The sequence below is a fragment of the Pipistrellus kuhlii genome, unplaced genomic scaffold, assembly GCF_014108245.1.
Source record: "Pipistrellus kuhlii isolate mPipKuh1 unplaced genomic scaffold, mPipKuh1.p scaffold_m20_p_7, whole genome shotgun sequence".
Classification (NCBI taxonomy): Eukaryota; Metazoa; Chordata; class Mammalia; order Chiroptera; family Vespertilionidae; genus Pipistrellus; species Pipistrellus kuhlii.
Genome location: NW_023425573.1, coordinates 35,254,368 through 35,326,277, shown reverse-complemented (window position 1 = coordinate 35,326,277; position 71,910 = coordinate 35,254,368). Strand labels below are relative to the sequence as shown.

Sequence of the window (71,910 nt, the reverse complement as noted above, 5' to 3'; positions counted from 1 at the left end):
GGAGAGACAGAGAACCCTAACTTTGTTGTCCCACCCATTCATCCATTCATTGGTTGATTCTTGTATGTGCCCAGACCAGGGAGCAAACCTGAAACTTTGGTGTATCCAAACAATGGTCTAACCAGCGGAGCTACCCAGCCAGGGCCCTGCCTCGTTATCTTTATTGCCTAGAAATTCAAGCTCACAGCACAGGAAACAGCACGGAATCTAATGTTGAAACTGACAGGGAGCCAGGAATGGGGGAGATGGCTGCACAGTTCATACCTGAGAATTACTCAACTGTAGTTAAACTGGTTCTCAAAGGAATGAGCAAGAATTTCTTTTTAATTTAAACATTTGTTTTGTAATTTTTTTTTCTCACTAATCAGGAATTTTGCTTTAGGAATATTTTTTAGAAACAACCTTTGCTCCACATATTAAGGGATACTTTAATGACACCTTGGACTTGGCTCATTCTACCCATGTAAAAAAAAATGTGTTGGCTAGAATGTGATATTCTTGGCAACTAAAAATAGCCTGGTGTCTGTCCTTCAGTTGCTATGCTGAAAGACTCCTTTCAGCTCTCCAAGGTGTGTGGTCACTAAACATGAACAAAACTTAAGTGTTTGACACAGAACTTTAGCTTGATGACTTCAGAGCACATATTCCTTAAAACTGAGACCAGAGCACTGCAAATATTAATGAATATGTTATAGAAATAAGCTTTCATTATCAAATAGCATAAAAGTTGTACAGATTTGTTTACAAAGAAAAATCTCAACATCAATGATAAATTTATAGTCTATGTATATTTGAGGCTTTTCTGAATATAGCAGAATTCCTAAAAGTTGGTTTTATTTACTATAATAGAAACCATAAACATGGCCACCCTCTTATTTCATATCAGTAAATACTATAACTCATGTTATGCAAGTAAAAACAAAAATCTAGCATATAAATATTCAACTAATAATTATGGCGTAAATGAATAAAGCTTCACGCACTGATAAAGATGTAGCCTCATTTGAATTTCATTTCTTCTCTAAAAAGTGCTTCATTTTATATAGTCATGGATTTTCCTTTTCCTTTATGTTACCTCACTAGTATATTACATCAATAATTAGAAGAATAAAATATGGTATAAGTTTATGAGGGAGTTGGACTACATAATTTCTAATATTTCCTCCAGGTCTAATATTCTAAATTCTATTACAATAAAATTTCATAAATAATATAAAGAGGGTGAGAGGATAATAACATCATCATAGAAACAATTAAACTAATTGAAACACCTGAGGCATAGAATCCTTTCTTTAATCCAATCAGGCAATTATATTTTGATGGGTTTGAATGTACATAGAACTTCATTATTATAAAGTGAATTATAATAACTGGAAAAAAACTGTCCCTAGAGAGTAAAGCAGCACACTCATGGTCTCCTGTCAACCTAATGAAAATTCATTAAAATTATCAAATGTTGAAATAAAATTCTTTCAATAACCTTATTAGACTTTGTCTGTCTTGGTTAGTTGGGCTGCTATAACAAATACCATACAGTGGGTGGCTTAAACAACCAACATTTATTTGTTATAATTCTGGAGATTGGGAAGTCCAAGATCAAACCAGATTTGGTGTCTGGTAAGAGCCCACTTCTTGGGTTGTAGATGACAGCCTCCTTGCCGAATCCACACATGGCAGAGAAAGAGGGATCATCCCTCTTATGACTCTTTTTATAAGAGCATTAATCCCATTCCTGAGGGCTCCATCCTCATGACCTAATTACCTCCCAAAGCTACACATCCAAATACCAACATACTGGGAACTGGAGCCTCAAACTATGAATGGGGGGGGGGGGGGTGGGGACTAAGTCCATAACATTGCCCTTTTTAGTAATGTGAGTTTGTTTGCTAACCAGTAATTATTTATTTTTATTTTTTAAATATATTTTTATTTATTTCAGAGAGGAAGAGAGAGCAAGAGAGATAGAAACATCAATGAGAGAGAATCATTGATCAGCTGCCTCCTGCACGTCCCCTACTGGGGGTTGAGCCCTCGACCCAGGCATGTGCCTTTGATCGCAATCAAACCCGAAGCCTTCAGTCTGCAGGCCGACGCTCTATCCACTGAGCCAAACCAGTTAGGGCTTTTTAAATTGACAAGGGAGGGAGGGAGACATATCAATCGGTTGCCTCCCGAATATGTTCAGACCCAGGATCAAATCTGAAACCTAGGTATGTTCCTTGAGACCTTCTTGTGCACGGGACAACCCTCTAACCAACTGAGCCATACTGGCCAGGGCATTAAATAGCATTCCTGAGAAACATGTGAATTTCGAAGTACAGTGATAAAAAGTTGAATCCAATTCCATCTCCAGGAAACTGTGTGGCCTTGGATCAGGCCCTCTCTTTGTCTGGGTTTTAATTTACTCTTCTGTAAAAGTGTAGACTTGAACTAAACAATCTGTAAATTCTCTTCCTGCTCTAAAATACTGTAATAACTACCATGAGGGTTTGGTACTTTTGATAGTTCTAAGTATTTTCAAGAATTTTGATTTTTCAAATGAGTCTCCAACTAGGGTTAGAATAAGAAATTTGGTGTTTACATTTGTTTGAATGAAAATACACCAAAGAAAAGGACATATATATAGAAAATAGTGCAAGTTTTAAAAAGTAATAGTTTATTCCCCGACTGTGTCCACACTGCAAAGTTGCTCCTACAAATTGTTTATTATTTTAAGGTCTTACCAACTGGATATCATAAAATCTAGCTAACATATTAAGAAAATGTAGTAATTAGTACTATTAAAATGTAGTAATTATTACTATTTTGCAATGTCATCTTCCTGTTTGTTTTGCTATTTATATTCCATTTTGTTGTTGTTGTGGTTCATGAGTAAGATTAATCTTTAACATCTGGGAGCCCTGCAACCAAGGTTGATTGGATCAAAGATAGACACCTGAGGTAACTGGTCTGTGTTATGCCCAGACTTCGTGATCCCCAAGGACCACCAGGGAGCCGAGTCCGATGCAATAAACAAAAGAGCCTGTACCATGCTAGCAATGAGCTCCTCCCACTCATGCCGGCAGCATGGCGGAAGAGAGCGAATTTCTTCCGGTCCAGGGGTTTTGAGGGCTAGGGATAACTCCGCCCTACGGGGTGGAGTTGGAAGCTCATCCTCGCCCCGCCCTGCCCTTTCATTCCCCCCTTGTCTAATGTACCTAGTCAAATCATTGACTCAGCCTATTTCCTTTCATCATAAATAACAAATAGTTATCAAGACCCTTAGTACCACAGTTCCCATCAGTATTGTCCTCACTGAAGTTCAGTTCCCCTCCTCAGGCATTAGTTCTCCTTCTGGCCTCTAGTTGCCAGGATCTAGGTGCTATCTACTTTAACAGCAGTGGGCGTGCTCAGGATAAAGTGCAGCATCCTTTTGAGTCCTTGGGCAGCAAATTTCTTTATCCACATTGAGTTCCAGGGCTACAGGGTCTGCGGTGGGCACTGGCAGTGCATCTGGAACAAGCAAACTGCAGAGCCTGTAAGGACTTGAGCAAGGAAATGGTTACCATACATGATCCCCTCCCAGAAAGGGGAAACTTGTCCCAGTAAGGGGTACACCTGGCCCTCAAGAGGGCAAAGGACAGGGGGTTGGTCCAATTTTCACCGATTCTAAGACACATTTAGTTAAACCCCCTTCCTCCCGAGTCGCACCTACCTGTCCTAAGGCTAGAGCTATACTCTGAGATACCTTAGCTACCAAGGTGGGGCTGTTATCTGATAGTGAGGTATACCTCAACCTAATCTGAAATGTCTATAAAAACTAGACCTTAATGCTGGTGGTTTAATCTCTGAAATCCACCTACCAATGCTCTCCTGGGGAGGTCCCCTGGGACCTGAATTCCCAGGGGAGATCCCCTTACCTTGCTTAGCATTTACCTGTGCACAGACAGTACTTCTAGCAACTCTACCTCACAGAAGTGACACTTAACCTGGTGTCACCGGGCAACTCTGACCTAGAGCCTCTGGGACCAAGTCTTGTCATCTGGAGGGTCCATCAACCATCTGGTCCTTCAGTGGCTTGCTTCTGGTCAGTCAATTTCTTCTGGCTGCAGTTGGTAACCCTCTTTTCTCTGTGGATGGCACAGTGTCTCCATCAAAGGGCCTGGATTAAGGCCAAAAGTTCTGGAGCTGTGCTCAAATGGTGTGGTCCAGGGTGACTACCACTGCCCCTGCATATCAGGTCCCATCCTGAACGTAACTGCTCCCATCTGTGAACAGTACCTTGTCGTTTGTTACCTCTGTGCAGTCATGAATGGGTTCCTCATCATCATCTGGAAGCAGGCTGGCAGGGTTGATGGCCAGAGTTTTATGAATCTGGACACAGGGCTGGTCCAGGAGAAAAGCCTGGCCCATCCAGGTTAGCTCCTGGTCCAGAGTCCGCTTATCTGCCTCCTTCACCAACAATGCTGTGGCTGCCACAGGGTCCAGTCTCTTAGACAGATAGGCAACAGGTCTCTTCCAGGGACCTAGAGTCTGAGTGAGAACCCCTTTGGCAATGTCTCTTACCTCACTCACGTAGAGGTGGAAGGGCTCCGCGTTGTCCGGCAAGGCTAGGGCAGCTGCTGAGATGAGAGCCTTCTTTAGCTCCTCAAAGATCCATTGTTCCACTTTGGATCAGTTCAACAGCTGCATTCCCCCAGTACGTGTTTCTTCTGAGGACCACAGTCCTTCCTGATGTCCAAGGAAAACAGGCAGTTTGTCCGGTGGCTTCTTGGGCTGACGTACGGGTCCTATTGGCTCTCTCAGGACTAAGTAGGGTGCCCCCATGCCCATCAGGAAACTAAAAGGCTTGCCTCTCCTAGCTAACCTGTTAGGACATACTCTTTATAATTTCTATAAAAATCTTATCTTCCAAAAATACATAACCATGCTTCAAATTTTAAAGAAAAGGCAAGGGAGGAGGAAGCAGGTCCAGTACCTGTTCCCAGGCCTCCAGTCGTTTAAAATTTAAAATGCCACATTTTTCCTACAGATACAGATCTATTTGCATTTCTAAGCCCCTCTACTCCCCCCGCAGAACATCGGTGAAAATTGTCCAAGCAGTCTCGGGGGGTTAATCATACAAATAATTGTTTTCACATTGTTTTAACACAATTCTAAATAAATTATAAACCTTTGTGATGAAGTCTACTTAAATCTATAAAGTAGATACATGATTGAAACCAAAAATTATTCTCAAAGTTTAAACAAAATACAAGATGCAGGTACAAGCTTAAATTCAACAACAATGGCATATGAGAAAAGCAAAACAAAACGAATCAAATATAAAAGTTTCATATGTTACATTAAACATTACTTTAGAAAAACTGACTTAAAAAAATACTGCATCACTGACTTAAAATAATTTTTTTAAGTGTAAGCATTATATACTTTTTCATCTGACAAATGAGAATAAATTAATCTTTGAGATTTTTGATCATTATTGCTTATTCTTAACATATATAATATAGTTTGCCTGCTATATTCTAGGCATTTAGTTACTGCAATTAACTTTTTTTAATTCAATTTATACTTTGAACTTTTAAAGCTGGCAAGTTAAATAAATTTGGCATTTCTTAGATTAATAATATTACATTTCTAATACATTTTGCTTATTTAGGGTAAAGTTTCAGCAACAGATCTAATCATATAGTTTTTTCAGATCTCAAAATTTTTTTCTGAAGTTCAAACAAAGCACTGAATAATCTCTTTGTAGGAGAGCTAATAGTCTTGTGCTCTCCGGCCTCCCCTAGACCTCTCCACACCAGAGGCAGTTTATTAGGATTTAAGACAATGTCAGAAAATCATAGGTCAATCACAATTCATACTTAAGTAGCTATATGACTCTGCTTAGCTGATACCAATGACAAGGAAGACTAACCATTGTGGGCTGCTTCACCACCAATTACCTGCCAGTCCCTGAAGCTGGAGCAGCATACAAATGCAAATGAACACATTCTTTACTTGAAGACTCTCAGCCATTACCATCTAGTTTCCGCCTCATGGCGGGGAATTTTAAAAGCTGCTTACAATGACTTGGGAAATCAGTTTTAATTTATCTCCACCACTTTTAAAACTTATTCTGTACCCAGAAAAGTGTTTTTAAGCACAGCTCAAAACTATGCGCACTCGTTTTGAACTGGCCTTTTCTCTTTACTGAGCACAGAGATTTGCCCTTGAGCTCTTCTCCGGTACCTGATGTCTCCAGGGACCAATGTCTCTATGCTGGCCCAGGCCCTTAGGGCCCAGGCCCCTGGGGCGAGGCTGCTTTGGCCACCCCAGCCACGCTACTCAGGCGGCCCCGAGGAGAAAGCGAGGGTCGCCCCAGCGGCTTCCCGGCTCCACTTCCCAGGCAGCCAGCAAATTAACCCAGGTGCCTGCTCCCCGAGCGAGGCCACCACTGCCCAGCCGCGCTCCAACGCGCAGACTGAGCCCCGCGGGAGCCCCAACGCCGCCAGGGGGCCCCGCACCGCCACGCCGGCCACACTTCGCCGGCTCCATCCTGGGGCGCCATGTCGCCCACAGATACCAAACTCGGACCTGGGAAAGGCTCACTTTCCGCAGGTGAGGCAACGGCTCACGCCATTCCTCTCCCCATATGAGGGTCCCTCTCGGGCCCTCCCGGGAGGTCAGAACGTCTTCTGATCCTCCTGCCCATGGCCTTCATGGTGCGTCCACCAGGCGTTTTCGGGCACCAGTTCCACAAGGGGTTTTACTTCCCTCCAGAGCGCGCACACAAAAACACAGACATACACACACCTACCGCGGCCAGTCAGACTCTCCGGACCGGGTTTTCCCTAATGGTCCAGGGGATCCCGGACGAGCCCCTATCTGTTATCCCAGACTTCGTGATCCCCAAGGACCACCAGGGAGCCGAGTCCGATGCAATAAACAAAAGAGCCTGTACCATGCTAGCAATGGGCTCCTCCCACTCATGCCGGCAGCATGGCGGAAGAGAGCGAATTTCTTCCGGTCCAGGGGTTTTGAGGGCTAGGGATAACTCCGCCCTACGGGGTGGAGTTGGAAGCTCATCCTCGCCCCGCCCTGCCCTTTCAGTCTGTCCATTGGCTTTCCTGTTTGAAATGGTATTCAGTCCCCTCCCAACAAAGATTTTAAATATACACCTAAACCCTGAAGGTGGTTATGCTGAAAGGTCACATAGACTAAGAGGCTCTCTACCATTTGGGGAATGTGTGCATTAACGTGTTAGCTACGTGAAAGAGGAAAATGGAGTAGATATGCTACAGAAGAGGAGACAGTACTTGGCCCTGGTGAGACACTAAAGGGGAGAATATACCGTATTTTTCGGACCATAAGACGCACTTTTTTCCCCCCAGAAGTGGGGGGAAAAAGTCCCTGCGTCTTATGGTCCAAATATAGCCTACACATATACTTTAAAAAAAAAGTTTTTTTACTTGCCCGGCTCTGTGTGGTCTCTGTGTGCTTGCCTGGCTCTAAAATGGTTCTAAATGCTGCTGTTTACTTTACAGGGTTGATTACATGTGTTTATGACTGTGATGTTGGGTTTTAATGCACATAAAATATTTTAGGACACTATTTGTTTCAGAATCTTTTTTTCTTCATTTCTCTTCTCTAAAAACTGGTGCGTCTCATGGTCCGGAGCGTCTTATGGTCCGAAAAATACGGTAGATTATTTGGTTCCTGACAGTTTCATAGATTACAGCCTGGTGAATGACCCACATTCCGCATGGTGCAGGGTTCAGGCTCTGGAAGAGGGGCCTCATACAAATACAAGAGACGAGACAAGGAAGAATAATTTGGAAATATTGGGGGACCAGGCAGGAGCCCAGCTCAAGAGGAAGGACTCCCTCGCCATCCTTTTATTCAATTTGGGATCCACCTATAGCCCTTAGGCAGGCAATTTCCAATAACAGGCAGACTATCTTATCAGTAAGGATTTACACGGCTGTCTGGTGGGGAAGTTGCTTCAGCTACCTTCGTCTGGACTAAACAGTGGGTGAACAGCCCTGACCTTTGCCAGAGCTCAGGGGTCACCAGCCTCCAGGGTTCCTTGTCCACACCTCTCTGCTAGTGAAGACAATGGGCGGTTTCCCGCACAGCCTTATTTCCTATGAAGCCTGACTGTATTTGATTTTGTGAAATCTTTATTAGTCCATGTCTTTATCCTTTTTATTTAAACTAATTCGAATAGCTTTCTCACAACTGCCTGCAGGGCTGGCTTGATCTCTGATAGGCAGTGAATAGAAAGCAGAGCTTTGAAAGGACTCCGTGGGCCACCTAAAGTTCTAAACCTTTGGTTTAATAAGCTCTCTGTTGCTAGTTTACTAGGAACAATTATGTAAGTGCCTTGCCTGGAATTAACTGACTCAAAGTGCTTCCGGAGAGCAGACCAGAGTCCCAGCGAGACTGGAGGGTGAGTTGGGGGGCTCTGATTCAGAGCAGTGGTGAGCACACCCACTAGCTAGAAGTGGCTTCACCTTTCAGTAAATAGCAAGACTCATTGAAGGAAAGTCAGTTTTCTGTATTTTAGAAACTTAGCTCAGATTAACTATCTCATACCGTTCTAACTTTAGCAATTGCTCTAGCAGGTGACCAGTTTATCTTTGTTACTTATTATAAGGTATAGACTAAGAATTATGTAATTTCAAAATTAAGTTCTTTTTAGCCAAAAGGAGAAAAAATTCAAAATTATTTCAAATTGGGGGATCAAAATTTGTGACAATTATCCCTCAGACATATGGAATCAAGTATTCTGAACATGTTAGCACACTTTAAGGTGCTATATACTATTTTATTTTTATTTAAGCTGCTAGGGTCACTGCTTAGGTGTATTTGAAACTTCCTTTCTTCCCTCTCTCCCCACCTAACATTTTTATTGCTCTATTATTTAATAATAATAGTGTCTGTTTTTTAAGTTGTCTTATACCTAATAGTAATAGTTAAGGCTTAAGATAAACCCAAATGTAAAATAATATTAATGAAGTAATACATAAATTTTATTTCTAGAACTCATTAAAACTTTTTTAACTTTAAATCTTTGTATATTAGAATATTTATAATTATTTTTTCATACAGTTCATATGATATAATCTTATTTGAGGAACATTTGACCAAAACATAGTTAACCTGCTGAAAAAAAAAGTACAGTAGGAATATAATTATATGCAGATAATTAAAATTATTAAAATTAAAGAAATCTCAGCTATAAACTGAAAAGAATCAATCTGGACTTACTAGTATATCTCATAGATAGTACTTAAAATATTATAACTACAACTTTCAAAGGCCATAGTAGTATTTGGACTGAACTGATATACAGTTGATATTGTAGTTTGAAGTAAACTCAGAGAATATGCTAGTTAGAACATTCTATAAATATGCTACAAGGTATAAATAAGACCCAGAGGTGTATTATCATTCTAAATCCAATATGGTTAGTTCTACTGAATGTAAATTGCTTGTATCTTTCAAAAAGGAAAAAAAACAAAACACATATTCAGTGTTCTATCTACTCTGTCTATACAATCCTTTAAATCCTTTCTACTATTATGTCAGATTTCTACTAGTGGTCCTGCTTTGTTCTTTCTTATATTTACCCTCAAGAACAAATTGCATTGATTTCTACTTGTGATTGTCATAATTGCTGCAAAGGACTAACCAAAAGCATAGATCTGTCACATAAAGAGCAAAATAACATTGTTTGGATTTAATATTGCTCAACTGTAAAAATAATTCATAATTCAGCCTTTACCCATTGGTATCTGTCATTTCCTATAGATTTAATGTTATTTTCATTGCATTAATTAAAAATACAACTGAAAGCATACCGTGTTTCCCCGAAAATAAGATATCCTCCGAAAATAAGACCTAGCACATGGAAAGATAAGACATCCCATGAAAATAAGACCTAGCACATGGAAAGATAAGACATCCCCTGAAAATAAGACCTAGTGCAACTTTGGGAGAAAAATTAATATAAGACACTGTCTTATTTTTGGGGAAACAGGGTATTTATTCATCAACTAATTTTTGAAAGTATGTGGGTTATCACCATCTACATCACATGTGTCAAACACAAGGCCCGCGGGCCAAATCCGTCCCGCCAGGCCTTGCAATGTGGCCCGCACCGCGCTGTCATCACTGCACTCCGCTGCGTTCCCATCACAATGACAGTTTATGACTGTTCAGTAAACCATTCGGCCGGCGATTTAGGCTGGATTTTAGATTTTGGCCCCTTCTCTGATTGAGTTTGACACCCCTAATCTACATCATGCTACATCAACATCTATAAGAATCAATAAACACCTACTTTCTGAGCCTAAGTAGACTTCTTAGAGTCATGTTCTTCCAGCCATTTTTCCATTTTGTTATAATAATAATACATATATATAAAAGCCTAAGCAACCGGCTGACCAGCCAACTGGCTGACCAGCCGACTAGTCCAGTAGCTGTGATACACAATGACCACCAGGGGCAGACACTTGATGCAGGAGCTGCTGAGCTGCGGTGACTTGGCAACTGTGGTTCTCAGGTGACACACCCAGAACCAGGGAGGAGGGAGCCCGATTCCGGGGTGTGTCACCTGAGAACCATCCTCTCGCAATCCAGGGCCCCTCAAGAGATGTTGGAGAGCTGATTTCGGCCTGATCCCTGGAAGTCAAGCCAAGGGACCCCACCAGTGGACAAATTCGTGTATTGGGCCTCTAGTAATACATAAAAGTTAAGTTTTTCTATATGTCATATTTTAATTAATTTAATCATATAAGAACCTTATAAACACCTTGTAAAAAACAAAAGCAAAACCACTGGTAAGAAATCTGACATTATAGGAAAGGCACTATACAATGCTATATATAGGGATAAAGTAGAGAGAATCCCAGAGGTTTAAAAAAAAAAATACCATATCTACTTGGCAGGATCAACTACATTGAATTTTACAATAATAATGTATCTCTGGTCTTGGGTAGTCATGTAGAATGAGGAAAATACTACTATTATCTCCTTTCATACAGGGAGGTAACTGGTGGTCTCAAGTTACAAAGATAGCAAGGAGTAGTATAATTAAGGAAAGAATATACTATACTTGTATATAGCTACCCATATTAATCTTTGTAAATGTTAAAGCCAACTTGTTACTCTAACCTGATTTTTTTCTCAAACTAGAACTTGCATGTTAAAATATTTGTTTATACTTTACAGTTCAGCAGTTTCAGTTCCTATAGAGCAGCCTGACCATCAAGGCTCTGGCTAATACCAACTGCCAAAACATAGAATTCACTGACAAAAAAACCCAGATAGATGTCTTAAGGACATTTCCTGTAAATTCCTCACATGAGGAATTTAAAAAAAAAACTCAAGAATGTTGACCATGAAAATCCCTGGTCAGCAATGTCTACAGGCCCTCCCCCTGACCTCTTTGTTCTGTTTTCCATCTCCCCCCTTATAAAAAAAACAAAAAACAAAAAACAAAAGACTCTTAGCTAGTATTTGGGAGCAAAGGATGCATCCTTCTTTCCCTCTTCATCTGCCTGCTGGCTACAATGTAGATTTAATGTCTGGCATGAAGCATAGCAGATAACAAGATAGAAGTCTAAATCTCCAAGTCTTGTGGAATGCCAAGCCAAACTTGGTCTGACAACATAATGAACTAAAAATACTTCTGGAATATGACAGAGAAACAAACTTCTACCTTTTTTACTATTATACTAAACATTTTGTTACTTGCAGGCAAAGTAACTATTCCCCTCTTTCTGTTATTGAGCAGCAAGACTCTTGGCTTTGCTAATATAAACAGAAGAGTGTCCTCTCTATATCGCAGAACTGTATGAGCCAGTGAATAATAAGGGAATTTAGAAAAATACTCTCTTAAAAACTCAGTTTGCAAAGCTGCTGACGTGCACAACACTAGTTTGCTTTCAGAAACTATCATATAGTTTTGCGTCCTTTCTATCTCAAGTCCTAATTTCCAAGTTCTGCCAGGTAGAGGAGCACATCTGCCAACTAGAGCAAAGGTTGTGCTCTGAGGAAAGCCAAAGAGAACATCACAATAATGGTTTTCGAAGGCCATCCTTTTAAGTTACCCAGAGAGTAAGAGCTAAGTCTTGTTCTTTTGCATTTCTTTAGCCATTGCCCACTCACAGAACCACCAAAATTCATATTTTTAAAATGACAAATTCATAGAGACAGGAAGTAGATTATCAGTTCCCAGGGCTGGGAGGAGGGGAAGTGGGGAGTTATTTGCTTACTGGGTACAGAGTTTCCGTTTACAGTAATAGAAAAATATTAGACATAGCAATGATGGTTACACAACATCAGAAATGTAATTAATCACTGAATTGTACACCTAAATGGCTAAAATGGCATATTTTATGCTATGCATATCTTACTACAATATAAATAAACAGACAAACAAACAAAATGTTAGGGGGAAAATGTTTATTAAGGGAATAGAGATAATAATGCCCACCTCTAAGGCCTTATAATAATCAGGCTCTTTCTACTCCTACTTCTTTTTATTCTATTTTCTAATTTTGGGGGGTTAAAGAATGTGTCTAAAATATGCTGCAATGGTAACGGGCATATTTTGTTTGCTCAGCTGTATAATTGTAAATAAAGGCAATTTCCTTAGCACATAGTTTCCTCTATTTATATTTAATGGTGTGTGGGCAGGAGAAGCAACTTCTTAGCAACTCCTACCAAGATTCCTTTTACTGAGAGAGTCTTTATGTGAGCAGAGCTCTGAGGTGAAAGGGAACCTGAGCTGGGATCAGACATTCCTTCAGCTACACTATACAACACAGGAGAGAAGGAATACCTGACTCACATTTAAGTCTGTCAAACCTTCATTCTTGTTTAATTTATAAATTATCTATCTCCTAAGACTGTGTATAATTTTCCGTAGTGTATAAGATTAGCAGAATCTCCTTCAGATTTATGTATTCAGGAAAGACTTAAGTGAATCAAGACACTACAAATATCCTTGTTAGGAAATCTGAAGTTTAAAAAAACAAAAAAAATGCCCTAGCTGGTTTGGCTCAGGGAACAGAGTTAGCCTGTGGACTTAAGGGTCCTGGAATTGATTCCGATCAAGGGCACATGCCTGGGTTGCGGGAGAGATCCCCAGTGGGGTGCATGCATGAGGTAGCCAATCAACAATTCTCACCATTAATGCTTCTTTCTTAAAAAAAAAAAAAAAAATAATAATAAAAATATATATATATATATATATATATATATATATATATATATATACACACACACACACACACACACACACACACACACATACACACACACACACACAAAGAGAGAGAGAGAGAGAAAGGATGAAGGAGGAGAGAGAGAGAGACAGAGAGAGAGAAAAAAACATTAATGATGAGAGAGAATCACTGATGGGCTGCATCCTTCATGTCACCTACTAGGGATCGAGCCCACAACCCTGGGCAACTGCCCTTGATCAAAATCGAACCCAGGACAACTCAGTCCAGAGGCCAATGCTCTATCCACTGAGCCAAACTAGCTAGGGTTCATCATAGATGTTTCTATCTCTCCCTCTCCCTTCTTCTCTGAAATCAATAAAAAATATACTATAAAAATATATATATACTATATAAAAAAATGTCCTTGTCCTTGCCAGTGTGGCTCAGTTAATTGGAATGTCTTCCCATCCTCTGAAGGGAGGTTCAATGTTCAGTCAGAGCACATACCTAGGTTGCTGGTTTGATCCCATGGACACATACAGGAGATAACCAAAGATGACTCTGATGTCTCTCTCTCTCTCTCTGTCTCCTGTACCTTCTCCCTCTCCTTCCTTCTCTCTTCCTTTCTCTATAAAATCAATGAAAACATATCCTCAGTGACAATTTTAAAAAAGTCCTCGATGGGAGGCAAAATGGCACTATATTGTATGATACTAACTAAGGCAATGATTAAAAGGACCAGATGAACTAGAAGAAAGGAAATTAAAATCAGCAGATAAAGCAAAAGTATTCTAAAATGTAAATGGGATCTAAATAAAGAAAATATTATTTTCACAGCTCATGAGTATCAGAAGCTGGTTCTGCTGACTCCAAAGTTCACCTTCCAGCTCTGGCCGGGTAGCTTAGTTGGTTAGAGTGTCATCCTGATGCACCAAGGCTTGATCCAGGGTCAAGGAACATACATGAATCATCCAGGGCACAAGCATAAATAAGTGGAACAACAAATCAGTTTTAGTTTCTCTCTTCCTTCCTCCCTCTTTCTAAAATAAAAAAATAAATAAATAAAAAGGCCTGACATTGATTGTACGTTGAGCTATGAACCAGGAGGTCATGGTTTGATTCCCAGTCAAGGCACATGGCTGATTGCAGGCTTGATCCTCAATGTGGGGTATGTATGAGGCAGCCAATCAATGATTCTCTCTCATCATTGATGTTTCTATTTCTCTCTCTCCCTCTCCCTTTCTCTCTGAAATCAATAAAAATATATTTTAAAAAATAATAAAAGTTCACCTTCTATCTTCTTTCAACTACCCAGCATTAAATGCCTTGAAAAGTCATCTTTTTTCTCTGTACATTTTCTCCTAGTCGTGAAATGTTTTCTTACTTCCCTGTATTACCTTGAAGATGTGGCATCCAGCATAGTTTTCTACTCCAAGCCCTATTGTTATCAGAGATAAATCTAATGTCCTTGTCCAAATAACCCAATACTCTGCCTTCATATTTCCCTGACCCTCTCACTCTCAGGAGGAGTAATCTCCCCTTTATTTCTGCCCAGTTCCATGCACTTTGTCATCAAGAGGACTTTTCTGCCTCTGAAATATGTTTATTTACCACTCTTGACAACAACCTTTGATCCCAACTGCTTTGTCCAATTATTTCCATACTTCTTTTTCAACATCGGGGTCCTTGATTGTTCAATTTTCTCCCAATTCATCTGTCTTACTTTCTTTAGTCTTCATGATCCATAATCTCAGCCATTCTTATCAATACTCTCAACTCCCTTGTTTCCTAAGACCTCCTATCCCACTCCTCAATCCTAGACCAAACTGGCTGACTTCTTTGTTCACACTCAGTCTACAGAGAACTGATGGAGAAAATTACCCAGCTAATGAAAGAATCAGAGACCTCACATACTTGAGAGTTTCAGAGACAGAAAGGAAAAATGAAAAACAACAACAAATACACACACACACACACACACACACACACACACGGTGTCCCAAAAAATGTATACACACTTTGAGTAATTACAAAGGCAGTGTTTATTAAAATACACTTCATTTTCAAAATGTAAGACCTATTAGCTGTTAAAGTATATATACATTTTTGGGGACACTATTGTATGTGTATGTGTATATACACACACACACACACACACACACACACACACATGACAAAGGCCTTGGGGCTTCGGAGAGGAGGAAGGTCATTACAGGATATTAAGAAGAGTAGATGTTTAATAATTAATAGTTTACCCTGTCATACAGATAAGTCAAAAGGTTATCTCTGATGGGGGTGGAGGGGGTGGGGAAGAGGGCATGTGCTGGGGGTTGGGGAAGGCTGAGGAGAGGTCAGTGGGGGAAAAGGAGACTTATGTAATACATTAAACAATAAATAATTTAAATTTTAAAAAAAGGTTATCTCTGACATCTCCTAGTATGGGCAATATTTCTAATTTAAATTTCTCTAAGTAGTTAATTGGGGTGCAAAAGTTTCTCTTGCTCACAGGGTCTCCATTGATTTTAGCTCAAAATAATGCCTATACCACAGAGGCACATTTTGTTCTGAATCCCTACAGTAAGAACTTTTATCTTTTCTTTTTCCGAGTGATATATCCTTAGCACCTAAAACATTGTCAGGTGCATAGCTGGTGCTCAATATATATTTTTGAATGAATAAATGAATCAATAAATAATAAGTCACTTGACCAATCTTGAATCAGTTGCTGTAGGTAGAGGGATTCAATGTTTTAATTAGCCAGGCCTAAATCAAATGCTGCCCCTGTGGTCAGGGACTGAAACATATGGTCTAAAAATGAGAAATAGATGATTCCATAAGAAAATTAAAGTACTGCCGAAACCGGTTTGGCTCAGTGGATAGAGTGTTGGCCTGCAGACTGAAGGGTCTCAGGTTCGATTCCAGTCAAGGGCATGTACCTTGGTTGTGGGCACATCCCCAGTAGGGGATGTGCAGGAGGCAGCTGATCAATGTTTCTTTCTCATCGATGTTTCTGGCTCTCTATCCCTCTCCCTTCCTCTCTGTAAAAAATCAATAAAATATATTTTAAAAATAAAGAAAAGAAAATTAAAATACTATTACTACTAGGGAACTATATGCTAGGCAGGCAAAAACACAGATATTCATCCCAAAAGAGGTGGGAAATACTGGGGAGTCAAAGATTTTAACCTTTCAAAGGTCCAAGTTGGAACCTACCTGAGATATAGTAGTCACTGTGTGTGACTCATCAGTACTTCTAATATCAGGTTACCTCCTCACCTTTTAAATTACCCACCCATTGTATGTGTGTTTGTGAAAGAGAGTGTGATACTTTCCATCATTTTAATCCACTAATCAGACCTGACTGCTACCTCAGCCTCCCAGGAGGCACATACAAATTCCCTGTGGCCTCTCAGGCCCGTACCTCACCCACACCTTCTTTCCTAGGAGAGTGGTCGCTCCGGGAAGAGCAATGGGTGCATTTCACCAAGTTCCTCAAGAGGTTCCAAACCTTTATGTTACAAAGCCTTATAGAAACAGAGGGCAAAAGATATGAAAGAGGGGATGATCCAGAAAGAAGCAGAGACAGCCCCTAAAGGAAGAATCAGTGTCCTTAATAAAGACAAGGGAGGAGAGCATCAAACGGGAAGAATGGGCAATAGTAATGTTAATCTCTGGGTTAGGGCGGTGTTATGAACTGCGTTTGCACACACACCCCTTCTCCAATTTGTATGTTGAAACCATAATCCCTGTCCCGACCCTCGGGACAACAACGGGGGGCACGCAGGAACCACCTAAGAGAATGAATCAAACAAGGAACGTGGAAAGAATGGAGGCAAGACAAGGTTCTGATCAAGCCTCAGTTTTATTCTCTGAAATGGCTGTATTTATACAGCAGAAACAAAGGGGGGCAGGGTTGCCTATGCAGGGGGATCTTTGGTATGGCAACACAGGATTGACTAAACAAAGGGGGGCAGGGGTTGCCTATGCAGGGGGGTCTTTGGTATGGCAACACAGGATTGACTAATTGCCAGAGGCGGTGTGACATTTCAAGGTGCAACATTCCAAGGCTGGGCTATCTAGGGGGGGAGGATCAGGAAGGGGAAGAGGCAGGAAGACAGGAGATGCTAAACCCCAGGTTAATCTTATCTTCTGGCCAAGCCCTCAGGGCACCTCATAACTTCTGCTAGAAGGAGCTTAATTCTATTTCCTTAAGACTGAGTTGCTTACCTCAACTCTGCTAGCTCCCAACAAATCCCCAATCTGATAATACTGGGAGATGGGAGGTAATAAGGTCATGATGGTGGAACCCCACGATGGGATTAGTGCCCTTACTAAAAAGAAATATGCCCAGCCAGTGTGGACCAGGAGGTTACGGTTCAGTTCCTGGTCAGGGCACATGCCCGGATTGTGGGCTCAATCCCCAGCAGCGAGTGTGCAGGAGGCAACCGATGGTGATTCTCTCATGATTGATGTTTCTCTCTCTCCCCCTTCCCTTCCTCTCTTTGAAATCAAAAGAAAAAAAAAAAAAAGATGAAGAAGAAAAAAACACACACACACACACACAAGAGCTTGCTAGTGTGAGCCCTCTCTCTGCCCTATGAGGATACAGCAAGTAAACCAGAAAGAGGGCTCTCACCAGAAACCAACCATGTTGGCACCCTGATAGACTTCCCTGTCTCCAGAACTATGAGAAATAAATGTTTTTTAATTCACCCAGTCTGTGGTATTTTGTGTTACGAAGCTAGTCCCCAAGAGATGGACCACCGGAGCCAATTTGATTAAGCATGCTAGAGTTTATTACAGATTCGAATCCGGGCTCAAACCTTGGCTGACGCAGCAGCCGGCAAACACCCAGGTGAGAGCCCTGATGGAGGGGCAGTCCCTCCTCTTATACCTCCCTTCCCATTCCACTGCTGGTAAGTCACTCCTGATTGATCCCTCAGAACAAGGAACTGGCCCTATCTCTTGGGCCCGCTAGATTGACTGTCACATGGTTTGTCACACCCTGGTTAGCCCCTCAGGACAAAGAACTGGCCTTATCTCTTAGGCTAGGCCGACTGTCACAGTCACATTTTGTTAAAGTAGTCCAAACTGAGTGAGATAGGAGGATTAACATTGAGAATAGGAAAATTAATTTGACATTTAGATAATCATTTGTGACTTTGAAGGAAGAATTTCTGTAGCATAGGGCAGAAAACTTAAGAAATTAGTGACTAAGGAGGAAGTGGAAGTAAATCACAAAATGGCGAATTAAAAAAAATTTTTCTCAAAAGGGAGAGCCTGCTCTAAACAGAGCACTACCCTAGGCACCAGGGCCACTTCATGGGCCTGTGACCTTTACAGTCACACAGGGTCCTGTGCCCAGAAGGGTCCTGGCGGCTTACTGATTTGATGTCTGTATCTTGAAATTTTTAATAAAATTTTAACAAGGGCCCTGGATTTTCATCTTGCACTAGGCCCACATACTATGCAGTAGGACTCGAGGGGCACTGACATGACTGAAAATATTTCATTCATCATTCATTCACTTATTTATTCAATGACAAATACATAAATGGCCTACTACAAACTCTAGTAGTTTCTGTAGACATGATGAAGAAGGCAGTGAACAGGACAGATGCTTGACAAAGATATAGAAGAAAGGGTTGTTATTTATAATATTAAAATGTAAATACAGCTAGCTATGACATGACATTCTACCTCAGTTCCTTTGTTGTGTGGCCTATATGACCCCAGTAAATGTATTCAACTTTCCTAAAACCTAGTTTACTCAAGCAAAATTCAACCTAACTGGCTTTATTAAGTGACTTGTAAATTTGGCAGCATACAATCTAGCAACTAGAAGGGTGCTCCAAAGGGTTGTACAAAATGGAAGGTTTTCATAGGCAGAAAGAGGAAGAGACTAAATTGAGAGTGGATTATTTCAGTCCAGGAAACCTTCCCTTAGGCGGAGGCAGAGGGTCTTATCAGACAGATTACCTCACTAATGTGGGTCAGGAAATTCCAGGCTGATTGGTTTAAAATTCCACTCTTGGGAGTGGCAGAAACCACAATTACTTAAGTATTAAGTTTAGGTTTGGTATTTTGGGCTTTTAGCAGAAGTGACACCATATTGGGCTTGTGGCTTTTCTTTTTAACATCATCTAAAAAATGAGAATAAAGGACCTATTCCTAAATTAGGGGAATTAAATAAGATCAGGAACACAAGGTGCTTAGAACAGTGCAAGATACATGTTAAGTGTTTAATAATGTGTGATTGACTGTGATAATTTCTAGCACCTAGTATGGCCAAGCACATAAGAGTTTCATAAGTGACTAGTTTGTTAAATGGGGGTAAAAAAGAAATTTCAGATCAATCTGGATAGGTTGATATATTTTTGTATAAATGAAGCCAATATGGTTATACAGACTCATACAGACTTAAAACATTGATTAGGCCTAGAAAAAGATGTAAGAGGATATAGAGGGTGTCCCCCAAAATGTATATACACTTTACAACTGATAGCTCAATTGACATTTCTCTTCAGATTTAATTCATTGGAATTAATAATTATTCAGTGTGTATACATTTTTTGGGGGGATACCATGTATACTAACTTGTTGACTGTGGTCAAATTTGTACAATAAAATTTTAAAATATATATATTTTTTATTTCAGGGAGGAAGGGAGAGGGAGAGAGAGAGAGAAACATCAATGATGAGAGAGAATCATTGATCAGTTGCCTCTGTGTGCCTCCTTTTGGGGACTGAGCCCACAACCCAGGCATGTGCCCTGACGGGGAATCAAACTGTGACTTCCTGGTTCTTAGGTGGATGCTCAACCACTGAGCCAGGCCAGCCAAGCTGTGTAATAGGATTTGAGGGAACAGATTTTTGTTTTGTGTTTTACTTTATATACTCCTTATTTAAAAACCAAAATTTTAGAAAAATAAAGCTACTGACATATTGTGAATATAGCAGTAGATGACAAAGTTCAGTTTATTACAATTTTTCCCTTCTAAAAATTACTGTCCTATCTAAAATATTTTCATTCAATTTATAGTCTCTTTCTTTTAGTTCTGAATCTGCCATAATTTGCTATTAATCTTGGAAAAAATCAGTTCCTTGATCTGCATTACAGTTTCCTCACTCATAAAATGAATTGCACAATCTAGACAATGCTTCTTAACTAGTGGACTATGGCATCCTGGTGTCCTGAATGTGGGTGAGAAACTGACTCCTTCTGCAACGAGGCAGTTGAGAGAGGTCAGGGGAGGTCAGAACTGCTGGGCCAGTACCTTTGTCCATGAGCAGCCTTGTTGAGGGATCCTCAGGGCAGCATGTGCTGAGTAGTCTGGGGTGTATGCCAAGCACTGTAAACAACAACCAACACTTAACATTCTTCTGTCTGTGCATGGCCAAGGATACCTGCCACATGGACAGCTATCTGCAAAGCCCAACATGGACCCGACATCGTGGAACGAATGCACAAGTTTCCATTCTTGGTGCCCAAGGGGGACAGCACACAGCTCCAGGGGCCTGAGAGAGAAGCCTTGACTGAGTGGGGTTCCCGGTGGGCTCAGCTGCCAGCATTGCCCTTAATATTTGTCCTAATATATAGTGGCTATTTCTCTCTCTCTCTCTCTCTCTCTCTCTCTCTCTCTCTCTCTCTCTCTCTCTCTCTTTAGAGAGAAAGGGAGAGAGAAACATTGATTTGTTGATCTTCTTATTTATGCATTCACTGGATGGTTCCTATATGTGCCCCAACCAGCAATCCCAGTGCATCTGGACAACATGCTCCTGATATATCCAGCCAGAGATAGTGGCTATTTCCATCTCGCTGTGACGATGAACTCTTTTTTTTTTTTTTTTTTTTTTTTAATATATTTTATTGATTTTTTTTACAGAGAGGAAGGAAGAGGGACAGAATTAGAAACATTGATGAGCGAGAAACATCGATTAGCTGTCTCTTGCACACACACACACACACACACACACACACACACTGTGGACGTGCCCACAACCAAGGTACATGCCCTTGACTGGACAAACCTGGGACCCTTCAGTCCGCAGACCAATGCTCTATCCACTGAGCCAAACCGGTTAGGGCATGATGAACTCTTTTAATGGCCCCCAGACTAGCTATTGACAACATATGCTAGAATTTCATTGTGGAAATCTTGATATAAAAATGTACTATTAGTTTGAAATTCATCTGCATGTTCATATAAAATTTCAACATTACATTTGTCAATAAAAGGAGTTGTTATTCTTTAAATATAATTACAATTGTAAATTTTGAATGATGGTATAACATGGTTTTAATATTTTATCACCCACTTATGCGATCAGAGTCCCTTACTGATAATTACTATTCATAATATGAGAAGTTTATCATTAAAAAGTCGAGATCAGAAACTGCATAAAGCCATTTCAACCATAAAACCTAATATGAAAACATATTCATAGGAACAAGTTCAAAATGATCATGAAAAAAATGTGGAAATTTTTTATTTGAATGTTTTATTCAAAATGAATTTTAATATATTCTCTAATACATTGTATTTTATTTAGCATAATTATATAATTTAAAGAAAATGTTATGAATTTTTTAACCAGTCATCATTTAGATGTCTCCAAATCTGTTTATGCAACCTGTGTGCTGTACACAAAATAATGTTTTCTGCATATGTTGTGATATGAAAGAAGTTGAAATTTATAAAATCTGTCTTCTACTCTATCCAACCTTAGGACTGGCATTCGTGTTCCTGGATGGAAGTACTTAGTATCCCATCTCCCACCATTTTTCTAATTAATATAAGAATTTACTGCAGCCGAAATCGGTTTGGCTCAATGGATAGAGCGTTGGCTTGGGGACTGAAAGGTCCCGGGTTTGATTCCGGTCAAGGGCATGTACCTTGGTTGCGAGCATATCCCCAGTAGGGAGTATACAGGAGGCAGCTGATCGATGACACTCTCTCATTGATGTTTCTAGCTCTCTATCTCTCTCCCTTCCTCTCTGTACAAAATCAATAAAATATATTTAAAAAAAAAAAGAAATGATCATAATTAAAAAAAAAGAATTTACTGCAATTCAAAGAAGAAAGAATAATACAAGTTATTGATTTAAAATAATTGGTTAGAAAACACCTAGACAACATGTCATAAGTGAAGTCAAGTGATCAGTTTTCACGATCACCCTTGCAGTTTCTCACTAGGTACTTTGGTGTGAATGCCATCTTCCTAAGGTCTTTAATGTTTCGTTTTTCTACAACTCAGAATTGAATCAGAAATCAAGTTATCGCCCTAGCCAGTTTGGCTCAGTGGATAGTGTGTCAGCCTGTGGACTGAAAAGTCTCTGATTCGATTCCAAGATGAGCATATGCCCATCCCCAATAGTGGGGCATGCAGGAGGCAGCTGATAAATGTTTCTCTCTCATTATTTAGTATAATGATGTTTCTATCTCTCTCTCTTCCTCTCCTTTCCTCTCTGAAATAAACAAAAATATATTTTAAAAAAAGAAAAAGAAAAAACAAAATCAAGATATCCATGACTATTCATAGTAAATTCAAGAAGCCTTCATATGTTAAGGAGACCCTAAGGGTTTGCTGGGTATCAGAGTGCCTGGAAAGCAGAGTGCCTAACAGTTTGCTTGTTGATTCTGGAATCAGAGCAACAGGAGGCGGCTAGTTTGGAGGGTTATTTCATCCAAGTTACATTAAGGACTGGTGGCTGGTTTCTGCCCTGAAACAAAGTACCTTTTGTTCCTGCCTGCCCAATAAAACACCTGTAATGCTTGGGCAATGTTAAATAAACATTAACAAATTTTTATTTTTTGTGCTCCTTTTTTTCCAAGTCCCAAGCAAGCGATTCCCTCTATTTGTCAACACAAACTGCGTTTTAAACAATTTACAAAGTAAGTGATTAAATTCCTAATCTTTCTTATGGTTAGGGATACTTGTCAATTACACACTTTCATCAGCATCTTTGGGCCGATAGATTAACTGAGGTTTCTTGAGTGTTGGTTATTACCAAATCTTATCCCTTCATTTAAAAAATACTAACACTGGAGCTCATTTACGTCAAATGATTTAAAATCCCTTAGCTGGGCCGAAAAAAGGAGTACATCTCCATTTTCTGGCTCTTTCATCGATCCTGTTCATTATGCTTCACAACAACACAATTAGAAGGATTAAGGTGTAAATTACTGGCCATCAGGTAGCATGCCTTGCTGCCCCACGTTTAAGGTCTTGAAAATCATTCAATTCCCTCAATTCCATCCCCAGGAAAAGTTGCTTCAGCTCTTCAGCTTTCCTAGTCACTAGGAAAATGTTGGGAAATACTGCCGACAGATTTGAGATCCGTGGGAACCTAAGGAATTGACAGTCCCGCCGCAGGTCCTTAAGGGGAAAAGCTGTGTGTGAGCCCCGTTTGGAGGCCTCTCCAAAGGCTCGGGATTCACCTACGTCGGTGTCACAGGGGTTTTTCGTGCAGGCACTCGCGGTGGGCGCCGCAGGCACAGAAACCGGCCGCTTGTATTTGGGAAAAACGCGAGAAGCCGAGGGGCCGAGGGGCCGAGGGGCCCTTCTTGCGACCTTAAAGAACAGGGGGAAACAGCGTGGGTTCATGCAGGCTCGGGCAATGGCATGCATTCGGACACTGAGACCCACAGGCCTCCATGGGAGAAAGAAGAAAGAAGCGCGAGAAGAAAGGAAAAGGCCCCTTTCTCCCGTGACGCGCGGTCACGAGAAGTTCTCCCGACGTGTGCGCACGCCATTGGCCGAGCACGGGCAGGCGTCCCCCGCAGCGGCCCCGGCGCGAACGGCGGCAAGGGCGGCGCCGCGCTGGAAGTTGAGGCGGCGCGCGCGCTCCCGCGGCCGGCCACGCCCCCGCTACCAGTCCGCCAATCCGCTCGTCCGGTGCCTCTTTGCGCCCGGTTAGCCACGCCCCTCACGCAGCGCGCCCCTCCTCCACCGGGTCGGCGGCGCGCGGAAAATGCGTCACGTGACGCCTGGCCCCGCCTCTTCCTCTCGGTCCCATATTGAACTCGAGTTGGAAGAGGCGAGTCCGGTCTCAAAATGGAGGTAAAACCGCCGCCCGGTCGCCCCCAGCCCGACTCCGGCCGTCGCCGCCGCCGCCGGGGGGAGGAGGTATTAGGGGGAGAGCGGGGGGTTGATGGGTAGTGGCCGGCGTGGGGGGCCTGGCTCGGTGGGAGCGGGGAGGCCGGGTGGACGGGTTGGCGGTCCCGCGCTCTGCGTGGAGAAGGGCGGTGGGAGGGGGAAGGGAGCGGGCCTCGGAGGCCTCCTCGGGGCCTCTCGCCCGCCTCGTTTTCTTCTCCGGCTGCACAGGTGGCCCTTTTTGGAGGCGCGGCGTGGCCGGGGAGACCTCCGGGTGCGGCCCGGCCCGCCGGCCGCGCGGCCTCGGGTTTGAGGCCGAGAGCGGCATGGCGGGCCTGGGCGGGAGCGGTTGGGAGGAGGCGGTGGGGGAGGGGAGGGGACGGCCAGGCACATCCGGGAGAGCGAGCAGGCGGGCGGCGGCCACATTGACATTGATCCGCCGGCGCCGCCGCCGCCGCGTTACGAAATGGCGCATTGGCCCGCAATGGCCGCCGCCCGAGGCCGCCGCCGGGAAAGAGCGCGAGATTGGAAGGGGGAGAGAGGAGGCGGCCCGGCAGGAAATGCCGCAGATGGCCTCGAGGCTTGGGCGCAGTGCTTTTCCCGAACTTAGGGTGGCAGGATTTTAGGCCTTACAGACGAAAGGAAATAAATTAAAATCTATTTTCCTCGCAGCATCCAGTTAATAAAATTTTAAAATGTTTGCTGCGATGAAATACTTTCTGATCTGTCCTTGCTAAAGTACTTAAAATTATACATCTCTTGGCACTCTTATACAACAGGAACTTAAAGTTTTAAAGATCTTTTTCCTCCCTCATGGCTCTGGTTGTAGTTTTGGGATTTTTATTTTAGCGGACTGCAACCACAGTTGCATTTTTCTTGTGCCTGAGATAATTTAATGTGAGGCATAGTTGTATGATTTTTTTAAGTCATTTTGTTGTTGCTTATTAAATGCACTTAACCAGGACTTGAAAAGATAATAAGTGAATTAAATGCTGTAGGCTATTAATCATTTAACATTTTTTCCATAGCATATGACAGTATCTTCCTTATACCTTAACAACTGTACCATTAGAAGACCCTGAAGCCATTAGAATGTAAATGTGAGCCCTTTTAAGTAAGGACTTGGGATGAAAAATATCTTAAATGCATGGATTAAATGGCAATTCATGTAATTGATTAAATTGTAAAATAGTTCAGTCCATATCCTTAAGGAAAATCTCGTTTTTTTCAAGCAATAAATTTTATACTTAAATCCAGTTTGCCCTTTTTGTGACCTTACAAAGATACATGGTGGATTTTTGTGTGTGTGTGTGTGTGTGTACATATATGTATGTATGTATGTATGTATATGTATATATATAGATTTCAGAGAGGAAGAGAAACATCAATGATGAGAGGGAATCATTTGATTGGCTGCATCCTGCACTTTGGACCCAGCCCACAACCCAGGCATTGTGCCCTTGATCCCTTTGGTCTGCTGGCCGATGCTCTATCCACTGAGCCAAACCAGCCAGGGCAATGGTGGATTTTTTTAGTTTTGTGGGGAGCGACATGAATTCGCCTTTTAAAAAATTTATCTGAGCCAAATTGACAACAGTGTCAGGAAGTAAGGTTTTAAATGTTTCAGATAATGGTAGTTTTTCTATTTTTTTATACAGTTAGAATTAAAGAGGGAATGTAAGGAAGATTTTTACATTTCTTAAAAATACCACTCAAAACTTTTTAAATTGTACCTCAGAGCTTTGGTTTGAAATTAATGCTTGACATGAGAAGAAATGGCATGGGTGAAAAACTGCTTCTACAATATTTAGTTTTCTTGGTAGCAACATCAGAAATAATCTATTCCCAAGCCCCTTTGTAGCTTAAAATTAAGGGATTTTTGATTTTGGGATTCCCTTGGACTAAAATGTAGTTGAAGTGATGTTGGCATTTAGAAGGATGGTTATAGGTTTTCTTGGTATTTTGGTTCCTTTATTAAGTTGATTTGTATGCTCCTACTCCAGTTTTTAACTGGACAAAGTGTTAGTACAGAAGTTGATATTGGGTTTATTTGTAGCAAAGTAAAAGGCTTGTGCATCTTAGCAATTCACTAAAAGATATAAATAAAATGTGTTGGTTTTTTTTTCTCAGGGCCATGATCCTAAGGAACCAGAGCAGTTGAGAAAACTGTTTATTGGTGGTCTGAGCTTTGAAACTACAGATGACAGTTTAAGAGAACATTTTGAGAAATGGGGCACACTCACAGATTGTGTGGTAAGTTACTAAAGGACAAGAGAGTTTTTAGAGAGGTAGAAAGGCTTGTGGAGAAGTGTTTCAAAGGTTTAAAACTCTTTATTTTGTAGGTGATGAGAGACCCCCAAACAAAACGTTCCCGGGGCTTTGGCTTTGTGACTTACTCTTGTGTTGAAGAGGTGGATGCAGCAATGTGTGCTCGACCACACAAGGTTGATGGACGTGTAGTGGAACCAAAGAGAGCTGTTTCTAGAGAGGTATTTTAATACCATGTTGTATAATGTGAGATTGTTGTAAAACTTTGCGTTGGTTTTTTTAAACTTGCATATTTCTTGTAGGATTCTGTAAAACCTGGTGCCCATCTAACAGTGAAGAAAATTTTTGTTGGTGGTATTAAAGAAGATACAGAAGAATATAATTTGAGAGACTACTTTGAAAAGTATGGCAAGATTGAAACCATAGAAGTTATGGAGGACAGGCAGAGTGGGAAAAAAAGAGGATTTGCTTTTGTAACTTTTGATGATCATGATACAGTTGATAAAATTGTTGGTAAGTAGCAAGTCGACTACACTAAATTTGCTAAATTACTTATACTGTATTGTGCATAAAGTATATTGTTCAGTTTTCATAAAGTGACTACATCCGAATCAAGAAACAAATGGTAACATCCTAGATATTTAATGTTATGTGTAATGCTAAAGGATAGCATTTATATGTGCTTTTTCAAACACCAAGTAACTTTTGTTTGTTTGATTTAAAAAAAAAATTTAGTTCAGAAATACCACACTATTAATGGGCATAATTGTGAAGTGAAAAAGGCCCTTTCCAAACAAGAAATGCAGTCTGCTGGATCACAAAGAGGTGAGTAATACCATACATACTTAAACAATAAATGTGAGTGGTGTTTGTAAGATTCTTAAAGCTCTTCCTTGCCTGTGTTAAAGGCCGTGGAGGTGGATCTGGCAATTTCATGGGTCGGGGAGGAAACTTTGGAGGTGGTGGAGGTAACTTTGGCCGTGGTGGAAACTTTGGTGGAAGAGGTAGGATGATTATCTTATTTCTAAGTATGTGTCTTCCTAAAATTTATTGGTAGGCTGAATGTTACACTTTTTAAATTAATGCCTTGCTTTTCCGCAGGAGGCTACGGTGGTGGAGGTGGCAGCAGAGGTAGTTATGGAGGAGGTGATGGTGGATATAATGGATTTGGAGGTGATGGTAAGTTTTTTTAAAAATTCATATTTTTTCCCCCTGCTTTATAGACAATAAGAGTTTTTGTTTTTATTTTTTAATTTCAATCAAAATTGAATGGTTTGACAGTTAAAGTATGGTTCTAAACTAATATCATAAAAGGCTAAACTTATTTCCTCCTAAGAATTTAACAGTAGCTAGTTATTTTGGCCAATTACATTTATTGTACTAGTTAATGAAGCTGGCATAATATCTCAGGAGTCTTCACTATTTTCTTCAGTGAAATTTAAAGAATTAAAAATAAAATTTTAATATTAAAATATATTTAAGCATTTATCTTAAATTCTTACTAGCCCAGATTTCTTGGTTCTAGTAACCAAGCTTTAATGCTAAATCAGTTCATTGACTTATTTTCTAGTGGTTTAAATGCAATACAAACTAGAATTCAGTTACATATTTGCTTTTGTGACCCAATTTTTTTTTAGGTGGCAACTATGGCGGTGGTCCTGGTTATAGTAGTAGAGGAGGCTATGGTGGTGGTGGTGGACCAGGATATGGAAACCAAGGTGGTGGATATGGTGGCGGTGGTGGAGGATACGATGGTTACAATGAAGGGGGAAATTTTGGTGGTAAGTTATCATTTGTTTTAAGTGTTCATTATTTATAGTTCCATTACAAATGTTTAAAAGTGTTAAAACATAACATTTGGTCAAATTTCATAATTTGCAAAATCAGAAATTACTTAATGGGTAATTGAACTAAAAGTTTTTTTTTCTTTTTTTTAAAATATATTTTATTGATTTTGTACAGAGAGGAAGGGAGAAAGATAGAGAGTTAGAAACATCGATGAGAGAGAGTCATTGATCAGCCGCCTCTTGCACCCCCCCCAACCGGGGACATGCCCTTGACCAGAATCGAACCTGGGACCCTTCAGTCCCCAAGCCAACGCTCTATCCATTGAGCCAAACCGGTCTCGGCTAAAGTTTTTTTTTTATTGTGATTATCAGTTGTTTATCCAGGTTAAAATTGCTTAGTTTACTAAAGCTAAGCAATTTTAAACTGGACAAATGGGAATTGTAAATTGTTAAAAATGAATAATAGGGTGTCATTTGGGGTCTAAATGAGAAAATCACTTGAAATCTCAGTGTGTCAAAGATGCATTGCAGACTATAAGCAAGACTGCATTATTACTCCATGACACTAAACTTTGATACAAAATGCACTGCATTTTGGACTATTAATGTATCAACAGTAAAAGATTTTTATTAAATTAATTTAGAATAACTTCTATTGTTTTAAAAGTTGTAGTACATCAGAATTAGAGTGAATCAAACTGACAATTTTGGTTGTGTTAGTGGTATGTAGGAGAGAATGTGCTGGAGTATAGCATCAAATATAAAAAAAATATGACAGCTATTTTGATACATGCTCTTGGAACCATTTTTCACTCCTTTTCATCCCTTACCCCATGTCTGAGCTGTGCTAGTGTGCCTCAGTTTGTGGTGTAGAGAATTTGGTAGCTCTCAAATCTCTTTTCAAGGAGTTGCAAGTTAGTGTTGTAGAGTATGCTATCATGATTGTTGTATTTTAGAAGAGGGAATTAATTGTGCAAATTAACCACAAATGAAAAACCTTTGTAATTTCAGGTAACTATGGTGGAGGTGGAAACTATAATGATTTTGGAAATTACAGTGGACAACAGCAATCAAATTATGGACCCATGAAGGGGGGTAGTTTTGGTGGAAGAAGCTCGGGCAGCCCCTATGGTGGTAAATAATATTTCTCATTACAATTTTTTTATAGCCTTCTTAATTTACTAATTCATGTATCACATTTCTTTTAAAACTGTTAACCTGTTTTATTTCCAGGTGGTTATGGATCTGGTGGTGGAAGTGGTGGATATGGTAGCAGAAGGTTCTAAAAACTCAGCAGAAAAGGGTAGGTATAATTTAAATTTTTAATATGATGATAAAGCATATGTGGAACTGTTCACTGAGTGTAATAATTTTTTTATCCTGTATTATTCAACAGGCTACAGTTCTTAGCAGGAGAGAGAGCGAGGAGTTGTCAGGAAAGCTGCAGGTTACTTTGAGACAGTCGTCCCAAATGCATTAGAGGAACTGTAAAAATCTGCCACAGGAGGAACGATGATCCATAGTCAGAAAAGTTACTGCAGCTTAAACAGGAAACCCTTCTTGTTCAGGACTGTCATAGCCACAGTTTGCAAAAAGTGCAGCTATTGATTAATGCAATGTAGTGTCAATTAGATGTACATTCCTGAGGTCTTTTATCTGTTGTAGCTTTGTCTTTTTCTTTTTCTTTTCATTACATCAGGTATATTGCCCTGTAAATTGTGGTAGTGGTACCAGGAATAAAAAATTAAGGAATTTTTAACTTTTCAATATTTGTGTAGTTCAGTTTTTCTACATTTTAGTACAGAAACTTTAACAAAATGCAGTTTTGAAGGTGTTTCCTTGTGAGTTAACAAGTAAAGAAGATCATTGTTAATCACTATTTTGTATGAATTTTGCTAAAGTTAACTGTAAAGAAACACCTACTGACTTGCAATTTAAGGGGAATCTATTCTCCCCATTTCCAAACATGAAATGAATGGGCTCTGATATGTGGAGAGAATAGATATTTGTATGTTTGCAATGTGTGTTTTAGATAAATAGAATTGGGTATTTAAATTAGCATATTTGTGACTCTGATGACATTAAGATTTACCTTCAAATGAAAACACTCAAAATTCCTATTTGGTTTTTGTGCATTTTCTTTCCAAATGTAATCATGATTTTAGTGTGTTGCTTTGCTGAGAGTCTGAGCTGTGTTCAGAGAACATCTCCATTCTGCATTCACCTTGGTCACGTGTGAACTACTGCCATAGTTTTATTTGGGTGTAAAGAATGTCTGCTGCTGCCCTCTGTTTAAATTCTGGAAAGGGGTAGTGGATGTTTTTCCTTCCTCTTCCATTATAAAACCGTTTTTTAAGACTTCAAAATATAGGACCACTAAGCCTGCTGTATTTGAGCAAATTGGTGGCTACCTTTTTTTCCTTTATAAAGCACAAGAGGCCCATAAATATTTCGTTATTTTCCTTGGTTTAAATTTTTTTTATACAAGCTCTCAAAGCAAGAGAATAAAAACCATGCATTGTTGAACTCTTCACTGGCTGGCATGCTTTCCTGTTTGTACCCTCTACATTTTACTGGATGAAACCAAGGAGAGTCTAGATATAATTGGCCCAAATGACATAATGCAACAGAAGTGTACCACAGTTGCTTAGTATAAGCTTCCCACTTCCCAAAGATCTGAATTCAAATTTGGATTGTCTGAGTTCTTATTCAAAATCCCCCCAAAATACTGTCATTCTATGTGTATGCTTAAACCTAAATCATGTTGGAATGAGCTTATTTGTTTGGAGGACCCGGGGTGAGAAGATTTTTAGATGATAAGGTCATATACATATATATATAAAAAACAATGTCTACTGTTTTGCGCCAGCGTAGTGCTTACAATTTCATTCAAACCCTAAGTATGTGCCCTGCTGTTGTTATTTCTTTGGCAGTTGAACATTGAATTCAAGGTTCTTATTTTTGTTTTAAGAAATACTAAGCAAAACAAGCAATAAAAAGGGGAGTGGGGCGTGCTAGTGTTTGCATATGCTCTCTTGTTGCTCTAATTCTGTGCCTCTGTGCATTAATATTTGGATGCATGCAATGCCAGCATGGAAATCGGTCTTCACAGATACTGCAGTTTTCCAGAAAACACTCACAAACCAATAAATGTAACAGACAACATGACATTTGTTAATGGACATATGTGAATAAGCAGCGTAGAAAATAGGCAAATATTAGTAAATGGTTAAGTCCTCACAACTTCAAGTGTGGTTATATAAATGGACACTGTCAATGTTTATAACTTAAACCTGGGTACCTGGTCAAAATAATGCTTGGGAAACATTAAAATTGAGCTAAATTGTCTAAAGTTCTTTTATTCATATATAATAAAGGTTGAAGGAATGGGGGCGATTAACATTTCCTGTTTCTATTTTGTGAAATTGTTTGACACAACCTTGACAGTATCCTTTAATGGCATATGAAGTTAATTAATTGTACTATTAACAAACTTTCTGTGTTCTGGAACTAGTTTAATAGTGAAAATATATTTTCAGTAAGTGATGTTTGCAACCTATAAGCAGGTGAAATCTGTGTATGTGACCTGTTTATAAGTTGTATTTAGCTTAGTTCTTGTGAACAGTGTGGAAAAGTAAGCCATGAGGAGAGCGATTTAACCAGCTTTAAAGGACCTAAAATGTGCTTTTTGAGCACAGTGTGGATCAAAGGAGACTCACTAAGACAGGACTTCAGCAGCCTTTTGAGTATGGACAAGTCAGCATAAATAAAGAATGACAAGGCAGCAGCAAGAGCTTCAACTGAGAAGTGAAGGCATAAAATACTATGGTGATAGTGAGCAACTTTTCAAAAGCTAGTTAAACTGCTTATTACAACTGAAATATCGAAGAAAGTCTAGCAGGAAGGAGCTCTTCGCCTTTTGGAACATCATTGAGAGATAGTTGCCACAGTCACTAGGTCTAGCATTTAGACCTGCAAGAAAGGGCAATAAGCATTAGGTAAGGCTTGAATTTGAATTTTTTCACTTATTAAAAGAGTACTTTTTTGTAAAGCAAGGTAAGAGTAATCTTTTTGATTTGCAGGTTGAATGAGAATCCTTCTTGCCTAAATGAGGAATGTCTTTCCTACCATCTTAAATACGAAGGTTTCTGGCTGGGTAAGGTTTGTAGCTCACAGTAAAACCTGATGACACCATTTGTTTCCCTACAAATTCATATTACACATTTAAAACTACTAGGTACACTAGTAAAATTGTTCAGCTGAAACTTAATTTTGGAATCACATCCAAAACATTTATAACAGTTTTTAAAACTTTCCAGCAAATAACCATGAGTGTTCATGTTGAGTGGCATGTGGCCTCATGTACATAATTCATTGTTGGTGTCTTTAGGGTAAAGTCAGTTTTTGATAAAGGGAGGTGACCTCAAGTTATGCCGTTTTGTATTGTAATAAGCATGACTTACTTAAACAGAAGCATTGAGCCTGCCAGTCTTCGTTCTAGGAAAAACCTTGGGATGAACTTTTTAAATTGCCAGTTGACAGAAATTAAAAATGGTCTTCATTCATGTGGCCTCATATATAAATTACATATAAAATCAGGAAATTTAGATGAATTATTTAGATAAATAATTTGGTTCTTTTTAGGTTGGTTTTTTTGGGGGGAGGTGTGTGTGTGTATGTGTTTGTGTCATTTAACCTGTTAATCAGAAGCAGTGGGCACCTAGTTATTCTAATGTTCCATTTTAAAAAGAAAACTTCCCATAGAATAATTAAACTATTAATTTCTGTGCAGATCAGTTGCTGATTACACAAGGGCTATTGCTAGCTCAAGGGCTGGCTAAATATTGAAATTTGACAATTCACTTTAAAAACAACACCTGGGGGATAGATGCTTAAAATGAAACTAGTTTCTAAATTTTAAACAAATTCTTACATAAATAGGAGTAACTTTACCAGAGTTTTTCTCACAATATGACTGGCACTCTATCTAAACCAGAACTAAATTTCTACACCACTTTAGAATGAAGTGTTGAGCAAGGGAATTATTTTGATGAATTTTATTTTACAGCATGGTTTTAGTGAAGCCAATTTCCTAAGATAAACATTCTTTTTTTTAAAGCTTTTCAGTCCATCTAATTTTTTATAAAACAAAGTGATTTAATTTAAATGTAGTTACACTGTCATTACTGAAAAATGTGATGCTCTTAAATTATAGCACCAATAAGCAAAGTTCATAAGGGAAATGGTCAAGGCAAACTTTGTCAAAGCAACTCAAGGTTACTGCTTTCCACATCATATTTTTAAAACACAACCAAAAAAATCCTACCTTTACACACAAACACACGTCCTAATGAATAAAATTTGGTAATAAAGACCATTTGTTAAGGAACTAAACAATTGAGATACGCTTGGTTTTGAAGAGTTCCAATCTAGAAGTCACAATTTGAAACATTTCTCGTTAATGACAGTATCTTGGATTTCCAGTAATTACGTCACAAAGTATAGGGAAAAGCATGCTAATGTACAGGGGTAACATATTAGCCTATGTGAGTATTCAAAATTTTATATTTCAATGACTTGATTTTTAAGACTTAAAAAGGTGGTTTGCAATGGATTCAAATGTTTCATTTGTAGGATAATGAAATGTTTACAGAGAGCTAACTTTTTCATTAAACTATTTTTAGAAATGTGTGTGTTGTTTTGTCACTTCAGTGTCCGTGAAACTTAAATGCTATAGGTGAATATGACATACTTAATAAGTAATGATTTGAAACTTGGGAAAGTGGGTTCTATTCACTGGAAAACATTGACCTGGGAAATAGGCATGGGAAAATATCTTAAACAGAAAGCTTACTGCCACTTACAGATTTAAGCCTTGAAAAACAGTATGTACATACTTAGGTGATATGGGAGGGATCAGTGATTTATTGGTGGAGGGGAAGAATGTAGTTAAGGATAATTGAGCAAGTGAAAAACAGTTTGGGAGGATGAAAAGGGGACTCCTTCCACACAGTATTAGGTTTCCTATAGTCATTGGATTGACTGGTTGAAATTTTGTGCTGTGATGGGTTGGGCAAAAGCTTTCATGAGACCAAGTAGTTTTAAACGTCAATGTTGCAACTCAAACCAAATAAAGCCACCTGTTAGTTTGAACAGTTTTTGAGTTAGGATTTTGATAAGTGTGACATAAAAATATAACAAGTTACGTGGATTAGCATTAGCTGTTAAAATGGTAAGTGAAATAATTTGTGAATTGAGTCTTACATGGGACTGGTAGCTGTTAATTGGGTTGCAACACATTCTGTATTCAACACTGGTTATATTCTATGCAGTGGTTTTATATTCTGCAGCTGTAAGTACCTTATTAATTCCAGTTAATACTTGAATCCAAAACAACTCTTGCATTTCCACCAAAATGTTTTCTCAGAATGAAAGTATTAATTGAAACTAGGCAAGAAGAAAAATTGGAATCCTACATGTACTCAATACAGACAAATTAAATTTTTGATGATCAGTGCTACTTTTGCAAAGAATGGGATCCTGTTAATATTAGGTTGACTTAGAATTAAAAAGTACCAAGGATAAAGAGAGTAAGGTAATAGGTAAGATAAATCACATTTGCCCATCATGTTTTTGGACAGGTAATGGCAAAGATGTATTGAGAACTGCCTTCATGTGATAGAAGTAAAATGGGCACAGTACTGAAAATCAGCTAGGAAGAAGGAATTTACCCATATTCAACTTGTAAACTTCATTGATAAGTAATGGATAAATAACATACAAGGGTGTTGACAGCTTTACAAATACTTCAGAAGAGTCAAGTTGTTAAATTTCACTATGCCATTTCAGTAAAAGGGTTTCATAATTGGGATAGCTGATTATAATCAGGATATATGGAAAGTTGCAAGGTAATTTTTAAAAATTGTGTTGGCCCATGCATTCTATCAAAGTAATGTAGAAGGAACTGATAAATTTTCTGTTTGGATTCCATCTTCTATTACACCTTTATTTAATAGGTACTGGGAGAAATGTAATGGGTAGGTTTGTGTCTACAGTAAAAAACTTAAAAACTTTAGTTTTGTGAGGTTGGGCAAGTTGTTTGGGACTTAAACTTTATGCCATGTGATCTGTTGGTAGTTTGATGATGCTAGTTGACCCCCTTAGTATGTTGATTTCATATGTATTAAATATGTAGAATTAAACATTACATTGGAAATAGCAAAACATTTGATTTAGTAAATGTGCCTTAAACAGGAGGCTAGTGGTGGGTCTGATGTCTAACTTTGAATTGATTTTAAGATATTTGGCAAAGTAATCTGATTGTTAAAGTTGTGATTTTTTTTTATAGTAGTTCTGTGTATACCATTTGTGGTTTGCTGTCTATAATGAAGGAATGTTGAATTTTACTAGTGTTACTGAAAATAAAGTAACTTCTTCCAATCAAAATTCTCTGCCCTAAATTCTGTCCAGTTAAAAACTTTTTATCTACCTCTTTGGTGGGTGTGGGTAGGGATTAGAAAAGTAAAATGGAGCTAATACCCACCTTCATTGAGTGTAATGGTTAAATGTAAAAATGAATTTAAATGAGCTAAACCTAGTGCCTGGTCCATGATCTCTAAAAATAGTATTTTTGGTAATTAATGTTATTGCCTTAAGAATATCCTGAAGCAAATCTGAAGTTTTATTAGGTGATAATTATGCCAGTGTCTCTCTACAAGTGATTAGTTTTTATGACATTTTTTTCCAAGTGAAATTGGCTAAGTATCCTTAAAATAGGGATGAGAATTGTATATGTTGGAGGCTTAAAAGCAAACGTATGGGTAGAGGAAATACTATAAAATACATTTGAGCAGCCATCCCCTCCCTTAAAAGCATAGGCTTGAGAAAGCAAAATTTTTAAAAATATACTAAATGCAGTGTTGAGGAATTAAGGTTTCTAATAAAATGTTTGTTCAGCCCTGGCCTGAAGATGGATAGAGCATCATCCCAATGTGCTAAGGCTTCAGGTTCAAACTTTGCCTTAGACGAGATAAACCAGTGAATGCATGGATGAAGGGAACAAACCTCTAAAATAAATAAAAGGCCTAACGATTACCCAGTCAGGACACACAGCTCTCACATTTCAAATCCAGATCAAGAAATAAAAACTTGGTTGTTTTTTTTTTTACTTTTTAGTCATAGGTAAGTTAAGATTTGTTTTACACAGACCTCAGATTGTGGATCTTTTCCACAGTATGCAGTAAAGTGAGCAGTAATCTTTGGTGGTGGATGGTCTTGCTTTCAATTTGTAAATATTTAAAGTGCAATAAAGTGAAGCACTATAAAACAGGTGTGCCAGTATTTAAAAGGCTTAGTTTCTAATAAAGTATACAGTATGTTCAATAGTTAAAAGTAAAAATTTTTTTGTCTTCCACAATTGAAGTCATCACCACTATAACAAGAGGAAGTTTAAAAAAAATTTTTTTTCATTGATTTCAGAGAGAGAAACATTGATGACAGTTACCATTGATTGGCTGCCTCCTGCACTCCCCCTACTCGAGATCAAGCTGGGAACCTGGGCATGTGCCCTTGACCAGAAGGGAACCTGGGACCTTTCAGTCCACAGAGCCAAATGGGCTATGGCCGGGAAGTTCTTGATCACAGAAGGAAGCTCAGCAGAATCTTCACATTTAAGTCATTTTCAATCTGAGTTTCCCAGTCATCAGTCAAGTTAATTTGACTTGTTTCTTTCACTTGAAATCAAAAGGCACCCTAATGTAAGGCTAAAGAAAATGAGAAAAGGCCCATTAATAGTGTGTAGATACAGTGTAGTAACTGTAAGCTCAGACAAGCCTGTCTGCTTTGAGTTCCTGGAGGTTATTCTAGAATGGTAGCAAGCCTAGGCTATCTGGCTTGAGCATGTGGACCTCTGAATGGCCTCTAATGATTAAGTCTGAATAATTTACCTAGTGCTTATTCTAAACATGCTTAACCCTACATTTCCCTACTTTAAAATAAAACCAAGCCGAAACCGGTTTGGCTCAGTGAGGTAGAGCGTCGGTCTGCGGACTGAAAGGTCCCAGGTTCGATTTCGGACAAGGGCATGTACATTGGTTGCGGGCACATCCCTGGTAGGAGATGTGCAAGAGGCAGTGGTGGATGTTTCTCTCTTACCGACGTTTCTAACTCTCCCTCTCCCTTCCTCTCTGTAAAAAATCAATAAAATATATTTAAAAAAACGACATTAGGTGAGGAGATAGTGGATCAATGCTGTGGTTTATTCAGCAGCAGAATGATTTTGTTTTGAGGGGGTCTTGGTTTTTCACATTTAATCTCAATATGTGAGATGAAACTGATTTTAAGTGAACTGATTTTTCTTACCTAGATCTTACTCTAGTGTTTGCTGTCTCTTGGCAACTCAGTTCTTAAAGGTGTTTTAAGTCCTTGACTCCACTTTCATCCCACATCCATCTGTCAGAAAACCCATTTAGTTTCACCTTTGAAACAAAATCCTATGCCCTCATTATCACCCCAAGACACCATATTCCATTACTGCAAAGCCTCCCCATTGGTCTTGTTCCCACCTTTACCCTCTAGACCAGCGGTCACCAATTGGCAATCTGGTGGTCCATGAGGTCTGAAAGGTTGGCAACCGCTGCTCTAGACTGTTCTCAGAACAAGGCAGGGGAGACTTAAAAATCAGATGTTACTCTTGGCACCTCCCCACTTTGCTGGGTAAAAACCAGTCTTTATGAAGGCTTAAGAGAGCTCTGCCACGTTCACTCTACCCATTCACCTCTTCCCTTCCGTGTCCCCCTACCCCCCACCCCATTTTCAGCCATATAGTCCTTGTGGGTTTTTTTCAAACTGGGTTCAGAGCCTTTGGACTTGCTCTGTCCTGTCTGAAATACTCTTTACTCAACAGAATGGGTTTCCTATGCAGTCTCAATGAGGTTTTACCCTATTTCAAATTGCAATGCGTTTTACTGGTCTTCCCAATCCTTTTGCACAGTGTAGTATTATACATTTGCTATCTTTCCCTAGTAGTTCTAGGAGGATGGGTTTCTGAACAGTTTTCATGTCAAGTAGAACACTTTACTTGGTTGAGATAAACCTGATGTTGAAATGATAAAATAGCTTCTCAATACACCTTTTTTCTATATTTCTAGCACTAGAAGTTTAGTATAAAAATGCATATTTTCATCCTGGCTGGTTTGGCTCAGTGTCTTGAACTTGGGTCTGTGGACTATAGGTTCCCAGGTTTGATTCCAGTCAAGGGCACGTACCTTTATTGCAGGCTCCTGGTGCTAGGAATACAGAAAGGTGATGTTTCTCTCTGTCTCTCTCAAAAAAAACAAACAAAAAACCATCACACAAAACCAATAGAAATAAAACAAACCAATGGAAAAATATCAAGTGAGGATTTTTTTTAAAGCATATTTTCAATGAAAGCATTCTGAAAATGAAAAACACCTAAATATGAGCATGTGATGTCAATGAAAATACCTTGAATAAATTCAAATGAATTACAAATAATTTAAGTCGTATTCCTTTATTAGTACCAGCTTTTCAACTAGTTTTATTTTTGCCAGAGCTAAACAATTTAATATAAAAAATGCCATTTTTTTTGTTCATATGATATTTATTAAAAAAGTACATAGTGGTTAGTTTTACAATTTGTTTTTAGCCAGATGTCAAAACATATAAATCTATGAATGTAACAAATGAGATAAGAACAGTATAAATAAGTTTTTGTAGTATTTACAGGTATACAGAAACTAGCCCAAATGGTGTTCTAAGAAATTAAGTTTGCAGTAAAAGGGAAACTGATTTCCACATACTGAGAACAGTTTAATGCTTTTAAAGTTTTGTATTATTTTCTACACTAGTTTTGACTATAATTTTGCATAGAATTATAAAGTATATTTCTGCATTTCACATCACAGTAGGAGCTTTAGTATATATAATAGTATAAAAAAAACAAAAACAAAACACTAGCTCAGAAAAGGGTCAGACCTTTCGATATCTAGGTTTTCTTGACATCTGGCCTCTTACTCTTGGGTACAAGGAATACATTGCCATCTCTCGTCTGCTGCAGGGAGTATTCACTAGGAGAGTAAGGTTTTCCGTCTTCATCTCGGAGCATGCTGAAGACTTCTAGGTATAAGGTGCTGAGTTGTTTTTTCAGTAGGTGGAGGTTTCTGTCATTTTCTCCTTTTTCTTTGAGCAATTTTTCTTTTTCATCTTTTAAATGATCCAAATCTTGCTCCAGTTCCACTATATTTTCCAGTTTTCTTTTTCTGCAATTTTGAGCAGCCACTTTATTCTTACCCCTCCTACGTATATCTCGAATTAATGCAAGTTGAGCCTCATTGAATTGTTCCTTGGACATCATTTCATTGAAATCATCAACAGGGAGGTTAATTATTTTTTCTACAGGGAATGGGATATGGAGAGCTTTTGCTCTTAGCTCATCTCTTGTGAGATGAGCCTCCAAGCGACTTGAATGTTTATCTTTTGTGAAGGGGGTTTTGCGATGACCAGGACTTACCGGCAATTCTTTCTTTTGTGTGTTTTCACACTGGGCATCATTTACTGGGGCACTGTGCCCCCGAGATGGTGACAGGGGCTGAATTGTCTCCCCAGGAGTCTGAACTGGCTGTGTTTTAGGACCTCTGTGTTTGACACTGCCAGGGGCGCTGTCTGTCTCTTCCATTTCAGAATCACTAAAGCCAAGTGGTGTGTCTCCATAGCCAGAAGATTCCACTGAGTGTTCTGGTGATGCCATGCTGGGGCTTGTGTTGGGTGAAATACCAGAGTCAGAATCATTGAATTCTGCTGTGCTTTCAGGGTGGTTCTGATTGAAGGCTTTACAAAGTGATAGATCAGAAATATCAATGGGCCCATAAAGAAGTTCAGAGAGGGACTGGCTGAAAGTAGCCGAGGAGGACATGTTGTTGATACTGGGCTCTGCTACGAAAGCAGAATAAAATTCATCACCAAAATCCGTATTTATGGTGGCATTTGAATTTAATGAGTTCACTGTCAGTTGGCTAGGGTCTTCTGTGGTGAGGATGCTGCTGAAGGAATCTTCAAAAGCATCGAGAAAAGGTGGACTACAGTTACCTACTTCTTTTTCCAGTGTAGGGATCGATGAGTAGAAATGGTAACTGTTGTCAATGTCTGCCTGTTTGGTTTCTGGACTTGGAACCGTGCTAGTCTCAACCAGCTTGTCATTTTGAATATTAAGACACTGCATGGAAAAGAAGTTTATATTCTGTAAATCAAGGTTAAATATTTTCACTACCTGATAATCTATATCTGAGTTAAAACTCCCCAACCTCCATTCTCTCCAAGCTGTTTTCTTCTATAATTCAGAGAGAAATACCCATTTTCAACAGATATTTATTCCTAAGCATCTGTATTATTTTCAGAGTTTCTAGGTCAGACCTCAGGCTTACAGCTTATCTATCCTTAAGACATTCAGCCTCTTTAACAAAACTGCATTTGAGTGAGCATGGGCAGCTCTCATGACTAATTGAAAAGCACTCTCTAATCTTCCCTGTAAATAGGTGGCATATAAATAATAAATAACCAGAATGACTAATTTAAAGGGACTGAATATAAAACAGCACCTTTGGTATTTATTATTTTAGGTCTCAGTTACCTGTAATTCTGGAATGGACAGTAGCTCCTCCCAAACTTGCTCAATGTCCTGCTGCATGTTACCTAAGTCACTGGTTAGCTGAAGGACAGCAGGCTCAGGTGACTGAGTCTGACCAGGCGCAGCAAAGACCGGGCTCTCCATGTGGCCGGGAGCATCAGGAACCAGTGATTGAAACGTAGGTGAAGAAACCTGAAATCAACAAGGCATTTATCCTCATGAATCTTCTGTCAGCAGTGGGCGAGTGCCCTCTCAGACACTGTCACAACACCGCGAGCTGGAACTGGCTACAGTTCTGTATTCCTCTTAGAACTACTTATGACCCCTATTTTTAAACAAGGAAACATCTTGTTTTCTTACCTGACTCCAGATGTACTTCTTTACTGGTTTGTGTTATCCTATGCAGTTGAAGGCAAACTTGAAATGGATATTCTTTAGGATTTAATTTGCATCTTTCCCCCCCTGCTTTTATTTATTTAATATATTTTCTTGATTTTTATTTATTTTTATTTTTTTTTACAGAGAGGAAGGGAACGAGAGAGAAACATTGATCAGCTGCCTCCTGCACACCTCCTACTGGGGATGTGCCTGTAATCAAGGTACATGCCCTTGACCGGAATTGAACCTGGGACCCTTCAGTTTGTAGGCTGAAGCTCTATCCACTGAGCCACACCAGTTAGGACTTATTTTTTATTTGTATTTATTTTACATTGAACTTACTCTTGGGCCTAAGTTTTTTTTTCTTCAGTTTCTTCTGGGACATCTTTATTTTATTCTGTGCAACCTCCTTTCTGGTTTAGTAACAACCTGCTTTTTTTCAGTAGGGTCCTCTCTGTGTGGCAAGGAGAGCTTATGTATGGGTAAATCCATTGCCCATGAGCCCCATAAATTCTATGACACAACTTAGGAGCTTCGTTCACTTGGATTTGCTCATTGACCAGAAAATCTACATCTATACCCTTAAGTTCAGCATTCTTTGCATTTAAAAATGTTTTTTTTAATTGATTTTTAGAGAGGAAGGGAGAGGGAGAGAAAAGGAAACATTAATGCGAGAGCTGAACATCAGTCAGCTGGCTCCTGCATGACCACCAGTGGAGGTAGAACCCGCAATCAGGGCATGTATCCTGACCAGGAATTGAACCTGCAACTCTTTGGTGCACTGAAAGTCAACCAACTGAGCCACCCCGGCCAGGGCTCTGCATTTTTAAGCATGTGCAACAGTACAGCGTTCCTTCTGAACCACTAACCCTGTGTCCAGCCCCACTATTGCATCTGGGCACACCTACTAACTCCATCATTGTAATGACAGGATGGCACATTGCTTCTAGAAACTGACAACCTTCAGATACTCGGTGGCTTTTTCAGATATACATATCCTTGATGGCCTGGGCAGTTTCCTGAGTGTTCTTAAACTGAACCCAGATATTTGAACCTGAAATGCATGATTTTGTGGGGCTTTCTAGGTCAAGTGAATAGTGAACCATTTTCAGAGGTTACCTCTGGCCACTTTTGGGGAGACAAAGCTGTATCTTTTTATTAGTATATAATACTATATATAGTGCTTCAAACACAGTAGGTTTATAAAAATCGCTAAACAAGTTTTGGTATATTACTCAGCTTGCCCTACTCACCAAAATTTATTTTTTAGTACTTAGAATAAATGGGTTACTTAGTCCCATGGTTATGCTAATCCATGCTTCTGGCTGTGCAGCAGTAAAGGTTTGGGGTTTTGTATTGTGTGGGGATCTGTAAAGATACATATAGACTAATGTTTCCTTGACAAATTTCATCCTAAAAAGTTTTTCATTCTTTTTTTAAAAAATGGAGCGACATTAAAGGGACCTATATTATATATATCAGATATAGCTGCGAATCAAATATTACATACCTCATTGTCCTCTACAAACGGGAATGTGTCTGCCAAAAGCTGCATGCAGTTATCGAAGTACAAATCATCTGGTTTGGGAATGTGGGGAACCTGGATAAAAGGGAAAGGCAAAAAGAGGGAAAAATTTGTTTAATGTTCTATTCCCCAGGTTAAAGATTCATGATTGATGTTCTGAAAATGTTTACACCTGTTCAAATCAGATTCCTTAGTTCAGAAATCAGTTTAGTGTCACAGTTAAGAGCCGAGAATCAAACCAGACTGTCTGGGTTCAAATGGGCTCCCCTAATTTCTTGAATGCCCTGGGAAGGTTATTTAACTTCTTTGAGCTTTAATTGCTCATCTTTAGATAAAAGGGGGATAATGTCTCCTAATTCAGATAATCATTGTATTGATTAAATCAATCAGTATGTCAGGTGCTTTAGGACAGTCAGTGCCTGTCACAGTTGGTGCCAAAGTAATCCCTACTACTGGTCCCACTGCTGCCACAACCACCGCTGCAGCTTGATCCTCCTGACATTACTATAGTTTACACAGCTCTTTCACTTGATTTATGTCCTCCTAATCCCTAAAACTCTGTGAGGTAAGTCTATTGAACTCATCAGCAGACCAGGGTTGGGAATGACTTGACGAAGTCATGACGACATAGTAAAAGGCAAAGCTGGAATTCAAATACAGATGTGTTAACTCCGGGGTCAATGTTTTTGCTTAAACCCTGCTATCTTTCCAAAAACTGAGCACTCTGTACCTGGGAGTAGTTGGCAGATCCACTGGTTTCTGACGGGATATGTTGGGCTGGCTGAATTGGGAGGAATTCACCTGTCTCTTCGTCTAGTTGTAATTGAGCGAAAAAGGCTTTCTCCTGCTCCTTCTTGAGTTGTTCTTGTCTTTCCTTTTCAAGTTTTTTCTGTTTTTCTAGCTCATGCTCCTTCCGTCGTTGACTGAAGTCAAATACTTCTCGACTCACCCCAAGATCTATATCTTGTCTCCAAAGTATGTCAATCAAATCCATTTCCTATGTTCAAGACAAAAAAGGAAGGACAGAGACCATGGTTAAGATGGTTTTAAAGTAGCAGATACCACAAAATTCACCTTATGCCATTGTTGATGGTGGGTGGCAGGGCAATTACAAACAAAATTTGAATGGGAACATAGACCCAATGTTAAAGAAGGGCACAGTTAATTCCATTCAATAAATCGATTCACTTAAAAGACAATAAATAATCTACAAACACAGTCATCCATTCTAATCATTTCTTACTTGGATTATTAATGACTGGGTGATGCTAGAGATCATGAAAGAGCAAAGTTAACAAATGCTGCACCTTCACGTTCCTGAATTAAAAGAAATCTCAGAATGTAGAAATTAGAGAGCATTCAAGGCCACTAGAGTGAAAGGGAGACTGTCTAGATAGAATGGTTGCACCGGGCAGCTGCAACCATGGACTGACTCATGCTTTTTAAACTATTAGCCTGCACTAAAAACATAAAATCTGATCACTGGCCAGCGGTTCCTAAATTGGACTGGGTATAAAATCAATCCATTGTTTCAGATACTTTGCTTTGACATTTTGGTAGTGTGGATTGGCCAGTTTACAGAAGGCTGGACTGAGACATGTCACTGGACTCATTTTCCTGGCCGCAAGCAACAAAAGTAACGTAGAAGCATTTACGGCCATTTTCTCAGGGAACTCCCCATAAACATAAATCACTGAAATAACTTCCATTTTAAAATTATTTGTTTCCAATTTAATGAGCATGTTTATCCAAAGATAAAAGGTGAAAGTCAAAGGCCCAGGTAAAATTTCGGTGAGGTTGGGTCATATCTTAGTAAATCTAGACACAGCAAACCTAGATTTTACATCTACTAAATGCAAGCACTAAAATACATGATCTCACAGTCACAACTGAACTTCAGTCTGTACAAAATAGGCAGTACCTTCCCTACCAATCTCAAAAACTGATGCAGAATGTGCACTGAAATATTCATAAGATCAATAAAAGAGAAACCACATACTTGTCCTACCGCCTGGAGATCACTCTGTACATTACTACATCCCTCCCTCTCTTTCCCCAGACGACCTAGGCCTGGGGCTTCTCCTTAAGAGATCCCAGGCCCTGGCCAGTGTGGTTCAGGTGGTTGTGCACTGAAGGGTTGCAGGTTTGATTCCCAGTCAGGGCACATACCCAGGTTGCAGGTTTGATCCCCTGTTGGGGAGGATATGAGAGACAAGCAATTATTTTTTCACATAAATATTTCTTCCTGCCTCCCTTTCTACCGAAAACCAATAAAAACATATCCTCAGGTGAGGATTAAAAAATAAAAAGATCCCAGTTTAACCAGTATCCAATTTTTAAAATATTTTTTAATTGATTTCAGAGAGAAGGGAGAGATAGAAACATCAATGATGACACAGAATCATCGATTGGCTGCCTCTTGCATGCCCTACACTGGGGATCAATCCGGGCATGTGTCCTTGGGTGGAATTGAACCCGGGACCTTCAGTCCGCAGGCCGACATTCTATCCGCTGAGCCAAACCAGCTAGGGTTGTGTCCAGTTTTGCCTTTCCATAAAAGAAATGAAAGCACTGAAGCAATTAAAGTTGGAAACAACTCACAAATCTGACTATTCCAAAGTATCCTTAGAATGGCTGGAGGAAAATTTAAAATGTAATTTACTCAAAAATTATTGGCGGCAATCACACCAGGAATTTGACTCTTCTTTTTTCTTCCCACCAGATGAGATGTCTTGAGTGGGTTCAGATGGTTTAGCTATAAATTATATAATAATTCCATCCCACCCTGATCATACAGATATTGGATCAAATGAGACATGTGAAAGAACTAGGCTTTTGAAAACAAACAGTTCTGCTCAAATCTAGATTGCAACAACAATGGGTTTCTTGTCATAGCCTTAATATGGAATCCTGTGTTACTCAGATTTTTGCCCAAATTTCAGAAGAAAAGCACCTGCAGGGATCTGATACTATGAAATACTCAAAGCTTTATGTTGGAAATGAGAACAGCTTGTCCACCCAAGGCTCAGTGCCAGGGAGCCCCACAGCCTCAGGACTGTGTGTCCTACGCTCACTTAACAGCCAGTGAGCGTTTCCTACAAGGAGCCCTGTGACTAGGCACATGACCTTCCACAAGTGAGCCATCCTGGCAAAGCTGAGCGCCATCGAGGAGGAAACGGCCCGGGTGGAGCCCGTAACAAAGAACATGACATTGGTCAGGGGGAAGGGAAGTGCCTAAGGAAGAACTGAAACTGCTTCTGCACGTAAGTCCCAGGCACTGAGGAAGTACAGCTGTCTCTTCCCCTCCGAGCGCCATGCAAAATGGCAGATAAGGGTTTGGGGATGGAGGGGAAAGCAGGGGAATGGTTTGTATAGCACCCCAATGGGTATTTCCTTAAGATGGAAGCTTTCCAAGGGCAAGGAAGGCACTGGCTGTGAACCTTCCCATGCCACATGGAGCCAGTTCTGCAGCCACTTAGTGTTTGAGTTTTTGCTGCTCTTTAGTGATACCTGACTGTGTTCCAAATTATGTTCTAGCTGGTCTTAGACAAAAGACGGTTTTATAGAAAACACAGGATGAGGGCATGAGCAGGGCTAAGGACACATAAATAATACCTTAAACAATAAAGAAAAAAACATAAATGTTTGACAATTCATATGAAATTACCATCTGGCCAACAGAAATACTCGTATTTAACACACAGTATATCATTTTCCATCTGGATAATCTGTTACATGTTTTATAGAAAATCTGAAGTTGGACAATTAACTTGAACTACTTTAAAACAAACATCTTTGTTCCAGGATAAACAAGAAAGGCTCTGAACACAGAATCCCATATTACATATGTTTTTTTGCAAGCCAATTTTAGTGCCTTGAACAAACTGGCATTTAGCATGCTCAGAAAATCCTCCCAAAATAAAAAAAAGATAAAGCAAAAGTGAAAATACCAGAAAATATATCACTACCTTCTAAATTAAAGCAATCCAATAAACAGAGGCTTTGGAAAGTATTTGAAATGAAATATAAGGGCTAAGACAATATGTTATTCCTTCTAAAAATCATGTATTTTCATTAAGAAAACAGTTTTTAGAACATTTTTAAAAATTGATTTCAGAGAGGAAGGGAAAAGGGGGGAGAGAAACATCGATGGGAGAGAATCATTGACTAGCTGCCTTCTGCAGGCCCCACACTGGGGATGGAGCCCGCAATCCAGCATGTGCCCCGGCCAGGAATGGAACTGTGACCTCCTGGGTAAGAGGTCGATGCTCAAATACTGTCATGTTGGTCAGGCTAAATCTTAGTTTATTCCTTTGAGATCTGGTCATCCAAATATTAATCACTACCATTCAGAGTCTAAGTTATACCTGGTAATGTTTTTCCCCACACATTTCAGTCTTTGTATTATGCCCAGGTTGTTAGATTATTTACTGAAAAGTCTGATCTAATATTTTTTCCGTAGAAGCTACTCAAGTATTTTTGAGCAAAACCAGATGGAACATGAATTATATCCTACCACATTAGGGTATAAACCAAAAGCAAAGCTATAGCCTACAAAAACAACTGAGGGCATGCCTGAATTTTGCAGAATTGGTAAAACAAAAAAAAAAGTTCTCCTTGATTCAAAAGGCTGTTCTTTACAGTTACAATCCTTACGAAATAAAGTAAAATGACACCAAGCATAATGGTCATACAGCTATCTCGCTGATGACCAATATGCTTTATAAATATTTATCTTCCTGTTTACTTCTCTTTGCTTCTCTCCCACTGCTTCATTACAATTACACAGCACAATGCCAATCATTTTCTCTGAGAATTCCAGAGAGGGCAGGTGACAGCTTACTCTTTTTAGTTATCCAAGATTTAAGTATTTTTGGTTCTACTGGATGGATTTGCTAACTTTTGCACATATTGCTTCAATAATTGTGAAATAGGTGATTTAAAACAATCATGGAGGGAGGTGGAGGAGGGTATAGGGGGGAAGAAATGGTGGTGGAAGGAGACTTGACTTGGGGTGGTGAACACACAGTACAGTGTACAGGTGATATGTTATGGAATTGTACAGCTGAAACCTGTATAATTTTGTTGACCAGCATCACCCAATAAATTAAAAAAACTAACATTGCCCGGCCAATGTGGTTCAGTGGTTAAACATTGACCCATGCATCAAGAGGTCACCAGTTCATTTCTGGTCAGGGAACATGCCTGTTGCAGGTTCCAGCCCCAGTAGGGGGCGTACAGGAAGCAGCTGCTTGATGTTTCTCTCTCATTGATGTTTCTATTTCTCTCTTCCTTCTCTCTCTAAAAATCCATAACAAAATATAAAAATTAATAAATTAAGAAATCTCCTTGATTTCCCCCCCACCCATCCCCAATATAGAGTACAAATGTTGTTGATGGAAAGGCCTAAGTCAAATGTAAATGTCACCAGGTTTGTTTCTGTGTAATTACAGCTCCATTTATATATATATAAAAATAACTGACCTAGCAACTAGTTATATATGTCAACAGAGACTCCTAATGGTAGTAAAAGTTACCACTAATTCAAGTTTTCCTTCTAGAAAAACCTAAGGATTACTGTACTTCCCTAATCTTCAACTAGAGATCTTTAAAGCATAAAAATTCTCAAACACACACCAAGAAACGAATTGTTCAAATGAAAACCCTCTAGATCACGAATTTGCTATTCCCTGGTTATAGAACTATCCTGCTGGCCTTTTGTTTTTCAACAAGAAAGTGGCCCAGTTTCCTCCGTCTGACATGTTGTTTTGTAATTCTCACGGGCTGCTTCCTGTTCACAAACAAGTTTTTTAGCAATGATTCAATCTAAGAAATATGACACCGCCAGTTTACTGGAACTCACCCGTTACATTTGTCTGCAAACTGCAAAGGCTGATGCAAAGATAAAGCAAGACTGGAAAATGACTTTGAATAGGATCTTGGTTATTATTTTCCCAAGACACACACAAGTAGTGGGCCCAAAATAGATCAGAAAGTGACTTTCCAAAATAGTAGATGATCCCCTCCTGGGACCAAAAGTGCATGGGTCTGATGTTTCCATGAGAAGTTTCATACCTGGATTCTAATAGAGCAGTTATTTCCAATCTCTCTCATCTCATGGCACACATTAATTACCAAAATTCTGTGGCACACCCAAAAATATATTTTTTGGCAATCTGACAAAAATAATAGGAATAATTTTGATTCATTCATGCTGGACAGCTATTGTGTTGGCTGTTAACAATTTTTAATTTGACAATAAGGGAAAAGAGTTTGGTACCCATGACTAAATAGGTATTGAATGTTTTAATTATTGCAGCACACTGGTTGAAAATCACTGCACTAGAGTTATTTCTTGATGCTGCTGCTAGCTCTCAAGGGATTTATATACGGGTTACCACTACAGTAAAACCTCAATATAATGGGCTGAATAATTCAGACGAGGGGAAGTCCGTTAAAGCCAAAGGTCCATTATATAATAAAGCAGGTTCTCCGAATGTGTATGCTAAAAAATTGACAAATTAGTGTAACCTGTTTTTACTTATGTAGACAAGTTCGTATAATTAAAATTAAGTATGCATGAAAAGTTTAATTTCACAGAAAAGTTTTTTGTATTACAGTAATGTTAAATTTACAATGAATAGGTCTAGTAAATCCGTGCATTCACCAGTCACCAGGAGTCCACAAACCCACTTGGCTGGGGTTCGGCTTGGTGCAAGTCGGCCGACACTCAGCCGGCAGTGGTGAAAACTGCTGCAGAAAATCATACCACGTGACAGTGGAACCAATTACTGCCCTCAATTCAGTGTGATCACGTGTTAATCATTCCCAGAACATTGTTTAGGAGTTGATTTAAATATGTAGACTGTAGTTGTAGATATGTAATATTTATTTATGCCGGTGAAATTACTATGGTGTTTTTGCCCCCAACATATGACCTATTTGCTAAAATTTGTTAAAAGTAACAGTAAATCAATAACAAAAGACTGTTAATTGATTATAAGCAAACCTTGTTTAAAAGCATTTTAAAATTAACAGGGTGTTGCCCAGCCAGCTTATTTCAGTGGTTGAGTGTTAACCTATGAATGGGGAGGTCACGGTTGGTTTGATTCCCGGTCAGGGCACATTAATGGGTTGCAGCTTGATCCTAAGTGAGAGGCGTGCAGGAGGCAGCTGATCAGTGATTTTCTCTGTTCATTGATGTTTATATCTCGCTCTCCCCTTCACTTTCTCTCTAAAATCAATAACTATATATTTTTTAAAAATTAACAGGGTGTTAATTTTCACATATGACATACAGACTAGAAATTTTGTGTGTCATATCTGTTGAAATCCACAAAAGGTTTTACTGTACTTTACCAAGAGAATGACTTGGTGTGATAAGCAAATTTTAGAATATATTTTTCTAATCTCTTCCCCACTTTTGAATAAGCCAGTTCTGGATGCTGGCCTCCACATAAGAAAGGAGCCTTTGTGTGTAAGTCTTCCATTACTACTAGAATGATTCTCCAGGGAAACACACACACACAAGCACCCACCATTATTAGCACCAGAACCTTCAGGAGTGTTAGGTCTAACTCCCTAACCTACTTTAACTTATGTACACTGACATTAAGTGGGTGTGGACTAATGAGGTGATGTTCCTATTTCAGATTTAACTGCCTACAATGAGCTCTTTTCCAAAAAATTTAAATTCTTTATTGTAGCTTTTTTTAAAGATACATTTTTTATTGATTTCAGAAAGGAAGGGAGGAGAGATAGAAACATCAATGATGAGAATCATTGTCTGCCTCCTGCATGCCGCCTACTGGGGATTGAGCCCACAGCATATGCCCTTGGCCAAAATGAAACCAGGGACCCTTCAGTTTGCAGGACAGTCATCCAGGCTTGGGGGACATTGTACTATATGAAATTTGTTGCTGTTAGCCAAAGACTTGTGTGCCTGTGGTGGTGCTAAGCACTGGTGTTAATGATAATTTTTAAAATATGTGTATTATATATTGTAATAGAGAGAGAGCCTATTTAAAATACTTAGCTTCCTTTAAAAACAAAACAAAACAAAAACACCCTGCAGATCCTGTTAAAATATGTTTCAAGGGGTTTAATTTTCTTAGTGTGAACTTTTTTTTAAAAAAAAATATTTTATTGATTTTTCATAGAGAGGAAGAGAGAGGGATAGAGAGTTAGAAACATCGATGAAAGAGAGTCATCGATCAGCTGCCTCTTGCACACCCCTACTGGGGATGCGCCCGCAACCAAGGTACATGCCCTTGACCAGAATCGAACCCGGGACCTTTCAGTCCCCAGGCCGACGCTCTATCCACTGAGCCAAACCGGTCCCGGCTAGTGTGAACTTTTAAAAGTATAAATTATAAGCGACTAATGGCTAAAATTTAATTTTACCAGAATGGTGGTAGTTACAATAAAGGTGGTGATCAAGATCAACAAGATTACGAAACCGGTTTGGCTCAGTGGTAGAGTGTCGGTCTGGGGACTGAAAGGTCCCGGGTTCGATTCCGGTCAAGGGCATGTACATTGGTTGCGGGCACATCTCCGGTAGGGGGTGTTCGAGAGGCAGCTGGTCGATGTTTCTCTCTCATCAAGATCAACAAGATTAGTATACGCACAACTCTAAGTGGATCATTAACCCATATGTCCACCTAATACATGTGTAGAAATCACCTCTCAGGTGCCAGGGACTGTGGGAGGTGCTGAGGACACAGATGAAAAATGGTCTCTGATCTTAGTTTTGAGATGTGATGAGAAGATAACTAAGAGATAAGGCATCACTAAACTGCACAGAAAGACCTCACATGGGAGTGACAACTGACAAAGTACAGCAGTCAAAACCGTATGAGCATCCTGCCTAGTAAACCAAGGGTGAAGCCTGGTTTTCCAAAGGCCTAGTGCAAGCCGATCTCTAATAGCAAAGGAGGTTACAGAGGTGGAGAGGACACAAAACAATGAATACACCCCCACTATATGCATTCTTAAGAGACAATATTTTCCTCTCAGAGGCTCAGCTTTCCAGTGCAAGGAAAATTCTCATACGCAAAGAGACTTCCTCCTGGCATTTGGACTTTTCGGTCAGTATGACTCATCTCAGCCAGGATGGGAATTACTGCTGTTGCCACACTGTCACGGAATGCTACGACGAGACGGGACCGGCGGACCCACGCAGACAGCCCCTTTCATTTTTCAAATAGGAAAACGAGTCTAGAAAGGTACAATGACTTGCGCCACGGTCTGAGGTCAAGGATTTCAGAATCACCTTTGGCCTACTTTCCTGCTTTTACAACTCATGCTGAGCTATTTGGCAGAGGGAAAGATGTGTTTTTGAATGAGCATTTCTTGCTCCAGCTTGCTAGCCTCTGGGTACCTAACAGCCTCTATTACAGCTGGTGTTGCATGGTTTATAGGCGTGTTCTCGGCCCATCCCTGTCTCATTTGAGCCTCACTGAAGTAGCAAGAGGGAAGGTGCTTTATTTTTATTTATGATGAACACATTTAGACTTTGAGAATTGAGCAACCTTGCCTGGAATCACATGTCCAGCAACTAGCAGAGCCAGGACTCAATCCAGAACTGTTTCTGAGCCTGGCAGGCCCTTCTCATGCTGTGATGCTGCTCTCGGTATTCACACACAGGACAAGGTCTGGGAACTGGTTTAATCCCAGGACCCTCTTCCCAAGCACTACACCAGGACTTGGAAGGCAGCCCTCTTGACCTCAGACCTGCCTGCCCTGAAGACTTATGGGTAAATCAGGTCAACGTAACTGAATAAGGAGAGCTTAGCATATTTTAATCCTTCCACAAAGCCAGTATTTTATACTTTACATGTCTTAACTGGGCTTTCTTACAATGGTCTGATAAAGTAAACTCCTGGCTATGTCTTCTGTAAATAGATATTCATTATTCAGATGTATTATAAAAATATTATTTAACAATTTAATTATGTAATCAGTCCCTTGTTGGGCTTTTAATTCCTAATCTTTTGCTACTACAAATCATACTATAATGAGTATTCTGTCCATAAATCATTTCATAATGTGTGAGGATACCTGTAGGATAAATATGTAGAAGTGGAATCATTATGTCAAAGAGTATATGCATTTTAAACTATGATGGATACTGCCAAATAGCTCTCCACAGAGATTGTACTTTACACTCCCACCAGCCATGGGTGAAAGTGCCCATTCCCCAACTTGTGTGTCCTTTACACCTTGCATCAAATTGGCACATGGGCTGGGACCGGTTTGGCTCAATGGATAGAGCGTGGGCTTGGGGACTGAAAGGTCCCGGGTTCGATTCCGGTCAAGGGCATGTACCTTGGTTGCGGGCATATCCCCAGTAGGGGGTGTGCAAGAGGCAGCTGATCGATGACTCTCTCATCAATGTTTCTAACTATCTCTCTCCCTTCCTCTCTGTATAAAATCAATAAAATATATTTAAAAAAAATTGGCACATGGTACCCACTCAATAAATACATATTAACTGTTTATAAAGATCTCTGTTATTTTCAGAATCATTTCAAAATTAGCCCTCCCCACTATCTTTTAACAATAAAATTAAGGCTGAAGAGAGAATAATCCTCACATACAGAAATGTCAATTGGCCAGAAGACAGCATTCTTTTTTTTTTTTTTTAATATATTTTATTGATTTTTTACAGAGAGGAAAGGAGAGAGAGAGAGTTAGAAACATCGATGAGAGAGAAACATGGATCAGCTGCCTCCTGCACTCCCCCTACTGGGGATGTGCCCACAACCAAGGTACATGCCCTTGACCGGAATCGAACCTGGGACCTTTCAGTCAGCAGGCCGACGCTCTACCCACTGAGTCAAACCGGTTAGAGCTGCATTCTTTAACCATAAGTCCATGCCCAGCCTTGCTCCAGCCAAGTTAAGCTAGGTTGGTGACTTTGGAGCTGGTAGAACAGTGGCAAGGACAAGTAACGTAGAGGCCACGGTGCACACAGATAAGAGAGAAGATGGGCAAAGTCTCAATAGGTGAAACACTCATAACAGGCTAACTCAGCAACCTCAGCCCTCCTAACAGGTAAGGTAAACTTCAAAGAAAAAGCAAGTCCAGCCAGGATGACCCATTTACCAACTCATGAGGAGCCATTCTTTCTAGGGATGTGTTTCTCAGGAGCAGATGTCTGTTGGCCATTAAATTACATTTAGAATGCATAACTGACTAAGGAGAGCTGACAGTGATCTTGCATATCGTAGTCCAAAGCCCAGGTTTATGAATGAGGATCCTGAGGCCCAAAGATGCTAAATGGGAACCAGCCCTGGGTCTCATCTGACTGAGCAGAACCCAGAAACCCAGGAAGGGTCATCTGGTCAACCCAATACAAATTAGAGTTTAAACTAGACTTTCCTATTGCAATTATATTAATTAAAGATTCATGATTAGGAATTACTCTGAAAACAGACCTTTGCAACACTGTTATATAGGATTTGATCCTGCAACCAAATTACTGGCCTATTAAACTCTGTTATTAGGAGAAACCAACCAATGTTTGATCCTCTCTTTTCTGTTGAAAACTTTCCTTCCCAAGCCCCCAAAGCTCAATACAATCTGGCTAAGAGCCTTGCAGCGGCTAAGCCCCTTCAGACAGATCTCTCTGTTAGCAAGAGCAAAAGTGGCTCAAAATCAGTGTGGAGCCCTAAGAACTCCCAAATCATGGGGTCAAGGCCATGTGCCGCTAAATGCACATTCCAGATTGACTCATCCAAAGGCTCACTATGACCAGTGCAACCCAAGGAACAGCTCTACATCTCCCCGGAGAAAAAGCCCTTGGAGACACCAACCCTTACATATCTGGAGAGCCTCAAGAGCACAAAGCACTTGCACCATGATGTGGCATTTTCAGCAGCAGCCCTCCTCTAAATCTGATGGACAAACCCATAAATCAAATCACCTCTTAGTGTGTCATAATGCCTCCCTTTGCTCCTCTACTCCTTAAGACATGTCAGATTCTGGTTTGCTCTAAGAGTGTTCACTGTAGTTGTTGGTGACTATTTCCTTTAAATCAGTTTTGCTACACTCCTAGGAAAACAATAGCATAAAACAGGCTTAACACTTTTACCAAATGTTCTCAGACAGTCTAACATGAAGTCAAGCCATTAGTCTTCCCAAGGACAAAAGCTGGGAGTTTGCTTAAAAATCTCTGGCTTAAGAGAAAAGGACTTAAGTTAAAATCTGAAAGCCAGTTGTATGGAGTGTTCTAAAGTAAATTCTCACATAAAGTGTGGGAATTATTTTTTGCCTTATTAATATTCCCCACGGAAGTATCATTATTCTACCCTACAAAAGTACACGTCGAACACATAACTGGATCACACTGTTCACTGGTTGGCACCACACAAAAAGTTCTTTTTACTTACCAACTGCAATAATTTCTTTCCTTTAGTCTGGATTAGGTGGAAGCTGAAGTCCTTTGCAGCCCTGATGCCCACCAAGTTCCAATGCCAAGTAAACTCAGGACACAAAGCGATAGGGTGCAGAGAACGTTAGGTCCCAGTCCCGTCTGAGATTAGGACATGCTATTTTATTAATTTTTAAAATTGATTTTTAGAGAGAGGTATGGAGAGGGAGTGGGAGGGAAAGAGAGAGGGGCATCCTCCTGGGGACCAAAACGTTTCAGGTTTGATTCTGGGTCGGCATAAACCTAGGCTGCAGGCTGGATCCTCAGTTGAAGCCTTCACATTCATCTTCTCACAATGATGTTCCTCTCTCTCTCCTTCACTCTCTCCCTCTCCCTTTTCCTCTCTTCCTTTCTCTCTAAAGTCAATAAACATATCCTTGGGTGAAGATTTATTAAAAAAAAAAAGGTTGCTAGTGACAATGTCTTTGGACAGTGCAACTTTGCAGAAGCCTTTGGAGTGAACCCTTCACACTCTTAGGGGGGGATTCTGTTGAACCCAATGCCTTTGTTTTATAATCTACTTCCTGAGGATACAGTGGGAACATTAACCCTTCCAAACTTCACTAGGTAGTATTTATACTATTCTAGCAATTATTTGTAAAAAGCTACCTCAATGACCTGAAAGTACTCCTGTGAATCCAAATGACTAAACGAGTCAACTTAACATTCTTCAGCAAAGTTATGGTCCAGATGCCACCCAATCACCATGATTCTTTATTGAAAAGGTCATCTAGTGTGACTGAGTAGAAATTACGGGGCATTAAGTGATGGGAAAGTGTTATCTGTCTCAACTAAAGATATGAATAATCCTGAGTCTGGAAACGGTATTTAAACTGCTTTCAGATGTATGCATTTGAAAATGCACAGCACCCACTTGTTGCCAATTGCCTGGCAGCTATTTGGAATTCTTAAAAAGGAAATTATAATTAGTGAATATATCATATTACATTCACTTCAAATAAGTTCAGGAGTCACAGTGCCAATATTTTAAGTCCAGATTCAAGACAGGTATGGCACAATCCAAGTAGTAATAATGGCTACCACTCATTGTGCACTTTCTATGTGCTCAACCCTACTCCAGGCGCTTTTATTCGTTATCTGTTTAGCTCATAACAATCTGTGAGGTGGGAAGTAGTGCTATCATCACCCTTTTGAAGGAAGGGAACCGGAGCATGGAGAGGTCATGTTACCTGAAAACCTCCATCTAATAAATGGTGACAAAGAGAGCCAACCCAGGTTCATGTTACAGGCACTCAACTAGCGCAGGCTCTTGCTTCCGCATAACCTCGGCCTCTTTAAGGGAGCAAAGAATACCAGCTTAGTAAAGACCCATGGGGTGCCAGTTAGGGCTAGATTTGGCCTCACCACCTAACCTCACTGTGCTGTTCCTGTAAGGGAAAACCCAGACAGGACACACATTCTCACAGAATTTTTTTTTCATATGAAAAAACATTACTATGTAAATACCCTGTAAAGTACAGGACAACTCAGGGTGAGGTATTAATACTATTAATAAATTCAACCCCTATTGCAGATGTCAAATGAACATGAGAAGCGTCTAATTTTCAGGCTTCTGAGCCTAACCACATACAAAAAATAGAAGGTGAGGTCCTAACTTGCTTATGTATAAGACATCTGCATGGCAACAAGAGGGTGGGTGAGTGTAAAAAGTTTTCAGCCATGTCATCTCCCCGAGGGTCTCACAGGGATCTTTCCTTTTTTTTTTTAAGGTCAGTTATTTTTAGGTAGTTATTACTAAAGAAACAAGACCAAGAGAGGGCGTGGGCTTTGGAAGAAGGCAAGGCCACAGGGTCAGCTCGGAACATGTTGGGATTTAGCCTTGCACTAACGCACTTCTCTCTCCAAACTCACTCTGTTCGCACAGCCGGCCTGTGGACACTATTCGGTTTCCAGCCCAGAGCCCCAGGATAAGGACTTCTGCCACCTGTGAAGGAGTGTATCTGGGAGGGAGTTCAGTGAGATGGTTTATCAATCCACATCAGTACAGGGGATCCTGCAGGCAAGCCGAGGGTCCCACAGGGAAGCTGGCAGTGTGGCCCTCTGCTTACCTAGGGCACACATTAGCTAAGAATTGGTTTTCTTTGTTCTTTTTTTCTTTTTTAAAGTATATTTTATTGATTATTTTACAGAGAGGGATAGAGAGCCAGAAATATTGATGAGAGAGAAACATCGACCAGCCGCCTCTTGCACACCCCCCTCCGGGGATGTGCCTGCAACCAATGCACATGCCCTTGACTGGAATCGAACCTGGGACTTTTCGGTCCTCAGGCCGACGCTCTATCCACTGAGCCAAACCGGTTTCGGCAAGGATCGGTTTTCTGTTTGAGGACTTTTCAGTTACCACAACAGCCAGCCCCTCACACGTGACCAGGGACATGCATATGGGAGACCATAGGAGAGTGAGACGTTTATGGCAAGGAACAAGAAGAGGCATGAATGGTTATGCTGTTATATGGCTAAAATTCAAGGAGATAATCTAAGATGACCTCCATATATTCAAATATCCCTGACAAAAGAAATGGGACACTAATCACAGCCACCACTTGCTGAACGTGTACCGTGTGTTCCATCTTGTGCCCAGTTCCTTTCTTCATTTAGGAATGTTGTGATGAAGCCATCAGCTACAGCTTAAAAGAAGATTAAAAAAAAAACACGTCCCACTGTAAAATCTATCAGCCTCTCACGGCCCGAGTTCTTTGCCTATAAGACAGGGTCAATGCTCTTTACCTCACAGGGCAGAACGAGGAATGCACATGACAAAACCGGCTTGTTCAAGCACTCAGCACCTTGCCCAGCCTAGTGCAGGGCCTGAGAGGCAGCATCTGCCATCACTAACACTGTCAGATGCCACCTCTGCTAGCTCGGGACTTACAAGCAAAACCCCTGGGAGGGAAAAGCAAGGATACTGGTTTTTTCCTTTCCTTGGGTGTATACTGCCAATCATTGGGACTGGCAGTCAAGGATGAGACTGTCAGAGGTGACTGAAGATGGTAAGAGTAAATCAATCTCAGAAAAGAACAGAAAAAGAGAAACTCCCCCTGTGCCTCCCTGAAGAAAACAATCCATCCTCACAGCAAAACGGCATTTTCTGGCTTGTCCTCCTCTCCTGCATCAGTGGAATTAGTACACTGGCAGATGGGTTTCTGTTAAAACACAGCACTAACAGGGCATGCAACTTTAAGCACAAATAGTTGTGTCCTGGGGCCAAAATTAGGAGAATCGACTCCCCTCCAAACTTAAAACCAAAAGAACAAAAACTGGTTTTAAACAGTTAACAAAGGTACAGTTTAGAGTTAGAATTAGAGATCCCAATACGTGTGCTGATGCACTCACTCACAGAAGAGTCCCCTCACCGTCTCTCTGCCTCCAACCACAATCCACAGGCCATCAGAACTCCCTGTCTACGTCCACGTCCACGTCACGTGCCTTGTGCTTCCCAAAGCCTCCCGTGATCCCAGCTGCCTGGATACTTGCAATGCCATACACAGGCACTTGAAGACCCTCTACAGACCCCCAAATAACCTTCCCAGTCCTAGTGACCCAATATGCAGCCACAGTCCGTCCAGCTGGTGCCTGCAGCTTGAGCCAAGTGAAATTCGGAGCTAATGAAAGAGTCCAGTTAAAATGCTGCTACTCCTCTGTACAGTCATGAAGCTGTCATATGTCACAGAGGAGCTTATATGAACACAAAGTTCCTAGAGCGTAGTAATAGGCTCATGCTCATGTTTATTGAGCAGTTACTATCAATTAAGTTCTAGGCATAGGACCAGACATCAGTTACAAAAATGAATAGACATATAATACCTTAATAAAAAAATGAAAAAAAAAATAGATGACAGTCCCGATTTTAGAAGAGATCAGACCTTAAGCAGAAGGATAAAAATGTAAAGTAATTTAGAGTCATTATGACATGAAGCATGCCCTATAACCCAGGTGGGTACAGAGCAAAGGGATCGATTAATGAGAAGGGTCAAATTGAAAAGCAAATGTCCTTCAAAAAGGACAACATATTTGCTGCGTTATCTTGGATGTGCAAAATAACTTCATGCCTTGAAAAGTTCCCCAGGGTGTGTAAATACCTAATAAATATTTGCAGAATGAATAAGTGTACATTTACACCCAGGATTCAGTATTTTAATTGTATACTTAGGATATCTGGGATTAAAGGGTTCTAGTTATCAAAGTAACAAATGTATCATGTTTAATATAATTTATGACCCAACTATTAGTCATAGAAAATTATTTAACTTCATTTACAGTATCGATACTTCAAATTATTCTTTGGGTACTCTACTAAAAACAAAGTATTATATCTTAAGAACTATTGTATAAATGCACACTCCAAGTTAACAATGAAATTAATTTTTTGAGAGAACATGATAGTATCTTCAAATACCCATTAAAGAATTTTGTAATTTGGATTAATATAACCTAATAAAAGAGTAATATGCAAATTGACTGTTACTTCAAGACACAAGATAGCCACTCGCATGTGGTCAAAAATGACTGTCTCCATGTGGACACAAGATGGCCACCACAAGATGGTCTGCAGGGGAGGGCAGTTGTGGGCAGTTAGGGTTGACCAGACCAGCAGAGGGCAGTTGGGAGGAGGGGCGCCAGGCCTGCAGGAGAGGACAGGGGTGACCGGGCCAGCAGGGGAGAGCAGTTGGGGGCGGCCAGACTGGCAGGGGAGGGCAGTAAGGCATCAATCAGGCTGGCAGGGAAGTGGTTAAGGAGTGATCAGGCTAGTAGACAGAAGCAGCTAGGGGCAATCAGGCAAAGGCAGGTGAGTGGTTGGGAGACTGTATTGTGAGAGGGATCCCAGATTGCATAGGGTGCAGGCTGGGCTGAGGAACAACCCCCTTCCCCCAGTCCCTGTGCATGAATTCCATGCACCGGGCCTCTAGTTAATCAATACAAATGTTGACTAAGTGTATTATATTATAAAACACTAGTTATTTCCCTCAGAAAAAAAGACAAGAAATGGGCAACCTCACTTTGTCCTCATAATCAATATTTTTGTGCTAAACCATCCAATTATTACATATCAACCTCTTCAGCTATCCTTACTTTTTTTAAAAAAATATATTTTATTGATTTTTTACAGAGAGGAAGGGAGAGAGATAGAGAGTTAGAAACATCGATGAGAGAGAGTCATCGATCAGCTGCCTCTTGCACACCCCCCACTGGGGACATGCCCGCAACCAAGGTACATGCCCTTGACCGGAATCGAACCCGGGACCCTTCAGTCTCCAAGCCAACGCTCTATCCACTGAGCCAAACCAGTCTCGGCTATCCTTACTTTCTTACCTTGGTTCTCTGACATCTTCAAAAAGTATCTAATAGTAAAGACCTGGAAAGAGATTTTTAACTGTATCTTGAATATTAAAAATGCTGTTTATCTTTCCCAGGCCAATTCTTCCCATCTACAAGCCCAAGAAATGGTAAACCATGGTAACAACTACCATCAAATAGCATTGCTCTCTGTTCAGGGAACTGGACCAGATGCTCTGCCTGAGTAAGTGAAGTGGACCCGGTCCCTCTGGTTTCTAGGGCCGTCACCAGTTTCTGTGACTTCTCTCTCTCATTACCCCCTTTCAGTTTAGAATACAAGGTGTGTGCAGGCTGCCCTCTGAGGAGATGGGGGGCCTCTCTCTAAAGATTAAGGGAGATTTCCTGAGAACAAGCAGTAACATTCTAGAAGTGAATGCATCACAATGATTCCACTGGGTTGCTGCCACCACTTTGGAATGTCTGGAATTGTATGGGGGTGGATGGCTCCACTTTCCGGTTGTGGTAAAATGTCCTGCAATGTGGGACCGTCCTCCACTCCAAAGAGAACCCCTTCAGCCCATGTGCTAGCAGCGCCCCTTTTGATAAACACGGAGGTGAGCCCCTTGAGGCTGGGACACTGTCTTTGTTAATTTACAATTTGTAAAGAAATAACACTCAGGAATAATCCAAAAAAGCTGCAGTCCTCCTGGGTTCATTAAAAGAAATCCTGTAAGCTAATCTTTTTCTTCTCAGTCCCTCTCCTTTTAATTGCTACATTTCACTTGTCATTTCAAGTGAAATGTAGCCTGGAACCTCCCATCTCGGAGTCACCATCCTCTCAGCTGCGAGGATGCTCCCAAACGTGCAGCCTGGTAGAGATGTTCCCAGCAGAGGATGCGTCTCTGTCTCTGGGGAGAGGAAAGGATCCGAGCCAGAGGATGGTGTTCATTCTTGGCCTGGTCTCAGCTTGGGAACCATGTGGGGGAGCACATGGTCAGGGGTGAGGGGAGGGCCCAACCAGCACAAAGGAAAGCTGCCCTGTCCCTTTGGAGTTGATTTCTCAATGTAGATTTTAATTGTGTTTCATTACAAACTGCCCAGAATAAAAACAACTTCTTGCATTATTTTCCTATGACAAGTAAAAAAACGACTTGTTTTAATTTTGGGTGGTTTTCGTTACCAGAATTTTAATGGTTAAAAAAATATTATTTTTCGCTAGGTCAAAAAAATGGATACTTCCTCAACACTCTCTGCACACAACAGCAAGACCACAGTATTGTAAGAAAACTGGCAACAGTGCAGGTCAGCCGTCAAGCACTGAAGGAATGTAGTTCCGTCCGTCACGCCTCTGCTCCGATTCTGGTCACAGAAGGCACAACGCACGATGCTCTTTCCCCCTGCACTCTGTTCCCTTAGGCTGAGAATAGGGTGGGTTCTGCATCCATGTCTGCTATAATTTTGTGCTGAAGCAGAGCAGACAGAGGATTGTCAAGTCCGGAGTGAAGCAAAATCCCATACTCTTATCGGTAGGCCACCTACATACCCAGTCAATATTATCAATGCTGTTTCTCACACAGACTTCGGAGGGTGAGGGCCAAAATGGTACTAACCTACCCTGAATGTTGGCTACATTCCAGCAAAAAAAAAAAAAAAAAAAAGAAAAGAAAAAGAGCATTTCATGGGGAAAATGATTAAAATACAAGTACAGCCCTGATCAGTGAGGCTCAGTTGGTTGGAGCGCCCTCCCGTACACCAAAAGGTGACTGGGCCGATTCCTGGTCAGGGCACACACCCAGGTTGGGTTTGATTCCCTGGTCAGGACACGTACAGAAGGCAACCAAAAGATGTTTCTCTCTCATATTAATGTTTCTCTTTCTTCCTCCCTTCTTTCCTTCCTCTCTCTATAAAATAATAATAAATAAAAATAAAATAAAATAAACCTTTAAAAAAGAGAGATACAGTATGTATTGCATAGAAGCTAACTGTTAACGCTGAAATTCTTCTGTTTTGAAGTGAACAATTATGCACAACAGCACAAAAATTAAAAACAAGTGAAGGAATAGAATACTGTTTTTTATTTTTTAAAAATATATTTTATTGATTTTTTTACAGAGAGGAAGGGAGAGGGATAGAGAGTTAGAAACATCTATGAGAGAGAAACATCAATCAGCCGCCTCCTGCACACCCCCTACCGGGGATGTGCCTGCAACCAATGTACATGCCCTTGACCAGAATTGAACCCAGGATCCTTCAGTCTGCAGGCTGATGCTCTATCCACTGAACCAAACCAGCTAGGGCTAGAATACCGTTTTTTTTTGTTTTGTTTTGTTTTAATCTTAAAGCACAAGGAGGGGATGAATTAACGTGACGAGTTAGAAAAGCAGGCAGCTTCCCAGGGGAGGTGAAACCTACCCTCCAATGGGAGGTTGGCTGGGACAAGACTGGACTGGGCTGCACAGCCTCTGCTTGGCAACACTGGAGAGAGGCCTGGCACAGGGTGCAGCTCCCTTCTGGGCGCGTCCACATGGTGTCTGCAAGGTGGGGCCGAGCCAGCTTCAAAACCCAGACCCACACCCTCAAGTCTCTCAGCGGGACTGCTGTGCTCAACATCTCCGCGTCTTGTTCCCACCCCCCTCCCACGCCCTCCCTCTCTTTCTCTCTCAAAAACAACTCAGAAGTTGGCCCCAGTTTCCAAATATGTAAACCAGAAAGCCATTCGGGAGAGTACAGATGGTAGCCATTCTGTTGTCAGAATATAAAGTGGACTTTACTAAGTAGATATCGAGAATTAAAAAAGTTGAGTTGCTAAAAGATGCTTTGTAGATTTAAGTTTTTTAATTTTTTTATTGGGAAAAGATAATAAGGCTCAAAAAACACAGAGCACAGACCTAGCCCTGTGGCTCAGTTGGCTGGGCACTGTCCTATGTACCAAAAGGTGACTGGCTGATTCCCAGTCAGGGCACATGTCCAGGTTATATGTGCGATCCCTGGTAGGGGGTATGCAGGAGGCAGGGGATTACTGATGTGCTCTCATATCGATGTTTCTCTGTGTGTCCCTCACGCTTCCTCTCTAAAAGTCAATAAAAATATCAAAGAAAATACAGAGCACAGAGCTTGCTTGGGGTAAGGCTGAGTTCATCCGGGCGTCTGGGCTCTACACCTATCCCAAACATCTGCTCTCACTGCCTTTCCTACACTATTCCCAAATAATCCAGACTGCAGGTCACCACAGGCCACACTCCTGACAAAACATGAAAAACTTCCACTGACCCACGTGGGGAATACCTTTGGATAAAAAAAAAATCACATCCAAATCTCCACAAACGATTAAAGAGCTCAAGTTCTATTTACTGAATTTCAAACATTCACCAGGCACCTGAAACACAGTTCTCAGATTTAGGTGTTGCTCTTAAGGCTGTGAAGATCAGTGAACAAATATAAAAACACTTCCTTTCATGATTTCAGTAAGACATCCTAACCAGATTTTCTAAGTCACAATATAAATACCAGTGGCTACGAAGCATTGGTTGTGCAGGGTTCTCAAATCTGACCGCACATGGAAATCCCTTCAGCAGCTTGAAAAAATGCTGTTGTCTGGGTCCCATCCGCTGAGACTTTGACTTAATGAGGAATAGGGTCTGAGCAGCAGTATTTTAAAATACTAATGGTGATTCTAATAGACAGCAGACCATTGCTATAGGAAGTAAAAAGAAACATATAGAGTGAAAACCCAAATATTCATCAATTAATGAGAGGATAAATACAATTTTGTGTATCGCTACAATGGAATAGTATTTAGCAACAAAAAAGGACCGGACATGCTACAACATGGTTAAACCTTGTAGAGATTATGTTAAGTGGAAGAAGCCAGTCATAAAGAACTACATATGGTATGATTCCATTTACATGAAACATCCAGAAGGAACAGACTTCACAGATACAGAAAATATATGAGTGCTTACAAGGGACTAAGAAAGTTAGAATTGTGGAATGACTACAGTGGATATAGGGTTCTTTAAAAAAAAATATATATATATATATTTTATATATATATTGATTTCAGAGATGAAGGGAGAGGAAGAAAGAGAGAGAAACATTAATGATGAGAGAGAATCATCGATAGGCTGCCTCCTGCATGCCCCACACTGGGGGTTGAGCTCATAACCCCGGCATATGCCCTGACCAGGAATCAAACCATGACCTCCTGGTTCATAGGTCCATGGTCAACCACTGAGCCATGACAACTGGTAGTGGGTGTACAGGAGGCAGTGGATTGATGTTGAAAATGTTCAAAAATTGAGTGTAGTGATGGCTGTACAACTCTGAATATACTAAATCATTGAACTGTCCGCTATAAACAGTCATTATATCTCATAAAGCTGTTAAAAAACAGAAACATAAATTCTATGCTCAGCTCTCAAGGAACTTAAAATTTAGTTATAGAGACGAAAAAAATGATACACAGATAAGATAAACATCAAGAGATTTTTAGAGACCATTGTAGAGAATTGTCTAATGCAGAAAGTAAAACTTAGATTCAGGAGGCTTGAAAGCCAAAATGTTCTGATATTTTTCTTCTCTAAGTTGAAAAAGAAAGAGAGAGAGAGAGAGAGAGAGAGAGAGAGTGTGTGTGTGTGTGTGTGTGTGTGTGTGTGTGTGTGAGAGAGGATCTCCCTCAGTATGCTTCTGATACCACAGACCCCAAAGTCTCTATTTCTAAGCTTGTGAGAGAGGAATGACCTCTTAAAATTGCCAAAAAAATTATATGTATAAATATATTTTTAAATATGTTTTTATTGATTTCTGAGGGGAAGGGAGAGGGAGTAAGAGATATAATAGAAATATCAATGATGAGAGAGAATAATTGCACATCCCTACTGGGGACTGATCCTGCAACCCTGGCCTGTGGCCTGACCAGGAATCAAACTGTGACCCCCTGGTTCCTGGGTAGATGCTCAACCCCTATTGAACCACACTGGCCAGGATATACACTAAGTAGCCAGATTTTTATGATCTCTGAATGCATAATGATCTGGCCACTCAGTGTATATCCTATATAATAGAAGGCTAATATGCAAATGTCCCCTCGACCAGGAGTTTGTCCAGCAGGCAGGCCAGCCAACCACATATGTCCCCTCCCCCTGGCCAGGCTGGCACCGGACACACACACAAAGTGGCCAGATTATTATGGGTTCAGAGATCATAATAATCTGGCCACTCAGTGTATATTCCTTCATTCCTATATTACAGGCTATTGATGGATTATAACTAGTCACAAGTCAATTATCAACAGGGCCTTTAAAAGATTTGGCGCTCTAAATCGATCCTATGTCCTGGATTTGTTTTTACTACTACCAGAGTTTGGGTCAAATAAACTTATACACACTCACACACAAAAATACTTTCATATATGAGGCTTTGTGACAAATGAGTATTGTAGAACATACACTATAATAATGGGATGGAGCCTGCAACCCGGGTAGGTGCCCTGACCCGGAATCAAACCATCAACCTTATAGTACATGGGAGGATGCCCAACAAACTGAGCCACACAGGCTTTTAATAAATATGTACCTTTACTATCAAACTTACTTTGATAGTAAAGATACATATTCAAAAGAAAGAGTCAACAGAACAGGAGAATGTTCTAACTAACAAAGCAAATAAAGGTGAACAAAGACTCTAGTAGCTAAGAAATTTCATTAAGAAAAAGGAAACTGTTCCTAAAAAATGAGTCAGAATCTTCAGCACTGCTGAAATCCCAGAAAGTTTAAAAACTATTATATTAAATGAATAATCTCTTCTGTTCCTGCCTCTCTTTTCCCCAGTTTTTTGTTTTGTTTTGTTTTGTTTTGTTTTGTTTTTTTAAGTGTGAGCTTTTCCTCCCTGTTCAAAACTTAACTAGTCCTGGTCCAGTTTGGAAGTGGTGATTAAGTGCTATGCAAGTCAGACTACTTAGACTTGAATCCCACCTGTACTGCTTAATAGTTGGGTCACTTTAAAGCAGAACTATTGACTTCTCCATGCCTCTTTTCTCACCTGGGAACTAGAGATCATAGAATTTCCCATGGGATTACTGTGAAATTATGCATTTGAAGCCATTATCGTACTGCCTAGCATGCAAGTAAGTGACCAATAACACACCTATTACCATCTTATTGCCAGATTCTTCCTGCATCCAAGTTTAAGACACTAATCCATCCCAGATGAAGGAAAAATTAGAGGAAATATTATGTACGCAAAACTCTTTAAATAAATTTGTTCAGCAAAGAGAGAAGAGGTAGTACTTATACATTTATAGATCGTTCCTTTCCTCGTGCAGTTTTGTAAGTGTTATTCATCCTGAATAAAAAATCAATATTATGAAAACTAATGTATTTGGCTTCTAACTCTTCCTCGTAATCCTAAAGACAGACAGGGTTTTGTTTTCCCCAACACTGTTTATAAAAACCCAAGTTAAAAGGAGAGATTCCAAAATGGCCCAAGCTATTCTTAATGCAGAAAGACTGATGTGAGTTGTGTACTCATGCCTACATCCTGCCTCCACAGTCTCTCAAGAAATTTCTTCACATCGAAAAAGGCAAGTTGTTTTCTGGTTAACATTCATTCAGGAGATGGGAGGCCTGTCCTGTTTTTCTTTTAAAATAATCTTATCAGGCTAGTCCAAGATCAGTTTCATCCCTCACACATTTTATCTCTCCAAGACAGCCTTGACATGAGTAAAGGGATGGTTCCTTCCACCTACTGGAGATAAAGAATCTAAGATTCTCCTTACTGACTTATTCATCAACACCTCCTCTGCACAGAGGGTGAAAAACATACCCTAATACACCATACCTGGAATTTCTTTGGCAAAAGGTCAGAATCCACTTTGACTCTTTGTTCAGATCTTTCCCAACAACACTGATTTCATGTGAATTAGTTATAGATATGAAAGTCATTCTAAATTTTACTCCATTTTCTTTTTTCATTGTCTTCAAGTATGCTAATTGATGTCTGATTATAAAGGTGGAAAAGGAGTTATCAAACAAAATTAGAAAACTCACATTTAAATGAGAAAGTATATAACCTTTATTCACTTCTGTATATAGAATGTTAAATTACTCAGAAAAGAGAAAAAATGTAAAAATGGAGAGTCCTAGGCCTCAACTCCTGAATTTAGGAAAATGGAAAGCCCATTAGCATCATATATCCTTTTGTCATATAGATTACTGTATACATGGCCATACAGATTACTCTTGAATAGCACTTAAATCTGAAAGCATACTTCTTCATACCAGTGAGAACAAGAGGAATACAATCACAATCATTACTGGGGGAAAGTTCAAGACAAAGTTTTAAAGGGCAAAAAAACCACGAAAGCACAATACATTGTCAGTATGTTAAAACCTCACTCTAGGTCTTCAGATCAGTCTAAATTTTACTAAAACATTAGGTATTTACTGTACTATGTAAGTTACACATTTCCTTGAGTCAAATTACCAAAAAAAAAAAAATTACAAATAAAGGAAATATAAACATCTACTCCTTTAAAAGTCCCTACAAAGTATGAACAGAAACTTATTTTCACATTTCTAACAATTTACAGACCTTCACAGCAAAGCACTATGAAACACAGGTGTCCCACCCTCGTTTATTATAAAAGCAGCAGCATGCTAAGAAACTGACGCAAATTCTCAAACATTTAAGGAAAACCATATTAAGATACGAAAGCCGAAAAGCAACAGAAATTCTAATCTACACTCGCAACTCTTACCCTTGACAGCACAACACAGAGTATCCTGCCTCACACATTTTGAAACTGCAATTCTGAAACACTAAATCCAAAGACAAAGCCGCCTGGGGGGGAAAAAAATAACAGTTGCGCAACCGATCAACAGCTCCAACTTGTCCCTTGGCTCCGGCGAGGCAAGGTTTGCACGCTATAAAGCAGGAAAGGGCCAACCGAGGGCCGCCCTGACAGCCAACCGGCCGCTGTCACGAAGGCCAAGGCCACGCACGCCGGAGGGTGCGTCACCGGGAGGCACCGTGGGAGGATGGAGCGGCGAGGGGCGCGGCTGCTCCGACCGCAGAGTCCCGCCCCGCCTCTCCTGCCCCGCGCCGGCCCCGATCTGACCCGGGTCTTCCAGGGGGGACTTCCCCGCGGTGCGCGGCCCGGGTTAGCAGCCGCACGTCGGGGCACCGTAACGCGCTGGGCACTGGGGGGCCTCCTGGGCCCCGCACCCGGGGGGCTGGCTTTTCTGGCCGAGCAGCCTAGGAGATCGACCTCACCGACGGCCAAAGGAGCGCTCGGGGCGGCCAGTAACGGAGTGACGTGCTTCCACTCTCTCTAATGGCCTGCAGGCTCATAGCTCCCGCTACACCGTTTGGATAGTGAACTAGAGGGTTCTGCTTGAGGAACCCCTTGATCAGCACGAGAGGTGGGGAGATGCATACGAGGACCCCCAGAACCAGACTCAGAGGTAGCAGGGGCCCACCCGGAGCACAGGGACTTGGAAAAGGGCTCTAACCAGCGAGGGCACCTTTGGATGCCACCTGTGTACGCCCCCTCCCCTCCCCCGGTGCCTCGCCCCTCCTCCCTCCTCTAGACAGTGAACGATGCCTAAATGGATTTGGGAATTATTAGCTCGCCCGCTTTTCCAGCTAGGCCCTCTGAAGCAATAAACCTTTTCCTTCCTTCCAAACTCTGATGTCCTGAATATTGGAACCTCGGGCACACGCGTCCTGCCTCTGTGACAGACCCCGCGGGGAGAGGGGACCTCGCTGCAGCGGGCGCGGCGCGGCCGGGAAGCGGCTCGGGCGCGGCCGGAGGGGAGCTCAGCCCCCCCAAAAGCGGCCCCGTGACTAGGCACATTTTTGCCGGCTCCCGGGCGGGCGGGGGAGCCGCACAGCCCCGGAAGTGCCGGCCGGGCCGGGCCGGGCCGCGCCGGCTCAGACCGCCAGCGCCCGCCCCTCCTGCCCCGCAGCCTCCGGGGCCGCTCCAACTTGGGGGCCCGCGCTGGGGCTCCGCAGCCGGAGACGCCCACTCGCTCCATAGCCCCAAACCTTCACCCGGGTGCCCTCGGGGGCGGCGGGCACCCGGCCGCTGGGTCCCCCGGGCGCGTCCCCAGCCCCCTCCCGGCCCTTGGGGTGCCCGCTCCCTCGTCCCCGCCCCGCGGCAGCCCCGGCGCCGGCCACGGACGGGAGGAGACACCGGAGGCGCCTGTCCCCCCGGGACCCCGGCCCCCCTCGCGCTCCCGCCCCCATCCCGGGGCTCCGGCGGGGCGGCGGGCCGGGGCAGCACCTGCTGGGACGGCAGCCCCGGCGGCGGCAGCTCCAGGTCCATCATGCTGAGCGGGGGCCGGGCTGAGGCTCCCCGACGGCGGTGCGGTGCGGGCAGCCCAGGCGCGGCGGACCGGGCGGCGCTGGCGGCGGCGGCTCCTGCGGCTCCGGGGCACTGGCTTCCCCGCGGTCAGGCCCCGATCGCCGGGCCGGCTCCGGCCCCGCCACGCCTCCCGCCCCCGAGGGCGGGGCGAGCGCCCGGGCCTTTCCGTCCCCGCCCGGCCGCCCGCCCCGGCTGAGGCTCCGAAAATCCCCCGCCCCCGGCCCGGCCCCGGCTGACGCAAGCCGCTCGCGGTCCGGGGGCGGGATGGGGCCCGGAGCCCGGGGGCTGGGGGGATCGGGGGCCGGGGGCCGGCTGGGCGGCTGCGGGGCCGGGAAGGGGCTGCAGGAGTTACCGGGTCCCTGCGCTCCGTGCGCCCTTCCCGCAAGTAGAGTCAACACTCCCCGCCCGAGAGGCTGGGAGTTGTTTGCCGCAGGTCCCTCGGGGTCAGACGCTTCGAAACAGTTTAAACAGTTGGAACAAACGCGGCGGGGACCGGCGAAGGCGCCGGTATCGCAGCCGCGCCTCCCCGATCGGAGTTGCAGAACCTTGCCCCGCTTTATCTCTCCTCCCGCCCGCGAGCGGCGCCACCGGGGCGGGGGCGGCCGCCGGGGAGCCGGGGGCGCGCACCGCGGCCGCCCTCCTGCCCTCCGTGCGCCCGGGGCCGGGCGGCGGGCCGGGCAGCAGGCCGGGCCCAGGGGAAGTGCGGGCCGCGCGGCGATCTCGTGCTCGCGGTCACCCCGAGCGCCCTCCGCTGTCTCCCACGCGCTGCCAGTCCGGCTGGGCCCCGGCGCCAAGGGCAAGGTCGTCTCTTCTGGTCGGAGAGGTCGGCACTGCCAACCTAGACCCTTCCTTTCCCACCGAAGCTCACGCACCACGCCACGGATGGTGTGCTTTATTTAACACTGCAGTACTTCGACATGCCATCGTCCTTATAAGTTTCTTTTCACGTACTCGGGATATAATTTTAAAAGTGGAAACTTTAAAAAGTTATAAAATAGTTTGTGTAGTATAGAAGGGACCCGTTCTGTAAAAACATGTGCCTAGGAAAAAAGTTGGGAGTTGTTCACCAAATATTAATAGCTGTAGGATCATGAATGATTCTTGTTTTTCTGTCACTTTAAGTATGTTTTCAGTCTATGATGAACATACATTACATTTTACATGAAAAACAATTACTTGAAAATGAATCATTGACCACAAAACTTAAAAGTTCTTGAAAACAGGAAAGTTGTGACATTCTTAAAGATTTTTAAAAAATAGATAAATTGTTTTGTTTTTTTTTCTCTTCTGTATAAATAGTATAACTTTAACAAGACTGGTTTTCAGTTTCTAGCATCTTCATATTATGCAAAACCAGGTGAAGTAGTGCCAGTGGTGGTGGTTCTACTATTTCATTCAAGAAACCTCTCTCCCTCTTTCACACACACACACACACACACACACACACACACACACACACACAAAGTCAATACTCAACTTACTTTCTCTAGGTTGCATAATTTGAACACTCCCAGGATTTATCATTAAATTTATATGTTCAAACATTCCTTGAGATAAGTGAAGCCTAAATTAATTGCTTGTAATTGAAGCAAGGTTCTTCAACTTGAATTAAACCCTTTCAGATGTTATGGGGAAAGCCTGTAAAAGGATCTGGCACACTGAAAAAAAGAAGCCTTAGAAGAAATTATTCACAATGAACCTGACATGAAACTTGCAGAAACAAAATAAAATTTCTGACTCAAAGAAGGGCAAAGAGTGTATTGTTTAAAATTGGAGTTACTTATTGAAACTACTACATCCCGGGAGGTAGACAATGAACCCGAGGTAGGAGATATATGACATGGCCCCTGCCCTCAAAGAGTTTATAAAGTATTTGGTATTTCCTTGTTAACCAACCAATTTCCATTGAGCTTAGACTGAA

General features: G+C 41.1%; 2 protein-coding genes across 15 annotated transcripts; one reads left to right on the top strand and one right to left on the bottom strand.

Moving 5' to 3' along the window:
- Positions 1 to 24,131: 24,131 nt before the first annotated feature.
- On the top strand, positions 24,132 to 62,296 carry HNRNPA3 (heterogeneous nuclear ribonucleoprotein A3). Of its 12 annotated transcripts, none has more exons than XR_004985113.1 (12): positions 24,173 to 24,329; positions 26,427 to 26,549; positions 26,639 to 26,785; positions 26,867 to 27,077; positions 27,300 to 27,389; positions 27,473 to 27,568; positions 27,666 to 27,743; positions 28,202 to 28,345; positions 29,363 to 29,485; positions 29,585 to 29,654; positions 60,763 to 60,869; positions 61,845 to 62,296. XR_004985113.1 is itself a non-coding variant. In XM_045575269.1 (11 exons), the coding sequence occupies exons 1-10, from the start codon at positions 24,258 to 24,260 to the stop codon at positions 29,635 to 29,637; spliced, it is 1,071 nt and encodes a 356-aa protein (XP_045431225.1). In that variant the 5' UTR covers positions 24,132 to 24,257; the 3' UTR covers positions 29,638 to 29,654; positions 29,748 to 31,070. The 12 variants fall into 12 exon arrangements, 9 of the variants coding, with proteins under 9 accessions (XP_045431225.1, XP_036277889.1, XP_036277888.1 ...); XR_006740445.1 differs by having other exon boundaries at positions 60,763 to 61,497; XR_004985112.2 differs by having other exon boundaries at positions 61,379 to 61,907.
- NFE2L2 (NFE2 like bZIP transcription factor 2) lies at positions 38,864 to 70,097 on the bottom strand. Of its 3 annotated transcripts, none has more exons than XM_045575265.1 (5): positions 69,909 to 70,097; positions 43,628 to 43,894; positions 42,883 to 42,972; positions 40,998 to 41,186; positions 38,864 to 40,607 (listed from the first exon to the last, which is right to left on the bottom strand). In XM_045575265.1, the coding sequence occupies exons 1-5, from the start codon at positions 69,951 to 69,953 to the stop codon at positions 39,357 to 39,359; spliced, it is 1,842 nt and encodes a 613-aa protein (XP_045431221.1). In that variant the 5' UTR covers positions 69,954 to 70,097; the 3' UTR covers positions 38,864 to 39,356. The 3 variants fall into 3 exon arrangements, with proteins under 3 accessions (XP_045431221.1, XP_036277881.1, XP_045431222.1); XM_036421988.2 differs by having other exon boundaries at positions 38,864 to 40,583; XM_045575266.1 differs by lacking the exon at positions 69,909 to 70,097 and adding an exon at positions 57,910 to 58,023.
- Between the last annotated feature and the right edge of the window lie 1,813 nt (positions 70,098 to 71,910).

Bases quoted from the DNA above. Each gene is read 5' to 3' on its own strand.
- HNRNPA3 (XM_036421996.2), top strand. From the start codon at position 24,258: ATGGAGGTAAAACCGCCGCCCGGTCGCCCCCAGCCCGACTCCGGCCGT. The intron at 24,330-26,426 runs GTATTAGGGGGA...TTTTTTTCTCAG, and splicing joins GCCGCCGCCGGGGGGAGGAG to GGCCATGATCCTAAGGAACC. The intron at 26,550-26,638 runs GTAAGTTACTAA...TTTATTTTGTAG, and splicing joins GCACACTCACAGATTGTGTG to GTGATGAGAGACCCCCAAAC.
- NFE2L2 (XM_045575265.1), bottom strand. From the start codon at position 69,953: ATGATGGACCTGGAGCTGCCGCCGCCGGGGCTGCCGTCCCAGCAG. The intron at 43,895-69,908 runs GTGCTGCCCCGG...TCTTGAACATAG, and splicing joins CGGGGCTGCCGTCCCAGCAG to GAAATGGATTTGATTGACAT. The intron at 40,608-40,997 runs GTAACTGAGACC...CTTGATTTACAG, and splicing joins TGTCCATTCCAGAATTACAG to AATATAAACTTCTTTTCCAT.